The sequence below is a fragment of the Pseudonaja textilis genome, chromosome Z, assembly GCF_049901715.1.
Source record: "Pseudonaja textilis isolate UNSWEBS1 chromosome Z, rPseTex1.2, whole genome shotgun sequence".
Classification (NCBI taxonomy): domain Eukaryota; kingdom Metazoa; phylum Chordata; class Lepidosauria; order Squamata; family Elapidae; genus Pseudonaja; species Pseudonaja textilis.
In genome coordinates this window covers 7,991,688-8,052,694 of record NC_142008.1, presented here as the reverse complement: position 1 = coordinate 8,052,694, position 61,007 = coordinate 7,991,688, and the positions used below count along the sequence as shown (strand labels likewise).

The 61,007-nt window shown below is 40.2% G+C and overlaps 1 protein-coding gene across 4 annotated transcripts; it reads left to right on the top strand.

Moving 5' to 3' along the window:
- The first annotated feature begins 15,500 nt into the window (after positions 1-15,500).
- Positions 15,501-55,696, top strand: PAXIP1 (PAX interacting protein 1). 4 transcript variants are annotated; one of them, XR_003375777.2, is made up of 21 exons: positions 15,501-15,981; positions 18,659-18,793; positions 19,877-19,920; positions 22,195-22,258; positions 22,344-22,457; positions 30,232-30,864; positions 31,819-32,581; positions 33,862-33,956; positions 34,264-34,359; positions 38,680-38,817; positions 40,268-40,389; positions 40,885-41,069; positions 41,557-41,600; positions 43,591-43,658; positions 44,029-44,131; positions 44,387-44,555; positions 45,952-46,052; positions 50,428-50,562; positions 50,650-50,725; positions 53,057-53,228; positions 54,641-54,711. XR_003375777.2 is itself a non-coding variant. In XM_087916599.1 (21 exons), exons 1-21 carry the CDS (start codon positions 15,889-15,891, stop codon positions 55,557-55,559), a joined length of 3,255 nt encoding a protein of 1,084 aa, XP_087772725.1. In that variant the 5' UTR covers positions 15,501-15,888; the 3' UTR covers positions 55,560-55,696. The 4 variants fall into 4 exon arrangements, 3 of the variants coding, with proteins under 3 accessions (XP_087772725.1, XP_026575675.2, XP_087772726.1); XM_087916599.1 differs by lacking the exon at positions 53,057-53,228 and adding an exon at positions 55,548-55,696 and having other exon boundaries at positions 54,641-54,705; XM_026719890.2 differs by lacking the exon at positions 53,057-53,228 and having other exon boundaries at positions 54,641-54,859.
- The last annotated feature ends 5,311 nt before the right edge of the window (positions 55,697-61,007 follow it).

Below are 61,007 nucleotides of genomic sequence, written 5' to 3'. Positions count from 1 at the left end.
GTGTGTGTGTGTGTGTATGTGTATTACAATAGGGAGGGAAATGTGGAAGGCAGGGGAAACAAAAGGATGTATGATATCAGAAGATGAATTCACATCATTCGAACCCGACTTAACGAAAGAAACAAACTATATTATATAGAGACCATGTTTTGGCCAAATAAATAAACCAAATTATGGCAGAAAGGTTGGGCAGGTTCACAACAGTGCCTGCTGAGAAAAATGGCTCCCAATTGAACCACCACCAATCATTGGCGCCCCACTTGGGTGAAGTTTGGGATGATGAATTCAGCCACTGAGTATCAGAATTGGGTTAGTTTTTAGATGGGCCTTCTCCAATTCTCCACCCCAGTTTTCTGGATACATTTAACTTCCCTTATTTCCAGTTATGACAACTGATGACTGGGTTAGTATTACTGAGGAAATAAATAGAGGGTCTCCAGCTGGGTAAAAGTCCTCTAACCGTGATTATATCCCATTCTGTGCAGTGCGTTTTAATGTCAAATGTGGAAAAAAACATCACTTGTCAGTCTTCTCTTCTACTCTTCCATGTCAAATGAGCCACCAACTTTTCCATTTTTTAAAAGAAGCAATTCAGTCACAGTGAGGTAAACTTAGAAATGCAGAGTAAGCAGGGCAATAAAGGATTTGGATGATAAATAATCTCTGGAAGATAAAATCTCTGGAAAAATGAAGAGGTATTCGCTTGAAAGCAGAAAGAGCATTGGCACTAAACAGGTCTCCCTAGAAGTCCACACAAAAGGGCTATCCAAATGATCCCTATCATTAAAACCCGTTCCCCTGTTACATCCCCTTGAAGCTGATTGGCCAGTAGTTGAGGAAACTGGTGCTTCTTCAGATGCCCAAGTGCCATGTCAGGGTTCAACTTCTGTAAATAAGCCCAAAATATAGGTGGGGTGAAGGAAGAAGGCCAAATGGAAAGTGGCAGAGGGGGGGCATATTCTACCTCTTTTAACAACCCCCTCCCTTTTTAGTGGCAATCTTTGGGAGCAAGGCTGCTCTTTCCTTGCCTGAACTTCTACTTATTCAACTCAGGTTTCTTGCACAGTGTGCCAAACCATGGTTCACATACACATTTGTTCATCTTCATTTATTAAATTTCTACATTTCTACAGTTCACTGGGCAGTTTATACATCATGGTTCCTTTGAAAGACCGCCCCCCACTGGCTGGACTTATACATCATCATGCCAAATGATCGTGATGCTTAACAAGCACAATGGGTGGATTCATCGGAGCCAAAACAGAACAAATCACAATCCTTCAGCATGAAAACTTGGATGGGTGACTTTGGGCCAATCCCCAGGAGACTGTGAGTTCTAGTCCTGCCTTCAGCATGAAAGCTGGTTGGGTGACTTTATTGATTTATTTAATTTGTTTGTCAAACATGTCCAAGATAACAAGTGTAGGTGAAGACAAACAAAACATAACACATAAAAGTATAAAACCTCCTTTCTAAGAATTACTTATAAATTTTAACAAGGCAAATAAAGCATTATTTTTTTAAAACATAGTTCCACATTATCACATTTCCATTTACACATATATATCTTTTCCAAATTTCTCATTATTTCTCCCTTCACTTTTATTCAATTATATTTCTTTCTATCAAAGTTTTAGTAATTCTCAATCAGTCATAAGCACACAAAATGCATAACCTAAAGCAAAACATTGGAAAAAAAATACCCTCCTTAGTTATCATTTGTACATATCTTTTCCCAATTTCTCTCCCTTTAATTTCATTTCTCCAAGATTTTATTAATTTACAATCAAACATAAATAATCCACACACTAAACATAAAACTTCTTTTGAAAAGTGACTTGGCCCCAGGTTACATCTTTTTTGACAGACCTAAATCAAATTCATGCCCACCTTATATACCCTTCATATCTTATTAACCATTTTGTATTTTCTATATAACTTCTCCCATCTTTTCACTCTCTTAATTATATTTTATTTATTTCATCTTATTTCAAAGTCATTATACTTATATCTTTTGTCCGTTCTTTACCAAACATCTATTTATCTCTTCTCTTTAACAAAAAATTTCCCCTGTAATCACTTTTGAAGTATGACGCCTTCTCCTAAAATAAAGCTTAAAATAATACATAATTTCCATCCTGATTCTGCTTAGTACATTCTACATATTAAATCTTAAAATAAAAGAATAGTAAACTGAAAGTATAGTTAAATGTATAATTTCTATTCTAATTCTAATTCTGATAAGTACATTGTTTTAGAATAAAAAAATAAAATACTAAAGTTATAATAACATTAAAACAGTAACAAATTGAACTTTAACTAAGCATTAATCATTTAACACATTCTCCTAATATTTTATTTTAGGGATGGTAGGCATGTCCTTTTTAAGGAACTTTTAAGAATGGGTGAGGTCCACGGTAGACAGTTTGAGGTTGAAGCTTTGAGGGGTTGAGGCTGTAACAACAGAGTCCAGTAGAGCATTGACTTTGGGCCAATCACCAGGAGACTGTGAGTTCTAATCCTACCTTAGGCATGAACATCAGTTAGATCACTTTAGGCTGGTACTCCCTCTCACCCCAACCTACCTCAAAGGGTTATTTTTGTGTGGAAAATATAGGAGGAAGGAATACGTTTGCCACCTTAAGTTATTTAAGGCAGGATATAAATAAATAAAGTTAACACTAACTCGATCCACATAATGAATCGTCATATTGTGTACTTTTTCACCAGAATTCTGTGAAATATCTTTATAGATGATTTCCCAAATTATTTCCTTCCCGGATTTTGCATTCTTTCTTACACTAATATTCCCTCTGCACAGGGGAACAAATAAGGCATTTTTCCAGACCTCAGGCACAGATGCTGTCTTCACTCACCATTAAACATCATCTTTCCATATTTCCAATCTTACATTGTGTAATATTGTTCAGTTATACTATGTATTCCTGCAACCTTGCTATTTTTCATAGCATTTATGATTTCTTTTTCATCATTATTCCATACCAACATGTATTTCAACTCATCAATTCAGCACAAGCTATCATTCTCGCACATGTTTTTGAAATACTCCCTGTTAGGATTCTTCATTCGGGATTGCGAAACGCAGCAAATGGGGCTGGGCAACGCCTAGAGTTTGGACAGGTGAAGCTAACTAAAAACCTGTCAAGGAAACAGATGGCAGTCATCACAGAGAACTGACATTGCTCTGAAACTCAATTGCCATTGATTTGGGGAGCCTTTCTTCTGTGTGCCAAGAAAAGAGGTTAGTTTGTTCATTGTTGGAAAGCATCTAGCGGTGGAGTCCATCAGGAAAATGCTGCCATCTTGTAAGGATGGTTCACTTGAAAAGATCAAAGGAGGAGGCAGAAATGCAGGGCCTTTGTTATCTCCACCATCTGTAGCCTTTACAGTACTTTGAACTTATTTTTGTGGGTTGAGTTTAGCATTCTCCCATCTGGCATCTTCCAGATGTGTTGGATCCATTACTCCCAGCAGAAGCAATCAGCTTGGCTTGGGAGTTCTACTCTGAATCCACAGAGCGGATCAATAAAAATTTCCCTCTCATCCTCCCAGACCTTTGGTTTTAGAATGAGTTTTGCAAAACCGTTTCTTGGCTCACTTCTCATGCTTTTTGACCGAGCCACTTCTTTGTTTTCTAAAGGGGTTTAGAATATATAGAGGAATAATGCAGATACCCTTGAAGGGGGGATTCAATAGCCGTTCAAGATCCTGTCATTATACCTTAAAACAACAGCATTCCGGTAGATCTTGGTGGCATCGGTATTTTGACCTGGTCCATCTCCAAAGACTGGCATCAATTTTGAAAGCCTCACAGTGATTCTGTCTCTCTCATCTTATACCAAAGAAAATCAAGGTTGGTCAGTCTTGTGTTTCTTTCTCACTCTCTCTGTTTCATGGCTTTTTTGTACATTTATTACGGTGACTTGCCATCAAATCTGTTTTGAATTCCCACTGACGACATAGTTAAGAGTTTCTCCATGACAATCTATCCCTAACCTGTTCTTTCAAGTCTCCCCATGTTGCGCTCATTGCCACTGTAACTAAGTCTGCCCATCTTGATGTTGGTTGTCCTCTTCTTCTTTCCTTCTATCTTTCCCAACATTTGAGCCTTTTCCAGAGAGCTGGGTGTTCACACAGAACAGGGGTCGGCAGCGTTAAGCATTCAAAGAGTCACAAAGATCCTTACTAGAAGCCTCCCGCCCCGTTCGATTCTGGAGCCGACCGGAAGTCCAGTTCCCCCACCATAGAGTTTCCTCCTAGCACGGCATCCTTCTTCCTCTACCTGTCCTAACCGAAAGCCCTATCAATTGTGGAGGCAACCATCGACAAGAGTTGTACCAGAGCCACCGGTTGCTGACCCCTGACATTGAATCATAAAGCTGAAAGGGACCTCAGAGAGCAGAACCTTCTGCTCATATGGTTGCCAAGCTTATTTTTGAAAAGCTATTCCATTGATTAATTGTTCTCAGTGTGGTAATGATGATCAAGTGACACATAACGAGTCAAAAGTAGGACGCTGAAAGGCGAAAGCGGAAGCAGCGTACTCCGCCTCATAGTTGGGTAGACCAGGTTGCCCTGATAAACTGGCTTCACCAGAAAAACCCCAAAAGTAGGACAATTTGACTTGGGCATTTATATCTTGACTTTGGGTTGATTTGTTTGATGACCCATTGGTTTGGTTTCTTGGCTGTCTGTGGTATCCTCAGGTATCTTCTCTCACACCTAATTTCAAAAGTATCAATTCTCCATCTTTGCTTCTTAAAGTCTAATTTCCACTTTCATAATATACCCACAGGGAATAACATGGCTTGCAAAATTCTGATCTTTGCAAGTGCTTGCTGATCTTATGGCACTTGAAGATCTTTTCGAAAGCCTTCATGTATTCTACCAAGTGCTTGTCTGCTACATATTTCATGACTGCTTGTTCAGCAGTGGGATCCTTCCTGTTCTACTGCTGCTTCGGTGATCACGCACGCATGCATGCACGCACTTAAGGCGCATGCTCCTAAAATGGGTGTGCAGCTTTCCACACACCAGCTGAGGCCTGCAGCACCATCACTGTGCTGGTTCCTTTACTGTTGATGGTTGATCAAACAGGGCACATTCCTTTTCTTGTTAAAATGTTTTGAGAGTTTGCATGAACAGAGAGGGAGAAAGATGGACAAAAGCATTTTTAAAAAGATTGATCCTCATGGTTTCCCTGCATTGGCATTTATGTATGTGCAGAATTATGCCTGAATTAAATCCTGACTGGATGTACCCTTACATTCTCCACATTCTCTGGACTCCTGACTCGTTCCTGATTAAAACAATTCCATTGGAAACCAAGAATAGGCAGTCCTATACAACCATTCTTTTAGTAACTTTCGAAAATTATAACTGCACAGAAAAAGGTATTAACAACCAGTTAGTACTTATGATCGTTACAACATCTGATCAAAATACGGGCATTTGGCAACTGGCAGCAGGTTAATTGCAGCATCTCAGGGTCATGTGACCACTCTCTGTGACCTTATCACTGGCTTCCAAAAAGCAAAGTTAAAGGGGCAAGTTGGATTTGCTTAATAACTCCCTGATTTACTGAACAAAGGCAGTGGTTAGCTTAGCAACCAGGGCAAAAAAAGGTGGGGGGGCATAAAATGGGTGAAAATCATTTTATAACCGCTTTGTTTAGCACCAGAAATTCTGGGCCCAATTGTGGTCATATGGACTTGCACATACGTGCTAGTCCTTTCCAGCTCTAGGGGCGGTGCTCATCTCCATTACAAACCCAAAGAGCCAATACTGTCCAAAGACATTTCCATGATCATATGGCCAGCATGACTGACTAAACACCGAAGGCGCACAGAAGGCTGTTACCTTCCCACCAAAGTGGTCCCTATTTTTCTAGTTGCATTTTTACATGCTTTCAAACTGCTAGGTTGGCAGAAACTGGGACAAGTAATGGGAACTCACTCCGTTACGTGGTGCTAGGGATTTGAACCGCCAAACTGTCAACCTTTTGATCGACAAGCTCAGTGTCTTAGCCACTGAGTCACCGCGTCCCTGATAATTGTGGTCATAAGATGAGAATTACCATGCCTTTTTTTCACTCAACTGATTTTCACATTCAAATTCGCAATGGCGAACTTTGTATTGCAAAGCAGCTTTTCCCACAATTTTATAAAAGCAATTTATAATCAGGAGCAAATGTATGAAGAATCATTATATTTCTGGTAGATTAATATACATACTTCATCTGAATTGGCCTCACGGGGCCTGAAGCAAAAAATAATTTAAAAGTAATAAATTTATTTTTAAATTTTCTTTTTTTCTTCATACAAGGAATATCCTGACTTTTTGAAGTCAGCTTGAGGTTTCCCACAGGAGCTGAAAACAGACTGAAATTTCTAAATATATTATATGCACAATGTGTAATAAGTGGCCCTCAGCAGCAAAATAACGTTGATGAGGCCATCTGTGGCTAAGATTATGTATTATGAACACAGATCAAGTCAAAGGTTACCAGTCCAAAACAAACAACTGAGACATAAAATCTAGTTAAAATATATTTAAGCCACAAAGGGAAATGACAAATAACAAATAACCTGTCAAATATGGCAGACTGCAGGGTGATTTAGCATACAGTTAGTCCTTGACTTAACAAGCATTCAGTTAGTGACAACTGAAAGTTACAATAGCACTGAAAAAAGTGATTTATTACTATTTTTCACACAACTCTTGCAGCATCCCCCTTTCACTAGATCAAAATTTAGACACTTGGAAGTCATATTTGTGACTATTGCTGTGTCCCAAAGTCATGGGATCATTTTTTTGTGACTGACAACCAGAGTCAATGGGGAAGCCAGATTCACTAAACAACCAGATTACTAATGTATCAAGCGTAGTGATTCACTTAATAACTGTGGCAAGAAAGGTCGAAAAATGGGGCTAATTCACTTAACAAATGACTCACTTTTGGAGTCAATTGTGATCGTAAGTGTAGGTAAATCTTTCTATAGGACATCAATTATCTCCACTTCTGGTTGGAAGGTATTGGAGAAAAACGACTCTTGGAAGGTTTTAAAAGTAATTCTATTTTATTTTATTCAATTCTATTCTATTCAATAAGCAATTTTTAGAATGGATAGTCCTCCAGACCACTTTTGTTTTGAAATGTGAAATTTTAAAATAGATGCATGACTTGCACTTGACTGCTTATTTTGTTTTCTAATTTTAGTTTTTAGTTTCAATTGTGTTTTAATTGGTTTTTGAAAGGGTTATAGGTTTTTATTGACCTTTGTATTTTATATAGTAACTGTGCTGTTTAGATGTTTCATTGTAATTATGTGAGCTGCCCAGAATCACAAATATGAGATGGGCAGGTATACAAATTGAATGAATGAATGAATGACATTAACAGCAAATGCTATAATGAAAAAGAACTTAGAACAGATAAGATTTTCATAATGGCCAAATCTTCCTCTGTTTTTTAGTTGGGACACAAGCAAATTAATTAATCATTTGGTAGTAGTCTTCTTGATTCATTTTTAATCTTACAAAGTAATATTCTGAACTTGTTTTAAAGCAGTACTTACCCACTATTTTTTGTGGTACTAGGGAAAATGCATTTATCCTCTATAATCATATCATGAATAATTCACTGGCTTTCATTTAAATTTCATTGGAAATTTGAACATATTTAAAAAAGGAAAGCTCTCCACAGAAGAGTAAATAAAGATAATACATTAAAAAAAAAAACCCAACCTGAATTTCATATTCTCTTTATTTAAAATAAATTTCTCTCTGAAATAAATACAGTAATGTGAATCTGAGTTTTGTTTGTGGGTTTTTCTTCTCTGTTTTTTGACTCATTAAGTATCCATGCTGAGGATATTTCCTTCTGAGTTCTTTATCATAATTGGCCAAATAGTGAAATGATTGACATCTTATTAATAGAATTTTACCTTGCTGCAACTGACATGGAGACATTTATCAATGATTTGAACATATGTGGTGCCTTGACCTCGCGTGGTAAACATTTGATATTTTAAAGATGGATGTCAGCTTGATGGGATTTTAAATATCAGAATGATGTTTTCTCCTGTATTTTCCCCTGCTGTGTAAATATTGGAAGACTAAAGGGTTTATTATGGCCTTAGCATTAGGCTAATCAAGCAGAAACATGCAAACTTTTTGGTAACAAGGAAAACTGAAACAACCTTATTACTGTCTAAGGGAGATAAGAGCTAATATTAGAGTTGGTGAGTCATTGCTTCAGGTTTTAGTCCTGTGCACCTTTACTTGACAATAACATAGTGGGATCTGAGTAAGCACAAGTTCATTATAAATCAACTTACAACAGTTCATTTAGTGACCACTCAAAGTTACAGCGGCACTGATTTATGACTGTTTTTCACAGTTATGACCTTTCCAGCGTCCCCATGTTCAAAATTTAGGTGTTTGGCAACTGTTTCACATTTATGATGGTTGCGGTGTCCCTGGATCACGTGATCCCTTTTTGCGAACTTCTGACAAGCAAAGTCAATGGGGAAGCCAGATTCGCTTAACAACTGAATTACTTACCAACTGTGGTGATTCACTTAACAACTGAGGCAAGAAAGGTTGTAAAATGGGGTCAAAATTCACTTAACAAATGTCTCACAACAGCATAAATTTGGGGCTCAATTGTGGTCATAAGTTGAGGACTACCTACATATGACATATCTAGGACCAGTTATGAATTTATGCAGATCAGTAACAGGCAACCTTTGAATTACAATCATTAATTTATTGATTGTTCAAAGTTACCATAACACTGAAAAAAATATTTATGACCAGTTTTCACACAACCATTGTAGCATCCCCATGCCATTATAATGAAACTTTGAACGTTTGGAAATTGGCTTGTATCTGACAGTTTTACTATTCCTGAGATAATGTGACTACAATCTGTAGCCTTCCCAGCTAGCTTCCCACAAGTAAAGTCAATGGGGGAAAGCCAGATTCATTTAATGAACACATGACTCACTTAACAATTGCAGTGATTTGCTTAATCACTGAAGCAAAAAAACATTGTAAAATGGGGCAAGACTCATTTAACAACTTGCTTGCTTGCTTATGTGATGACCCGGAGTGTAACACAAATGTAACAAAATCCAAAATGTAAATAAATGTCCTTTAATGCCTCCAACTTGGCCCCCTGTTCAATAATTCTCAGTTGGAGATAAAACTTATTCAAAAAATAGTCTTTAAAAGAAAGCAATACTGTCCGAACTTAATGAGCAGATAGAAGTGAAATAAAAAACCAAAACAAACTACAATGAAGGAAATTCCACAAAGGACTAGAATAAGTAATTACCAACTTCAAGGAGATAACAAGGCACAGTCTGTTGGAAGGATGCCAACCAAGATAACTTCAGCCCAAAATAAAACATGCTTTGCTTCTGGCAATGTTATGTTTTAACCATTTCTCTTATATACTATTCTCCCCAGCTGCAACCTATGTGGGGGATCATGACTGCTTCCTCTCTCACAAGCCAAGTTGTTTCCTTCTCCTTTCCTCCCTGCATGTTCTAGGATGAAGAGGGGATGGGCCTGGTTCTTCCTCTGACTGCCCAGCTGGCCTCTATCCTTCCCCAGCCTCCTCCACAACCTCTGGAGCCACACTTCCACTCCCTGTCGACTGTTCCTCCTCTCCCCCAGAGTCCGACTCTAACAAAGGCATGACAGCTTGCTTGCTTAGAAATTTGGATTTAACTGTGGTTGACTGTGTAGGATTTTGTGTATCTGAATAGTATGAGGTTATAATTCAGTTTTAGTAATACAGGTAATCTTCAAGTTACAACACTAAAAAAATTAAAATAAATGCAAACCACCTGGGAGAATAAAAGATCAACCACAATTGTATACAAAAGTCTGGAACCAGGCACCCATACGTGAGAGGGGACAGTTTGGATAGCAATGTAATGTGAAACTTTCTTTAGTGCTATAAAATGGCTCTTAATGATTTTGGAGGTAATCTGACCAGATTTTTTTTTTTTACTGTTTATGAGTGGATAACAAAATCACCAATAAGGACTTCACATGGAAGAAGCTATTTTAAGCAATTTGCTTGGGGAACAATTCAAAGTGCCAATTGTCACCTTTAAAGCCCCACATGGCCTGGGGCCAGGTTATTTGAAGGCCCGCTCTTCACAGTTAACATCTAATGAGATCCACCAGAGCAGGGAATATTGTGGTCTCCTCTCCTATGGAGGTACATTTGGTAGGACACAAAAGACGGGCTTTCTCAGTGGTGGCTCCCGCCTTTTGGAATATCATCCCTGCCAGTGGTGGGATTCAAATTTTTTTACTACCGGTTCTGTGGGCGTGGCTTGGTGGACATGGTGCGGCAGGGGAAGGATATTGACATGTGTTTGATGGGCGTGGCTTGGTGGGAGTGGCAGGGGAAGGATACTGTAAAATCTCCAGTCAGAGGGGGCATTTGCCAGTTCTCTGAACTACTCAAAATTTCCGCTACTGGTTCTCCAGAACTGGTCAGGCTGAATACCGCCTCTGATCCCCACAGAGATTAGACTGGCCTCCATTTTGAAATTCTTAGCAAAGACATGAAGACCTAATTATGCCATAAAGCTTGGGGGAATCCAGAGTGGGATGGAGCCCATCCAGTGGCTTATTTGACTGATTAATTTTGGTGGGGTGGGGTGGGGCATTTATGGATTGCAGATGGGTTATTGATTTTATTGCTGTATATGGGGATTTTAATTTTTTTTGTAAAAAGCCCAAAGTCACTACAAGTGAGTGGGCAGCCATATAAAGTTCCCAAATAAATAAATAAATAAATAATGGGCAGGTGTAATTAGCTAGTTAGATTTAAACAGTTTTCTAGATAAAAGCAAGACATTGCAAAAACATTTTCCAAATTAAGCTTTCACTGATACATTTTGCTTTGGATTTGTGGTAGCGGTAGTGGCATTATTTCATTTTTATTGTTGTAATGCCTAGTTCCACCCAAGTGGACCAAAGCAATTTTCAATGTATTTATGTATGTATAGCAGAGTATAATAGCCAGTCATCTCAGTCTAGAGAGCCATGGGAGCAGCAACTAGCTATATGCACAACCTGTGCCTTTGCAAATAGTTCCAGGGCAAGGTCACAAATTGTGCATAAAAACTCAGTAGGGATGCAAAAATGGGAGGTTCGTTATTGTGAAGTTATACAAATAATCCTGCACACATCCATGAAACTGGATTTTTTTAAAACCTGCACATTGACTTTAGTATAACCATTATTTAAAAAAAATTTTTTTTATTTCTTTCAATATTTAATTTCACTGGCAGTTTATCTTGAAAAACAACCTGTTGTCTCAACTCAAGAAATGCAAGTTGCGAACTTTCCATTATTTTACTGTTTTATGGCTTGATTAAGCTACAAGCTGTTTCTGCAATGAATTATAGGTAGTTCTCAACTTACAACCATTAGGAAGCCTGCCTATTATTGTCGTAAGTGTTGACAATGGTAAAACAGGTCCTCCATGAGGCGAGTCACATTTATAATATTTTCTGCCACCATTACTAAGTAAACACATCCATCAAAAGCAAAAGACCATGATTGTTAACCAAATCTATTGTTCACTGTGGAGAGTTTTTGCTGGAAAGTGGAAGTAAATGGCTACTTTCAGCAAAAAAAACCCAAACCCATTGCAAATTGCCTTTATGTGATTGTGGATGCTGCAAAACGCTCAAATGGAGGCACCTGAAATGCAGTAATACGACAATGGGGGGGGGGAAGCAGCCATCTGAATTTCAGAACTGATCATATGTAGCTTTTGGGGGGGTGGGGGTGCCTGTTGTAACTTTGAACGATCACTAAGTGACCAGCTGTAAATTGAAGACTACCTGCATATTGAACTAATCTACTTGCAGGCCTAATGAGTTCAATTTCCTTGATAGAGGTTCTAAGAATAGAACAGAATAACACCTGGCTACTTCTGACACATCCCAAACACGTTGAAACTCTGGTTATAGTGACTCCTGCTGGTCAACGACACTGAGTTTGTGTGAATCACACATATGCATGAATAATTTGGGAGATGAAGATTAAGAGGTTGGAAAACTCAGGGGACAAGAATGACTTGGACGCCTGGAAAGATCTCTATGGCTAGTAGAGTAACGTCACAGAAACTTCATTTGAAAGCCTCCTCAATTAATTCTGCCCAACATGTAATTCAAGTGGAGACCCTAAAAGTTCTCCTCCGTGTCCTTCTCGTATATTGTCCCACCGTTACAAGTGTTGGCAGCCATTCGCTAAATAAATATGTAATGCATATTAGCAGAGAACTCTGAGGGCTGTACTGAAGACTTTCAAACAGGCTGTCTCCAATTATAATAATGGACTATTACAGCCAGATGTCTTAAGGGCTGCTAAGTGGACACTTAATAACCCAACCACCCCTGCTCTCCCAAAGCACTCATTAAACAATTGTGTGGATTGTTAAGTGAGATATCTCAGGCATGGGGAGAACTTCCCACGCCCTCCCTCCCTCCCCCAACATTTCTGACATACCCCATGCTCTGTTTCTTACTCCCTTCGGGTCCCCACAGCCATTTCTTTATTGCTAGCCATAGCTCTGCCTGCAGACCAAAGGTTAGCTTTAGCCAGTAAAAATAAATTCTCATGGCTTCCTTTCTCTGGGCTAAAGCTAGCTCTATGAGGCTAATAACTTTGCCAAGACTGTTTTTTCACCCAGAAAAATATGGGATTGTGCCCTGCTCACTCCTTGTTCTCTATCCCAATCAGGAGTGGTCAGTGATGGGGGCAGCTGTGCTTGTGGGGGGTGGGGGGGTGATGGAGCAGGAAGGGAGGGAGGAGTAGGCAGGGTGGGAGGTGCTGTTGGGTGTCTGCCGTAAGGTCGCAAAGGGCCACAGGAGCACTGCAGCAGAGGTTAACTTTGGAACTGAGTCATAAATACCTTTTGGGGTTCTGCTGTTAATTTAGTACTGTTCTCCATCTATTCATCAGATTGCACAAATAAACATCCCAACAATAAGATAATAAAATTTGCAGACGATACTACGCTTGTAGGACTTATTTCTGGGGATGATGAGTCTGTCTATCGGGATGAGGTATTACAGCTATCCCACTGGTGCAAAAATAATAATCTTCTATTTAACATTAAGAAGACCAAGGAGGTTATAGTGGACTATAGGAAAAAAAGAGCAGACATTCAGCCACTGTATATAGAGGGAGTTCGTGTGGAACAGGTGGTTGAATGTAAGTATCTCGGGACCATCATTACAAATGACCTGACCTGGAGTGCAAACACCGCTGCTTTAATTAAGAAGGCACAACAACGGTTGTATTTACTAAGGATTCTTAGGAAACAACAACTGGCTGAGAGTCTACTGACTACCTTCTATCGGAGTTCAGTTGAGAGTATATTATCCTACTGTCTCTGTGTATGGTTCTCGAGCTGCACAGTAGCAGAGAAAAAGGCAATTCAGAGGGTGATTAAGATGGCCCAAAACATCATTGGCTGCTCACTCCCTCTTTGGAAGAACGGTATAGGAATAGATGTAAGAGGAAGATATTTAATATATTGAATGACTCCTCTCATCCGGGACATCAGCTCTTTGAACTATTACTATCGAGAAGGAGATTCAGGGTATTAAGAACAAGGACGACTAGATTTAAGAACAGTTTTTATCCAAGTGCAGTTTTGAGTTTGAATGCAGGGTCATAAGATTTTGTGGAATTTAATGGCTGAGAGTAATGGGGTATTTACATTTTTAAATTGTATAGAGATTATTGTATGGTCTGTTGTGTTTAATTTTATTTTTCTTTCAATAGTGTTGTCCAGTTTTACTTGTGGAAGAGCACCTCATTTCGTTGCACCCGCTTGCGAGTGTAATGACAAATTAAAAAAAAAAAATTCTTATGTCTTATGTCTTAGTACGGTAACCAGTGGTTAGCTAAAAACTGCCTGCAATCTAAAAATAGAAAAGATGCAAATGGGGGTTCCTATATGCATATATATTATTATTCCTATGATATATGCAAACTACAGTACAAGTAGCCTCAACTTAGGACCAGAATTGGGATTCCTGACCATAGATTGCTATGATTAGAAATTGGGGCACCCATGTAATTAAACTCAATTTTACATTTTTTGGCGGCCGTTAAGCAATTTTTAAGGGCAAAGGTCTTGTTTTAAATGCATGTTTTGGTCAGAAACTAACAAAAAAAGCCACAAATCAAGGTTATGTGGCTGCAGGATGCTACAACTGATCATAAAGGTGAACCATGTTGTCCCCAATTCGGGTCTGAGCCTGGTGCCGAAGCCAATGATGGATGCCAGACCCGAGGTGCAGGTTTTCTGATTGCTTTTTATTGCAGTACTCCAAGGAAAAGGGCTCCTGGCCAAAATGCCAAGAAAACAAAGAACAAAGGATTAAGTAAGTCTTATACACTAAAGAAGGTGGGACAAAACAAGATAATAAATATCATCTAATACACATTTGATTTGCTGCAGGCCATCTCTATTTCTAACTTTTAGCTGAGCTCTGCAAGTTGCCTAACTCGTTACTTTTATCAGCTTTCTAACTACCCAGAATTATTAAAAGGTTTACACATGCATATTTCCCATGGATAAGCATTATTTGTTCTTGCCAGACTTCACAGTTATAGTCTTCCAGTTTTACTTTCAAGTGTGTGCCATACAACCCATCAATGTCTTTCTGTGTGAGTATGTGTTAAGCATCCATTCTGGGGCCCTTCACAATTTCAAAGCACCATTAAATGACTGTTAAATCGAATATTGGAATTCAACATTTGCCTGGCAAAGGGAGTTTGTATTCGTTTTAGGTTAGTTGGAACCAGAAAACCCAGTAGGAGCATGTTTTGGGGTGCAAAAAAATGCAGAACTTGCTGGCAACGATCATTTTCTTTTCTTTAAAAAAAAGATTTTTATTTTTTTAAGACAAACACGTACAAACAAAAAACATAAACCTATCTTCCATTTTATATACAGTGTGTCAGTTGGTTATCAATCTTTTGTTCTATCCTTTCGTAGTCATACACAACGATCCTTTTCAAGACTTCTTTAAAATATTAATTATACCATTCAGGAAGAATGCATAAAGATTTTCTTCTCACTCCATGCCTTTAAATAGGCCTCGAGTTAGATAATAGTTCTCCAGGAAGGAAAAAGGTAGATAGATGGATAGATAGAACAAGTTAATTTTGTCATCTGGAATGCACACTAATCGGCACGCCTTAATGAAATTTCATTGCATGCAGACCCCCATTATGTCTTCACTGCTTTCATGTTTCATTTTGGGTTTTTTACAACTTCTAATTCATATCTATTATTTAAGACCGCGAAAACCTATCCAATAAATCCCCGCCGGCGGGAGAAAGACGGTGGGTGGGGCTATACAGGCGGGGGAGTTTAAAAGTGGGCGGAGCCTGCAACTTGGCATTTCTGCCGCTTGTTTTGTTAGTAGGCGGAGATTGGGGTGAGCCCATATATGTCGATCGAAGGGGAGAGTGGATGTCTCTCGATTGACGAACCGAACTTTGCTTTTAGCGGATCCCCAAGTTTAAAAATACACGCTCTGTTCCATTTCGAAGAGAGCTAGGAAGCAGTCTCCGGGACGTCCCAAGCGGACGGGAGGGTCCCGCTCCCTACCCTCCTGCTTTTCTATCCCCCTCCCCAACTAGGCCGGAGTGGTCCATTCCCAAAGAGCGCGCTCCTCTCCCACGCATCGGCGGCTATCTGGGCTATCTGGGCGGAGGGAGGCATCGGGCAGGGGAGGTCTCAGGTTCCGCGGAGGTTTCTGAATCATTGCGCTCGGAAGCCGAAGCACTGCGTCGCCGGACGGGATCATGGCGAGGGAGGAAGACAAGGGTGAGATGAAGGTCCCCGAGGAGATGTTCAAGGATGTCAAGTTCTTCGTGGTGGGAGACATCGATTCCAAGGTACCCCGGCGGCCGGGGAGGGGGGAACGTTTCCGCGGAGGGGCGCGCTGTTCTGCCTTGGGGTTCCTGCTGCGCTCGTGATCTCCCTCCCCTAACCCTGATGACAGCGAATGGCGGGGAGGAAGAGCGGGGGTTGAAGGCACATGCGCCGCCGCGAGGCTCTTTCCAGAGAGCGGGACAGGAGGGCATTGTAACCGATCGCGCGTGGCGGAGCGCGGGGGAGTGGGGGGGATGGGAAATCCCCGGCCGCGGCCGTTAACCATTCGTAGCGCCCGGCGTTGCTGCTGAGCGGGACTGACTCCTATTCCTCCTGTCAGTCAGTCCCGCGTTTGCTGCTGTGGAAGCCGGGGAGGCCTCTACTTCGGCCGGGATTGAGCAGGGTCTTGAGGGGCCGGGGAGGCGGGAAAAGCAGGGCGACGGGCAGCTGAGGGCCGGGTGGTCTTCCCGGCGTCGCCGCTGTTTGAAGTCCCCCCGCGCGGGAAGGGCCCCGACTAGGCCTCTGGCGCTCCCCCCCTTCTCGCTTGTCGTTTCCTCCTTTCTGTCACCATGAATGCGCTTTAATACACTTGCTTCCTCCTCTTCTCCCCAGCTGGGGACAGCGCAAGGAGTTTACTTTATTGTCATTGCAGCTCGTGCAAAGAAATTAAATGCCATCTTCAGTGTACGTTATGACTATGAAAATAAACACAAACGCACATCTTTCGCATTCTGTGCAATTGAATTAAAAACCCCTGATAGTGCAATATTAATATTGCACTGTACGGTAGACTTCAATAGAGCTCTTCCAAGGGGATGTTTTAAGACAAAACCTCGGGGGAGGAAAAGTCTCCTTTCCTCCTCTCCGGTTAGCTTTTAGATGGGAGACCACTAGGTGATCACAGGCTGCAGGATAGATTTGGAAGCTGAGAAACTTCCCAAAAGGGAAGCTTATGCTCTCTGCCTAAAGTGCCTTCTCAATTCGTTTGTAATAAGACCCCATGGACTTCTCAAATCACCTGCACCAAAAGAGAATAGGTGTAGTTTAGGGTTGAAGGGGGGGGGGAATAGATTGGGAAGCTGAAAAACATCCCAAAAGCTCATGATGTATGCCTAAAACGCTTTTCAGTTTGTTTGTAATAAGACCCCATGGACTCATCAAATTACTTGCACCAATAGGGAATATGTGTAGCTTAGGGTTAAAAGTGGGGGAGTGCTGTCTGAGTGATTTTCTTGCAGACATTTTGTTACCATTTTCAAGGAAGCAGTCAAACTCAATAGAGCACCAAGGACTTCACACTTGCTTCTGTGTTCTGAAACTTTTATTTATTTTTTAACCATTTTAATATTGCAAGTGTGGATCTGGTGCACAAAATGATTGCAATTTAATGCTGCAGTAAATTTCATTACAGGATACAGTAAGTCTTTTCCTCCTTCCCTGATGAAATATCATTTTTGAAGTAAACATAGTTGTCTGTGATGTCCAAACTTGGAAAAAGTCTTGGCCGAAACCAAGATCAAAAATAATAGTTTCCTGAGCTTTGAAACCACAAGGAATTATGAGTAATTTTATACTAAATTTCTTATATAAATGAAATGAAGTGGGGAACATGTGAGACATTGTTTTTTTTATAATAAAGCACTTTTTTTGCAGGAACTGAGCAAAAGTAGGAATTTTTCTGGCTTTTCATTTCAAGATTTTTGCCTTTCAACATGTAAAATGATGAGTTTCTAGGCAATTTACTTAATGAGAAGTAAAATGAATTATGTTCTTTTCCTAAAAGTTTCAACAGATGACCAAATTATCTTATATAATTCTATATGGCATAAGCAGAAGGAAGGAAGTTCTTGGAGAACTAGAAACATAACGTATTTGGTGCACCAAATACATAATTGTTTTTAATGAAATGTAGAATACAAGCATCTTTCATGCAATACTTACATCCAGGGGAAAGATGGTAAAAGTAAAACTTATTGTGGAAAGATGGTAAAAGTAAAACTTATTCATTTTTCATTATCTTACATTTTATTTATTGCTGTCTTGGCAAACTATGTGTTTATTATGCTGAGAGAGCAAGAGCTGAATTTTTCAAGGAAGGCTTCAGGTAGCCCAGTTTTAATGAAATGTGGTATTCATACAGTATGCTTAAATGTATTGGGGGAAAACTAACAGATCAGCAGTAGGATTGGGGAGTTAAATGTTAGCCCAAAGAGGCCTAGAGGTCTTTTCTTGATTAATCATGTCATGAACTAATGAGAGAGGGTTTTTTATTCAATTTCTGGCAATAAGACCTATAATCCCTCTCCCACAAATTGGAATGATTTCAAGAGCCCTCTTTTACTTCTATTTTAATTCTCTTCCACATGGGATGGAATAGGATAGATCTGTTGCTTCCCTTTATTGCTCACAACTAAAAATTTTAAAAACAAACTAAGCAAAGATCTAGGAATGATAGCCTTTCTCCTAGGGGAACAGCTGATTGAATTAGCCTTGAAACAAATCAGATGTCTTCTATCATTCATTGATGTCCAGCAACAACTTTGTTGTTTGGCTTAATTGAAATTTGTGCCTTCCCTGGGAAAGGGGATAATATTAGCATGAATGTACGCGCTGTATATCCTGGAAAATGTGATTTGTTGTACATTTTTCTGAATTTTTCTGAAACTGAAAAGATTAACGTTTCATTTTCACATTATATAGGTTATTCAACTTCTGAAAGATGGGAAAGCAAAGGAAGTTTCCTATAATGCTCTAGCTTCACACATCATTTCAGAAGATGGGGATAATCCAGAAGTTGGTGAATCTCGTGAAGTGTTTGATCTTCCAGTAGTAAAAGTAAATATTTAGAGCATTATAATTATTGCTATAATGGATGGGCAGGACAAAAAAGCAATGGATGGAAACTAATCAAAGAGAGAAGCAACTTAGAACTAAGAAGAAATTTCCTGACAGAACAATTAACCAGTGGAACAACTTGCCTCAAGAAGTTGTGAATTCTCCAACACTGGAAGTTTTTAAGAAGAGCTTGGATAACCATTTGTATGAAATGGTATAAGGTTTCCTGCCTGAGCAGGGGGTTGGACTAGAAGACCTCCATGGTCCCTTCCAACTCTGTTATTCTACTCTATTGTTTTAGTACAATTAACATTTTGATACAGAACTTAATGTTGCCAGGTTTGCATGGAAATAAATGCTTTTTGTGTGTGTTGGGAAGGAAGAAAAGGGTCAAGTCAATCACTTTGAGCACTGTGTTGTGTGCATTATGAGCCTACTACTAAACAGCAAGTTAATGCTTCACCTCAAATTCCTGGCACCCCCCAAAAAACACTAAGTTATTGGAATCAGGATTGATAGCCCCAGTTATCTAGCTGGCTAAGGAGGGCGTAGATGTTTGATGATACTTATAAAAGAAATGTCCTTACTGTTGCCTTGTACAGGTTATATGTTTCAATAATATCAACTTTCAATATTTGGAACCTTAGCAATAAATCAGTTTTATTATAATCACAGATTAGCATAATTTGGAATACTAATATGGAGGTAAAAGCCACTAATTGTATACATGTAGAGGACTCCCATTCATTATTTTATATCTCTAGATAAGCTTGGGAGAAATTGTCTGAAAACACACAGCTGTTGCCAATTAACAGATAATACAGAAGTAAACAATCCTTGTGCTTGATAAGATAGCTTAATAGCAATAGCACAGGATAGAATAAGTAGACTTTTGTACCACTTCACAGAGTTTTACAGCTTTCTCTAAGTGGTTTACAGAGCCAACATATTGCCCCCAACAATTAAATATGAATGAATGATAACCAGATCAGTGTGTATGCTTATTGTTATAATTAGAAAATATTCTCAGATATATATTTATTTGTAGACATTTACTAGATGATTTTTTAAAACCTATTCTAGCCTTCCTGGGTGACTTTGTCTGTTCAGTGTGGAGCTCTTCTTCCGTATCCTTTCCAGTGAAAATGTTATCAAAATTATATAACATGATGTTTTTAATATAACTTGCTTCTTAGCTAGGCAAGAAATTGCTTAAAAGAATTTATTAAAAGAAGGTCCTATGTTTTAATGCTCTTGCAAGGTCCAGTTGCTTAATTCGAATAATTCTTTTTTCCTTTCTTTGCAAGTCCTTTGAAATTTTTGAGAGAATGTATATTGAAATTATAGTGTCCTATTAATCTGATCTACAGTAAATAAAATGCACATATATGAAACATAAACTGTTTTGGGATTGTTGTTCCTTATTAATGTTTGTCAAACTTGTCTTATGACATTTGTTTTAAAATTAATTGATTTTTCTAATCTTGTAGAGATTATAAATTAGGAATTTTCTAAATCATCATTTACAATCTCAAATATGTATGCCTCTAATTATTCTATAATTCTGTGTTTTCCAGACTTATCTTTCTATTATATTTTATTTCCTTCTAATATTATTTATATGAATCTTCTTATGCTCACAGTTAAAAAGAAATATATTTCTGAAAAAAATCAAATGTTCAATAGCTTTAATAAAAAATTTTAATTATTGATTAATTGATTGTATGTGTCACAACATCTGGTCAATGTATATTTGGAAAGGAAATGTGGTATTTAGATAGAAGATTTCCAGGAAATAAGAAAGCTATTTGGTAGACAAACCATTTTTGGTAATATTGCCAAGAAAAGTGAATGTGTTCATGAAGTTAACTTCCAAGACGTTTTAGGATACCTAATACATATACAGTATTGTTGAAATTGAGCTTTGTTTCGATTTTTCTATTGGCACTAATTTTGTCCCCAATGAACACTTTTCTCCATTTCTCTACAAAGCCATAATCAATGTTTGAAGGAAAATATAATGTTAACTGCATAGTTTAGGATTACCATTTTCTCTCTTTAGATGCAGGTATTTTTACATCCCTCAAATTGAATGTTCTGCATTTTATCTATGTTAACAATACAATTCTTAGAACCATTATTTTGTGAGATAGATTGAAGCTGATACTTAAAATAATCGGAAACAAAAGCTGCAAAAGCATATATACTGTGTTTCTCCAAGATCTGGTCTTATATTTTTGGGGCACCAAAATAAGCACTAAAGCTTATTTTTGAGGAAACACGATTTCAGGGTGATCAGCGCATACACAAAAGGCGGCGAGCATTTGGGGGCTGATGTCCAGCAGCAGCTGCAGCCTGCTAGTTCTTTGGTCGACGCGCTCTGGGGCTGCACAGCCCATGCTGTGCAGGTGAGTTAATTACTTGTCCAAGCAGTAGATGGCAGGAGGGAAGGCATGTAATCTGGATGTGCCGTGCAGGCTGTGGGAAAGCCAAGAAATGGAGGCCGGCCAGCCAGCCACAGGAGGCTCATCTTTGTGCGGCAGCACTTGCAGACGGAGGTAGAAGCATACGGGAGAGGCATGTAATCCATACCACGTAGGCTGCAGGCAAGCTGAGAGATGGGATGGAATGGGCAGCTGGTTGCGAGAGGCTCATCTTCACATGTCTTACCTGTGGTCCATGTGGAGCATTGGGATCACCTGCCTTCCCCGCTATGCCTCTATCTCTGGTGCTACTGTGCAAACACAAGCCTCCTGTGGTCATCCACATGCTTCAGTCCACCGACTTGGTTTTTTCGCAGCCCGTGCATTGCATCCAGACAACCTGCCTCCCCACTCCCACCTCTGCTTCCATTGCCGCTTGGACAGGTAATCAACTCACCTGTGCTGGGTAGGCTTGAATTGTGTGGCAGTTAATTAATAAAAAGTAAATAAAACAACACTGTCAGCCCTTGCCCCCTCAGGTGCTGGCTACGCACATCCCTTCCCAGGGTGGCTCATTTTGGGGGTATGGGTTATATTGGATGCACCCTTAAAAATCAGATTAGGGCTTATTTTTTGTGTGGGTCTTGTTTTTGGGGAAACAGGTTTTGTGGGACACTTCCATAAAGCATCCTGTTTGTTCCTAAGACAAAATATTCACTCAAATACGTCTGGTGATTTTGTAGCAAAAGGATTGTGATCTCAAATCTACCTCAAATCATTTCCTCTTGATTGCATAATGCTAGATCAGTTTCCTTTCTGTTCTCTTTAGAAAACTTGGTATTCACAAAACGATGCATAGTTTTTTGTGAAGTTTTGGGAAACTTCACAAAACTTCAAAAAAATTGGGACATTTTTCATTTGTTATCTTAATACATTTTACATTTTATTTATGTTATTTCCTTGACTTAATTTTGTCAGAGTAAATGGCTTTTCCCCAGAATCCTGTCAGATCTTTTTTGGAGTTGCCGCTTGTCTGTCTCAGGTAAAATATTTTGCAAAAAGCAGCTAAATGATACAATATACAATTCAAAATGTTTTTTATTAAAGTATCTTACCTTTTTTGATAGGTTTCCTCTGAAGACCGGAATATATTGTGGGCTTTGATTACATTTTATGGTGGGGATTGCCGTTTGAGCCTCAATAAAAAATGTACTCATTTGATTGTGCCTGAGCCAAAAGGGGTAAGAATTTTAATGCATGTTAATGTTGTTTTAGCAGATGGAATATAGGTCAATATAGTTTGTGTCTTGTAAGTATGTTACCATTTAAAGAGGAATCAGTAATATGCAAGTACATTAACATGGAAGTCATTTCATACTTTTGATGAAATCAAAAGAAATTTGGCTGAGATGTTCCTAGGCAAAATTGTGTTTTGGGGACAGAAAGTATTCTGATGAATGATAATGAATTTTAGCTTATATTATTTTCAAATAATTGGTGTCACAGCTAAAAAAAGGTGTTACCAATAAAAGGGAATAGGATAGAATATCTCAGGGTTGAACTGGGGCCTTTGTTGCTCTAAGTTTAGTTGTTTTCTTGCAGATATTTCATTATCCAGCTAGGTAATATCATCAGTGGTAGGAGGTTTAGGGTTTGATCTCTGTGGAAAAGATAAATGAGGTGAAAACAGTAAGGACTAGAATACCTGCCATTCTCCCATGAGCTGCTCAGAGCATCCAGTAGTGGGAGGTGCTTCAGTCTCTGCTTACCTAGGCTGGGCTTAATTTGCGGAACGCTCCTCCTCCTCCTCCACAGGACTCCTCCCCAGCGTTCCCCAGTTTTGGCTCAGCCTCATGAGAGATAGGCTGTGCTTCTCATTAATCCTTGGCCGAAACAGAATTCTTTTTAAGGTTCGACAGATAGTCAATTGTTCTTTTCTTACGCTGCCCTTGCCATCTGGCCATTGGGGATTGCATTACCAGGAAGCGCTCCAAAGCGCAGGCAGGCTTCACGTGCTTTTCCCCCCCCCAACCGCTAGCCCTACCCTTGCCATCATGATCGCCGAGCCGCTTTATTTAAACAGCGAGGCCTTTTCTCTCATTCCTTTCTGAGTCATATCGCTTTTTCTCCTTTCCCCCAGGAACGCCATTTAGGGGTGGAGGTGTAATCGCCTCGTTATTTCACCCCTCCCCACCGGTTTAGCCCTAAGGGAAGACTGTTGGAACTTATCTCTTTTTCTTGGTGGGAGATTGCTGCTGGCACGCGCGTTACAAATAACATCCGGTCGCCATTTTTTTGTTTTTTTACTGTCAAGGGACCGCGTGGCCACGTTGAGTGCTAATTCAATAGACTGTGTGAGATAATCCTTACTCCAGATTGAAGGGGTTTTTTCCCACAAAATACCCCGAGGAATCATTGCAACCTCATTTCAACATATTCGAGGTTTTTGTTAATTCGTTTTGTTCGCTCAACCCTCACAGTTCTCCCTATCCAGCAGCACAACAGCAAGCACCTAGGCTAGCGTCCGCCTGTGCAGGGAAGCTGTTGAAGGTCTGTGAGTGATTATTTGGCCTGCTAGGCGTTCTCAATTTGGCTGATTGGGACATCCAAATTTGATATATATTTGTACATATGCTCTGATAATATTAATCACACCAATATAATAATACTGGCAACTCCATAACAATAATAAATGAATTGTTGAGATACGACTCAATTTTGAAGCAGATATCCATATTTAAAAAAAGGAAAAAAAAGAAAAAGAAAATACGGGGGATTTGATTTCAGGGCACCCTGTCCATTCTTGGCCAGGTCTCTGGGCGCGCCAATCCCCTACACAATATAGCGTTAAATAATGAGCGTACTGGTCCTTCCATAATCACAATGACGGGGTAATGGTTCACACTCCTCAACTTCAAGGGACAAGTCCAAATCCACACAATCCTAAGCAAAAAAAAGGGCCTTCTAAGGCATCAGAAAAGGATACCAATAGGTGCCACAGGGCTCTGGAAAAACAGATAAGTGCACACGGGAGGCACACAGGACCTTTTAAGCCTTTTCACCACACAGTACAGAGCCGTCCTCCTCTTCCCTCCTACCCTCCTAGATCTCTCCCTCTCATCCAGGCGCAGCGTGGCTCCTCTGAGTCAACAGGTCCAGTCAGCTCAATCACCAACCATGCGAAGAATACCCAAAGCGAGTTCACACCAACGGCTGCCGGTCTTCGGCAGGAACAGTCTCTTCCAGAGTATGTGCCAGAGCGAATGATGGCTATCCGTCAGGGAATTGCAGCAGGCCTGCAACATGTAGTTCTGACCAGGGATCATCCCGCACCCGCTGAGTATGATTTGCAATCAGTTCAGTCATTGGCCAGGTCAGAGCTACACTATACCCAGGTACAGTGTCAAGGGGGTATGCTCCTATACAAGCCGCAGGAAGAGGATCAGGAGGAGGAGGCGGAAGAGGTGGAATACATTAAACACATGGACCAGAGTGAATCAGAATCAATGCATGATACTGACCCGGCCATGTCGGAAACGGACCCCTTAGAAAGGGGGATGTCTGAGGATGATGGCCTTGCTCCCAACCAACCTGTATTTACAGGCTTGTTCCGGCCACAACTTTTCAAATCTCTATTGTTCAAGGCCAAAAATACTGCACAACTGGACAAGCCGGCCCCTTCTACCACTCCAACTCCATCAGATGAGGGACCAGAGGATCTCATTTTCACCCAACCTATTGTTGAGGCAGACGTGATTCCAGTCCCCCACATGTTTGCAGACCTGGTACAGAAACAGTGGGCTTCTACAGCAATGTACCCGGCCCCCACTGGTTATGACAGGAAATTCTTTAATTTGGCCCCAGATTTCTTAAAATTGTTGAATACTCCTGAGGTAGATGTGGGATTAGCGTCCTCCTCCTCCATTCCCAGTGAGGCACTGGAGGCATTAAAGCCGGAGGACAAACAGGCCGAGCTAGCCCTATGCAGGGCCCATCAGTCTGATGCATGGGCCATCAGAGCAGCCACGGCTGCTTCCTTTTTTACCCGTTCTTCCCTTAGATGGCTCTGCTATTACGGGAGCATGTCCTCAATTCCAATACTAGAACACACCAAGACATTGCAAAACTGATAGCCGCCGCCAAATTCTCAGCTGACGCAACTTTTCATTCAGTTAAGTTTTCAGTCAGAGCCATCACTTCACATGTCACAGCGCGACGCTTGCTTTGGTTAAAGAACTGGCAAGCGGACATTAAACATAAATGCAAGTTCGCTTCATCTCTAGCGGGAGACAGACTGTTTGGCCCTTCCCTTGATCCGCTACTCATCTAGACTCGAAATAAAAAAAAATTACCCTCCCTTTTTCAGAGGTCAGACCCTAGAAATCCTCAGTCCTTTCGGAGGGGATCCTTTCGGCCCTTTTATCAGGAACCATTCTCAACCAGATACCAGAGACCCCCACCTTTCCGACCAGGGCAACAGCCAGAGAGGTCAGACTTTGGGGATAGGAACAGAAGGGGTGACCAACCCAAGAAATCCTTCTGAGGAGCGGGAAATAGATTTTTTCCGGTGTCTAAGATAACCCCATGAACCTGCCTCCCATTGGCGGCCGCCTTAAATTATTCACGGACCAATGGGATTCCTCAGCGTCTGATTCCTGGGTCAGAGACACAATCAGATTCAGCCTCGCACTGGAGTTTCAATCCGCTCCCCAGACTTCTTTATGTCGTGCCCTCTTTCCAGAGATCCGGTTAAACAAGATCTATTCAGCACTTACTGGACATATGAGCCATCCAACCAGTAGCTACCGACCAACGAGGGTGAGGTTTCTATTCACATCTTTTTGTTGTTCCCAAAAGTTCAGGGGGGTGGAGAGCAATCTTGGATTTGAAACGCTTTAATCAATTTTTAGTACATTGCAAATTTAAAATGCACACCCTACAATCTATCTTACTTGGTATCAGAAAGGGTGACGTCCTTACATCTATAGATCTGATGGAGGCGTACTTACATATTCCAATTTGGCCTTCCCGCTATAAATTTTTAAGATTCTGTTGTAATAATCTATTTTGAATATGTGGCTCTTCCCTTCAGACTAGCCTCTGCCCCCAGGACCTACACAAAAGTTCTTGCAGCCCTCACTGCTCATCTCTGGGGTGTCCCCATACGACTGCAAGTGTTACCTCGATGATATCTTAATTCTGTCATCTTCTGTTCATCAATCAGTCATAGATACTCAGACCACATTACACTCCCTACAACTACACAGGTTCTCAATCAATTAGGAAAAGAGTCATTTAACGCAGTGGCCCCCAACCTTTTTTGTGCCATGGCCCGGTACCGGCATCACAAAATGATCCGCGGCCTGGTACCGGCATCAGCATGCAAGACAAGGCAAGGCGAGCCGAGTGACCGGCCAGCCAGCCGTCCCCCCTCTTCTCCCCGCCACCTTCAACTCCTGCTTTGTACCTTTGTTGATGGACTTCGCTTCGGGACGGCTTTGGGACGGTCGCTCAGCTCGCCTTGCCTTGGGTACTGAAAGAATCCTCGCGCCTTAGTTTCATTCGAAGCCCCCCTCTTCGATGAAACTAAGGCATGAGGATTCCTTCAGGACCCAAATGCTGCTTTCCAACCGGAAAAGCTCACCTGGAAGCACTTTCTCGTCAAGCAAGATGGCAGCCCCCAGCAAACCGGCGGCCCGGTAGGAAATGTTCCACGGACCAGTACCGGTCCGCGGCCCAGTGGTTGGGGACCCCTGATTTAACGCCTTTGACTCGATTAATCCATCTGGAGGCAGTCATAGATACAGTGGAAGGCAAAGTTTTCCTGTCACCAGATAGACAAAACAGAATTCATCAATTAGTTAAGGAGGTCAGGGTTTGCAGGAGGGTGTCCCTAGCTGATTTATCAAAATTGTTAGGCAAGATGATCTCATGTATATCTATTATTCCTTGGGCCCGGCTCCACACTAGATCCCTCCAGTGGTTCCTGCTCCCGTACCAGCGATCCGGCAGGAAGCAACTCCAAATACAAGGTCAAAGTTCTATCACAGGTCCTCATATCTCTCCTCTGGTGGACCAGACCAGCCATAAACAAAGGTTGCCTATTCAAAGAGTCCCACAGACTTACCATCACCACCGATGCCAGCCTGATTGGATGGGGAGCTCACTTTCAATCGCTCACAGCCCAAGGCCGCTGGTCCTCCATAGAACGATTGTGCAGCATAAATGGAGCTTCGAGCAGTACACCTGGCTCTCCACAGCTTCCTTCCACAGGTATGCAACCAACACATTAATATTGACCGACAACGTAATTGCGAAAGCTCACATAAACAAACTGGGGGGCACTCAGTCGAAACATCTCATGGGAGAAGCAGAGCATTTGTGTCGTTGGGCAGAGAGCAACCTGATTTCCATCAGAGCACAACACATTTCAGGACTGTCAAATACACAGGCAGATTGGCTAAGCAGGGCCACGATAGATCCATCGGAGTGGTGTCTCCATCCGACCCTCTTTCAAGAGGCGGTCAGGACATTTGGGCAGCCAGTAGTAGATCTGTTCACTTCCCACCTCAATGCTCAGTTCCTGAGATTTCTTTCCAGATACCCCTCACAAGGAGCGGAGAATTTTAATGCGCTCCATTGCCGTTGCCCCCTGGGGCTTCTGTACGCATTCCCGCCCCTTCCACTGATCCCCAAGATCATCCAGAAGCTGCTCGACGAGCGGGCAGAACTGCTTCTAGTAGCTCCCTACTGGCCGAGACGGTCATGGTTTGCAGACTTCTGCAGTCTATCTGTATCACCACCATGGAGAATTCCGCCAGAGGGGGTCGTGTTAACCCAAGCACCCCTTCAACATCCGGACCCTCAATGGTTGCACCTGACTGTCAGGAGGTTGAGCGGAGTTGTCTGAAGAGCGAAAAGTTTTCCAACAGAGTTATCGCCACTATCCAAGCTGCCAGACGCCCCTCAACAACTCGCATCTACAATGCCACAATTCTACAAATGGTGTACTAAGTCTCAAATTGATCCCATTTCTCCATCTGTGGCGCAGATCCTAGAGTTCTTAAAAGAGGGGCTTGACAAGGGATTATCACCTAATACGTTGAAAAGACAGGTGGCGGCCTTATTCATCACTTACGAAGGTCTCCTATCCCTTTCCCATCATCCTTGGATACAGTGTTTCCTTCGAGGAGCCACAAACTTATGCCCGCCAACGATTCACCATTATCCCACTTGGGACCTTAACAAGGTCCTTCTTGCTCTCACTAAGTGCCCTTTCGAGCCCTTGCAATCGTCAAGTCTTCAATTTCTGACATATAAAGTAGTTTTTCTTGTAGCAATCACTTCCGCTCATCGTATTTCAGAACTGGCAGCCTTGTCGATTAGGCAAGATCTTTGCGTCTTCTATTCCGACAGGGTCGTCCTTCGCCCCGATCCTACGTTCATACCCAAAGTTAATTCAGCCTTTCACAGGGCACAAGAACTGATACTTCCTAATTTTTGTCCCAGGCCATTCCAAGGGCTAGAACGACAGTGGCATCGGCTGGACGTGAGGCAAGTGTTACGAATATATATTCACTGCACAACCTCTTTTAGAAAAACGGAGGCTTTATTTTTGTCTTTTTAGCCCAACAACCAGGGATGCAAGGTCTCATCCTCCACAATAGGCCGTTGGCTACAGACCGCAATAGCGAAAATGTATCAGACTCAAGCACTTCAGGTGCCCAGGGGCATAACAGCTCATTCAACAAGGTGCACTGCAACATCGGTATCATGGGCCACGCAGGCACCAATCACTGACATCTCTCGTGCCGCAACCTGGGCCTCTCCATCGCCTTTCATTAGGCATTATAAAATAGATGTATTTGCATCAGCCGAGGCCTCCTTTGGCAGAAGGGTTCTGCAACGCGTCCACAGGGACCAGGAGGGGATCCCAAGACAGATGGAGTCCCTCCCGTAGGACAGGCCAAGCTTTGGTATGTCCCACTACTGGATGCTCTGAGCAGCTCATGGGAGAAAGGGCGTTGGTGCTTACCTGACATGCCCCTTCTTGAGCTGTGAAGAGCATCCAGCCCCACCCTTTTCCGTCTGGTGGGATCCTGTTTCGGCCAACGAATTTTTACAGTGCTAAGGGCGAGGGTGTTTGTTTCTCTCATCTTCGCCAAAACTGTGGAACGCTGGGGAGGAGTCCCTTGGAGGAGGAGGAGGAGCGTTTCGCAAATTAAGCCCAGCCTAGATAAGCAGAGACTGAAGCACCTCCCACTACTGGATGCTCTTTGCAGCTCAAGGAGAACGGGCGTGTCAGATAAGCACCAACGCCCTTTTTTTAAGGAAGGACTCAATGCTACATAATCTGAATGCCATAGATTTTACCATCCATTTGTTGAATTTTTATTTTATTTACTTTTTATTAATTAACTGCCACACAATTCCATCTAAATTATGTCTCCTACTCTAAAGTAGGAGTAGGGGTAGACTTTGGGTAAAGTACAAACATCTGCATGAATCAAGGTATTTTCCCAGACCATAATTCCCACTCGCCCCCATTAAAGTAGCATAAAAAAAACATAATTAGCCACCAGTAATAACCAGATTAGCAATTGATTGGCCACTGAAAAATATGTATTTTTAACAACCCTTGGCATGTCAGAAGTGAGCAGGCTGGACACAGTTATGATTCAATTTATTCCATAACATTAGGCCCTTGACCAAGGACATCTCTTTTCTGATTTCCTCTCACCTCTTGAGAAGATGCGATTCTAAACTGGTCCTCTCTAGATTACCTCCTAGGATGGACAGGAAAGGGGTCCCTGATATACTCTGATGCTGCACCTTGTAGGGTTTGGTAGGTAATAACCAGCATTATGAATTTAGCTGAGATACCTATTGGTAGTTGCGCAACTACAGAGTAAGTAAGTAAGTTTCACCTATCAGCAATCTGACATTAGAAACATTTTGAATTCATTCAGTTTGCATTTATAATATCTACATTTCAAACATTTTTGTCCTTTCCAGGAAAAATACGAATGTGCTAATAAACGAGAGAACATTAAAATCGTGACACCTGACTGGATTCTAGATTCTATATCTGATAAAACCAAAAAAGATGAGGCTCCCTATCACCCCCGTTTAATAATATATGAGGAAGAAGAAGAGGAGGAGGAGGAGGAAGAAAATGAAGAACAGGATTCCCAAAATGAAGGGAGTACTGATGAAAAGTTATCAAGTCCACTATCTTCTCAAGAAGGATCTCCTTTGGGCAATCGAACTTTTTCTCCTAAGTCTATTGATGCTGACAAAAACAAAGGAGAACTTATGTTTGACGACTCATCAGATTCCTCTCCTGAAAAGCATGAAAGAAATTTGAACTGGACCACAGCTGAAGTTCCACAGACTGTTGCCAGAAAACACACATTGACTCCAGGCAAGGATTCTGGATTGATTAATTTGTGTGCCAATGTCCCACCTGTCCCAGGCAATATTTTGTCCCCTGATATCAGAAGTAATATAATGGCTTCAGTACAAACTCCGCAAAGTTCTGGACATCCTGAAATGATGGCAGCATGGAGTCCTGCAGTCCGGACACTAAGAAATATTACCAATAATGCTGATATTCAGCAGGTTAATAGGCAATCAAATGTAGCACATGTAAGTACTTTTTCAAAGTATATGTTGATAAAACATTCCTTTAAAACGAACACTTTCTTGTCTTAATTTATATCAGTAGTTGGGACTTCCCTGAAGTGATTGATGCATGCAGAATTCCAAACACACACTTGTCACTTGTCATAATGAAGATTTTGTTGTTGGTTTAAGATTTTCTGTTTGGAATTCTTAGACCACCTTTGATCATCCTCAGTTTTTTGAATACATGAATTGTCTATGAACTTCTGAAATAAAAACAACATTTTGAAGAGAAAAATGTGATTGTTTTGTTAAAATGTAGGATGTTTTCTGAAAGTCAAGTGGAGTATAAAAACATAATTTAAGATGGCATTTTTCTTTTTTACCCAGTCTTGGATTTTTACATGGTAGTTCTAGGAATTTCTTTTTGCATATCTGTGTTTTGGTGAATTACTTGAAACATTTCTGAAGTCTTGACTGGAAGAAATTACAGCCTAATGAGGGCAGCTCTTTAAGAGCCTTTAGACTTCAAGTGGAGCTAAGTGCAGTTAACCAAGGCATGGTATCAAGAAAGCATTTCTACAGCAGTATTGCATGCCTCACTGGTGCAAGCCAAATGTTGGTTTATACAAATATCTAATAAATTAAGGAAATGTTTATTTCATTATATGTGTGTAGTTGTTTACTAAGATTTTCAGGAAAGTCCCCTTGACGGTAATATCGCTTTGTCAATATTATGAGAGTGATGCACTTTATTCAGGACTATAATGTTGCCCATTCTCAGCTTTCAGAAACATGCCAGAGTGTTTGCCTTCATTTGCTTTTAATGTTCTCTAAATATATTTAATCCACTTTTCTTGTTTTTGTGTCTTTATAATTTGATTCGTTCTGAATAATCTTGGTAGCTTTTACCCCGGAGAAGTGTTAGGAAAAAAAACAGAACTATAACTATAATAAAGCATCCATGTTGTTTTCTAGATCTTGCAGTCACTTTCAGCACCCACAAAAACTTTGGAGCCACAGGTAAACCACAGTCAGCAGGGGCATCCCAATGCAGTCTTGCTTAGCCAGGTCAAACTGGCCCCAGAAACACGCTTAGTGCAGCCGCCTCCGTCTCAGCATCACCAGCCTCAGCAGCAGCAGCAGCAGCAGCAGCAGCAGCATCACCATCTCTTGCACCTCCAAGCCCAGCAGCTCCTGCAGTTGCAGCAACAGTCCCAGCCGCCACAGGCTCAGATTCCCCAACCACCTTTCCCACAGCAGCCACATCAGTTTGCACAACAGCAGCAAGTCCATCAGCACCAGTTTCCTCAGCAGCAGCAGCAACAGCAGCCGCCGCAGCAGCAGCTGCCCTTCCCTTCCCAACTGATACACTCCCAGCAACAAATGCATCGCCCCCCACAGCCCATGCCGTTTCAGCAGCAGCAGCAGCAATTGCATCGGTTGCAACAGCAGCACCTGCAGCGGCAGCAGCAAATGCAGCTTCAGCAACAAAACCTTCAGCAGTTTCAGCACCAGCAGCAGCAACAACTTCAGCAGCAACAACTCCAACAGCAGCACTTACAACAAATGCAGCAGCAGCAGCAGCAACAACAACAACAAATGCAAAATCAGGCATCACAACACTTGACTCCAACATCTCAGACGCTACACCATCAAGTTCCAATTCAGGCACCACAGAATCATCAGCAGCAACAACTGCAGCAGCATCAACTGTTTGGACATGACCCATCTATAGAAGGTAGGACAATTAGTTATAATCATCCTGACTTTTGTACAGGATTTCAAGGTGGCGTCCTTAGTGTTTCTTCCTATTTTCCCCCAAAGATCAAGAGAGATAGATCAGTGGTTGATCTATTTTTTTCTTACACTTTGAGGCAAAATTGTTTAAAATGAGAAAAAAATATTTTGGCTGTTAAATTATTGGTCAAGAATAAATCAACTAAAGCATACTTGATACAGATATATTAGCATGCACAGTATGCGTGATCCAGTACTAACAGCTGTCAGCAAGGCAAGCCCTTTCCCACTCAGTTGATTTATGAAAGAAGGAAGTAAGAGAAGCAGGACAGTTCTAAAAAGGCTAAGCTGTCAGCCGTTATATATGAGAAACCAAAGAAATCAAGGATAGCTACTACCCTGAGGAAGTTTTTGCACATAGATAAAAGGTTTAAAAATTGCTTTTAGGACTTTTGGACCCCTGTCCAGTTTTTAAGTGTCATCAATTGGATTGACCTAGAAATGGATTTCTGGTTTCCTAAACTTCATACTAGAGCACTAGAACAAAGCCAGATTACTCAGTTGCATTATGATTCAAATTGTGATATCTCAAATGTAATGGTTACATTTTGAATGCAGTTAGCACTTGAATCCAATACGCTTTCCTCTATGTCAGCTTTCTTTTAATATGGGGAATGGGGTATATTTATCAAATCTTGTCCTCTAAAAACGTTCCACACATTTGTATGGATTGCAGCTTTCTTATAGCAGAATCAGACAGGTAGATATGCTTAACCTTTGCCTCATGTGACTCCTTTCTCAACTATCCATTCCCACATTTCCTGTTTCATTCCAAACTAATAGCTTTACGGACACAACTGGTTTCCGCTGCTGTCTCCTAACTAGTGGATGACAGATGCAATGTGCAAATCGCAAAGCAGCAGCCTAATTGCTGTTGGAATTTTTGGGACCTTGGAATAATACTGGTCAAAAGATAGAGCAAAACAGTGTAATTTGTTCTGATTTTGAAACACAATTCTCAATATTGAATTTGCTTCAATCTTGGAATCTGTAAAATGGCTATTTGGGAATTGAAATGCTTTGCACACTCTTAGCAAGAAGGCAACTTGTTGCATTTGAAAGACAAGTAAACACAAGGCATCTGTATCTCAATATTGATTGGTTTGATTGGTTTGAGAGGAACCAAGTTTTAAATGTACATACCATTGTAGATGATTGCATTAATAATTATTTAAGAGAAAAAATATTTTAGATGAAGTTCAACTGCCTTATTTTTTTCAGTTCCTGAAGGTTATTTTTTAATGGGTTGTATCTTTGCAATTGCTGATTACCCTGAACAGATGTCTAATAAACAACTGTTGGCAACTTGGAAAAGGGTAAATATCAGTTTCATTTGTAAATATTTTTCAAATCAGAATTTCTAAGTACCTTTTTAATGAAAAATCAAATTATGGTAACCTATTTTTAAAAATAAATTTACAGTAGTTTCTTTGTAATAAATGAATTATAATAAAATGTGTAGCCGTATCCAAACTATACCTGTTTTTATCAAAATATGCAATATTTCACCATTGTTTTAGGGTTTTTCCTGTTGACTAGGTAGCTTCAAACATTATCTATATATAAAATGTTACACTGACATGTCTTTTTTAAAAAAACAAGTTTTTTTATTTTTTATTTTAGGTAATCCAGTCTTATGGTGGTACAGTTGATCCTACACTTACAAACCGATGTACACATCTTCTTTGTGAAAGTCAGCTTAGTAATATGTATGCACAGGTATGACAGAACACCATATATCATTTCCAGTTAAGGTAAAAGTCTAATAACTCTAAGTTTTTAAAATATAGTTTGTATAGTCTTTTATCATCAGCGGAGAGTATATCCAATTAAAATATAACTCTACAAACATCTTAAAGTTTGAAGCTTAATATACTGCTCTTTTCTTCCAGAAAGTTTAACTACAGCAGGAAGTTGTTCATTGGCTCAAAAACAAAACAATGAGAGTCTCATTGGTTCAAGAGAAAAACAAACAAAAATTAAAGTAAACCCAAATTAAATCTAGGATTTTTTTCCTGCTGCTTGTGTTAATATTTGATGTTTGCCAATGTTAGAAAAAAATGTGGCTTGAATTACTAGCTAGTCATGTGTGATTACTGTGTAGTCCTCACCTTGAAATGTGTGGCAGAAAGAACTTTAGGTTGTTTGCTGGTTATTCTAAAACACCCATCTCCCCCAGTGTCCTGCATGTTTCAGGCTTGCAGCTTTATTGGTAACTCTGTTATGCTGATCAAGAGAGAAGGCTTACATCTGAGGGGAATAAGGCAGGATATGTGCCTGCAATTTTTCTAAGCAACATGCTTTTCCACAGTGCATGGGAATCAGTTTGGTCTAGAGTTAAGGTGCCAGGCTAGAAACTAGGAGACCATGAGTTCTAGTCTTATCTTACCCATGAAAGCTGGCTGGGTAACTTTAGGCTAGTCACTGTTTCTCAACCCAACCATCTCCCAGGATTGTTGTTGTGGGGAAATAGATGGAGGAAGGTGTGTTGGATATGTTATGCTTTAGTTATTCATAAAAATAATAAAGGTGGGATCCAAGTTAATAAAATAAATCACTTGCAAGCAAATGTGCAGAGTGCAGACTTAAGTATTCTTGAAATAAAGTTGAAAAATGAAAAGCTGTTGACAAAAAAAAGGAGTGGGTTTCTCTCTTTCTCTGCATTATTTCATAATACAAAACAATAATAATAGACGTGTTTTTGAAATATACTCATTCAATTTCTGCAACCCAACACAATAATTCTGAGAAGCTTACAATTCAAAATATATACAGTTAAAACAAAAATATTTCAAAAAAAAAATCCCAAGTAAAATATTTATCAAAAATAAATAAGTACTGTTTAGCAGCTATTTGGCTAGTTAACAACAAAGTCAGGAAGCTGAGCTCTAACACATTCAGCATCCCAGATTCAGGAACGCAGCCAGATTTTTAGATCCTTATGAAATGCTGGAAAGAGTCTGTAGTCCATGGAAGATAATGTGACATTTCCTTGTATCATGTTTGTGAGGCAAGTGCCTCCACTTTTCATTTTCAAATGGAATTGAGGATGACCTGATGACCTGAGCTGAAGAAGCTTCTTGAGTAAGAAGCAAAATGTCTTCAAAGAAAAACCAGAAAGTCCAGTTGCCTCTTGAAAAAGCACCTTTGGGACATAATAGTGTAATGTTTAAAGTGATGAATTACCTTAATTCATAATTATATGAATTATATGGCAGTTGCTTTTTCTCAAATCAATTTATCTACTGGTAATTATTATGGAGAAAAGATAGAAGTCATACTGCATAAGTCAAGAGATAAATTTAAGAAGTAAATGCCATACCATATTTGGTGTTATGGACTATAGCACCCGGGGGGGGATGCCTTAGGGAGGCGCTAAGAGGCGGCAGGGGGGCGTTCGAGGCCCTGCAGGGTCACCCCATTGACTGTTGTACTGCTCTGGAGCCGGCGCCTCAAATGCGGCAGCTCCGATGCACCACGGTGTAATGGGCTCCAGGAGGAGGAGGAGGGGATGGAGTAAAGTGCACTAAATTTTGAGTGTGCTGCGCAGGTGCTGCAAGAGCAGTGAACAGCCATGGAGCCGGCTGTGGTAGTGCGCACGAGAGGAGAAGGAGCGGGAGGAAGGAAGCCTCCGCCACGGCTTGCGTTCATTCCTCAGCCAACCTGGATTTCTAAAAACTCACCAGGAAAAAAGAAAAGAAGCTTCTCACACTCTCGGAAAGTCCTGCGTGCTCTACTTGGGGCTCTTCGCTATCCTTTTTTCTTCCTTCCTTTTGGAAATCCGGGCTAGCTGAGGAACGAGCAGAAGCCGTGGTAGAGGCTCCCCTCCTCCTCCTCCTCTCGTTCTTCAGCCAGCCCAGATTTCCAAAAGGAAGGAAGGGGACAGCGAAGAACCCCAAGGAGAGCACGCAGGGCTTTCCGAGAGAGTGAGAAGAGACACAGACAGGGAGAGAGAAAGAGAGATAAACACACACACACACACACACACACAGAGAGAGAGAGAGATACAAAGGGAGGGAGAGAGACTGGGCTCTTCAGCTCTGTCTGCTCTCCTCTCTCTGACTTTGCTCAGTTTTGCAAGGATTCAGCAGTAATCCAAGGCAGCAACCTCATAGCACTGTGAGGTAACAGCCTGACTATCACTCCTTTTGGAATGCAAGGTTTATTTTTGTATCTTTCCAGAGACAGAAAGAACGTGGCCAAATTTCCTTACAGTTATTCCCTGGGTATGGGAGTTGGGAAGGGGAGAGGGGAGTGGGGGAGAAGGCGGGAGGAAGAGGCATAGAGAGAGAGAAGGAGAGAGTTAGAGGAGAGAGATATAAGGAGAGGGAGAGAGAAAGAAAGAGATGAGAAGGAGGGAGACGGAGATAGAGGGAGAAAGATAGAGATGGGAGAAGGAGGGAGGAGAGAGAGAGAGCAACCTGTTCCCCATAGAAAACACAGAAAACCACAAAACCTGGAGGGGGTGTCATGTGACTCAGTGGGAGTGCCATTGAGTTGCCACGCCCACCCATATCTTGGGGCTTCCGGTGTTTGGTTTTCTGTGGGAATCAGGTCCAAATGGCTCTTTGAGTGTTTAAGGTTGCAGATCCCTGAACTAGGGAGAGGCAGAGGAAGTGGGGCTTTGACCACATTCCCAATATCCAGGATCCTGCTCAGCCAAGCCCGCCTCTCTTTGTAGTTGCTGTGCCTGACAGCAAGTTCACAGGGTGCCCCTCCTGCCAGGAATCAGCCTCCCAAGCTGCCCCCCACGTTGTAAAGGGCGACGCTGTTCCCTCTTTCCTGGAGCAGGGCAAGGTTGAAGAAGCACAGGGCAGGTAGTTTTGCTCTACGTTCACAATGTGCTTCCACTGCGTTCAATGCACCAACTCTGCAGGCTCACCCCATTGACCCCTTGCACCTCTCCGGTGCAACAGTCAGTGGGGTGAGTCTGCGGTGCCAGACCTTGAATGCCCCCCTGTCGCCTCTTAACGCTCCCTCCCTCCTTTATTTCTTTTGTCCCTTCCTTCCATTCCCCACCCTTTCTTCATCCCTTTTTCTTTCTTTCCCTTTTCTGTTCTTTTCTTCTTTCTCTCTTTTCTCTCTCTCTCTCTCTCCTTCCCTCTCAGGCTCACCCCATTGACTTGGTGCACTGCTTCGCTCGGACTTGCTTGGGCAGGTCCCTCCAGTGCAGCGGGCTCAATGGGGTGGACCTGCGGGGCTGGCACCTAAAACGTGGCAGTGGCAGCACGTTTGAAAGTCGAGCAAAGCCAAAGGTCGGTAATTTTTGCTGCAAAGAATCACAAAAGCTTCTGGGTTGTGCTCAAAAAGGTGCACACATGTCAAGGCAATTCAGCAGCATAAAATAAAGAAATAAAAATAAACAAATCAACAAGAATCGGCAAAGCATCTCTGATTAGATTTTATTCACTACTAGAATCTAATCAGAGATGCTTTGCTGATTCTAGTCCAATGACCTGCTCCAGCAGGGTTAGAAGGGAATGTGTGTATACGTGTGTGCATGGCTGTCAAGCTCCAAAAACAGGTCAAGTAGGTCTGCGGAGGCCAGTCATAAATTAGAACACTTGCTAAACAACCGGCCATTAAGTGAGGACCACTTGTATTTGGTTTGCCAGTCACATGACCACCAAACCACACCTATCCGGTCATGTCACCAGCAAGCCACACCCACCCAGCAAGCCATGCCAGCCAGTCACATGACCAGCAAGCCATGCCCACCCAGTCATGTGATCAGCAAACCACACCCTCAAATTAGGCCACGCCCACAGAAATTTAAATCCCACCCCTGGGCGGGGAGCACTGAGGATGAGTTTGTAGCACAAGGGACGGTGGACTGAAAAAGTTTGGGAACCACTGGACTATGGCCTGCATATCTAAACTTTCAGATCCCAGTGTTGATTTAAAAGTTGTAACTGAAAACTTAATGCACCAAGAATGCATTTTGTTCATTTTAAAAAAAATATTTTTATGTAGTGCTTATAAATGTGGTAAATTAAAACCTATACTAACACTGTTTTGCTGCATGTGTGAATATTGTAGGCTTCGAAAGAAAGGAAAAGATGTATCACTGCCCACTGGTTGAGTTCTGTGCTAAGAAAGAAGAAAATGGTACCACCCCATCGAGCTCTTCATTTTCCTGTAGCATTTCCACCCGGAGGAAAACCATGTTCTCAGCATGTAAGGAAGCTTAATCTTATGTTTTTGTTTTGAAGTTACTGCTGTTGTTATTTAGAGTTCAATAATGTGTAAATATATACTACTCCATTTTTAGAAAAACTTAACACAGTTAGACAATAAAATTTTACAGATTCGCTTCCTACGGTTCTCCCACTTTCATTCATAGCTTTAAAGCTGTGAAAATGTTCCTCCCCAGAAGTCAGAAATCTGACTGAAAAATGGCAATTCAGGAGAATTTGAGAACAGTTGGGTGGTTAAGAGATGGTGTGAGACCACTATTAATATTTAGGGGGAAAATGCTAACATTTCACCATTTTTAATCATTAATATGCTGGACCCAAGTAATAACTGCAACTAATCCTTGCTTAGGAATGGTAATTGGGACTGGCATCCCACGGTCACAGAATTGTCATTTGTGATCTCCTGCCCACTTTCCCATTGACTTTGCCTGTTAGAATCTGGCAGTGAAAGTGGAAAATGCCATCACATGATTGTGGAACATTGCAGCCGTGAACTGGTTGCCAAGTGCCTGAATCACAATCATGTAACCACAGAGATGCTGCGATGGTCACAGTTTACAAGAACGCATTGTAACTGCATTTAGCATCGTAACTTTGGTTGTTCTTTGTGAACGAGTGGTTGTTCAACCAGGACTTACCTGCACCATGTTGTATTTCATTTGGAAACAAATTGCCAGTCAGCGTTAACATTGATACAGTGTGGTCTTTTTAATCTCTGAATTTTGTCCCAGTGAACATGACATTTCTTTACTAATTATAAAGGCAATCTCATGTGAAGCATCTTGGCAATATTTACCCCATAGAACCCAAACCCTACAGAAATTTTCTTCCACTGGGGATTCAATTAGAGAATTCGAGCTATTAAAAGGTACTCCTGGCTGTTGTCTATATCCGGGAAACCAGAGGGAGATTTCAAATCAGAAGGGCTCTCAAACTTCCTCTTTTGCGGGGAATGTTAGCCCAGTCTCCTAGTCTTAGGAAAATAGCTTAGTCATTCCTCTTCCCACCATCTGTTTTTCAGATGCGTCTGGACTGACTTCACACTCCCTAAGGCCGGTGCATGAGAGAGAAAAGGGTCTCGCCCTCTGTATTTTGACTTAATGACAGCAAAGGGAAAAGGGGGTTACCTTTTTGCCTTGAAACTTCTGCTGGAGATAATGCAACCCTCTAGTCCAGTAGCACTGAGGCATAGAGGTTTAACCTTTATTCTCGTCTTTTGGAGTTAACTGACTAAAACAGGCTTCCTGTTAAAGAAGATGAAAGTTTTGTATTTTACAGGAATTATACAGGAAATCTGGAACTTGAATCGATTCTGGGAGTTGTGATTGCATCTTATTTTGAAAAATACTGAATTAGTTAAAGGTCGGTGTCACTTAAAGAAAAATAAAATAGCCAATGTATTTACAGTTGTTTCATTTGTTTCTGTCCAGATAATTACTGTAACAGGTTTTGTGGATGGTGACAGAATCGATCTCAAGTTGATGGCCAACCTAGCAGGAGCAAAATACACAGGCTATCTTTGTCGCAGTAATACCATTCTTATCTGTAAAGCGTAAGTGCTGCTTGGAATAATAATGTGGATAACACTGATGGGTCCCATTTTATGTCTGCTTTTTTAACAGCCATTTTTCAGAATATAAAAGCATTTGGTTTTCCCTGGCTGTGTTATGGTATGTTACATTAAAAATGTTGAAGTACATTCTTCTTCATTTACGGTGCTGAGTTTTATTGTCTATTTATTGTCTAATTCTATAAAAACTAGCACTGAAGCCCTCAAAATTGTATGTTCTAATGATTTAAGAGGATTCCAAAATCATTTTTCATTTTTATAAGAAATAATATAAATACTATGGAATTTATAATAAGTACTATTTGATGTGAAGTTTAACATATTAGCAATATTGGCAGTCTTCTGCACCCTAAGTGCTTACTGAAAGTTGTCTGGGTTGAGAACTTGGGGATGCAGTCCTAATATATTTGGAGAACATCATGTTTGGAAAAGCTGTTTTGACTTACTTCCTGTCATTTGACTCTTACCTATTTCAAGGCCAACTGGCTTAAAGTATGAAAAGGCTAAAGAGTGGAGGATACCTTGTGTTAATGTACAATGGCTCTGTGATATTTTACTTGGAAACTTTGAAGCTTTGCGCCAAATGCAACACAATCGATACACAGTTTTCAATCTTCAAGAACCCTTTGCTCCTAATCAGCATCTAGTTCAAAATCTTCTTGGTAAGAAAACTTGTAAAACTTTACAACCATTGCATTTCAGTATAAAACAATAATTCCATGAAACATCCTTTAATATGAATTATGTCTTACAACGGCGTCATCTAGCTCTATAGATGATTATTAATGGAAAATCTGGCTTAAAGCAGAGTTTTTAAATGTAGCCTTTTTCTCTGTGATGTAATTAATTGCTTTGAGTTGTCTTTATCAACTTAATCTGTCAATTAACTTAATCTGTTAATTTCTCCTTTTCTATTAGCCCAATTTAATGGAGAGGGAGAAATGATAGGAAGAACTACATGAAACCACATTATATTCATCCAACCTACGCCAATTGCATCTTGTTTGAATGTTCTGTGGGCTTTTATTGCATGTCTTAATGGACTAAAAAGAGTGGATGTACCAAATGGATATTAACCCAAGTACTGGAGCATCCCAGAAATTGCCTTGGTGTAAGAGTTTCTTGTTCTTTCTTGTTCATTAATTCCAGATGCTTGGAGGGTCCCTTTAAAGGTGCCACCTGAATTTCAAATGGTACGTAGTGTTGCTTTAAACATCTTTACAGGTGGGGAACAGAAAAAAGAATGCATGTGAAAAAGTGAAGATATTCTGGACTATAAAATACTTATATTGTTTAAAATATTTTATTTAGTTAAAATAAAATATTAGTTTTAGTTAAAATTTCTCAGATGCTATATCTGATGGTTATATTTCTTTCCTCCCTTGGAAATCAGATGCAGTCTCTATATAAATACTTTCCCAATTGACAGGGAATTTCCAGCTTGGTTATGATCACTAATTGGGACAAAAGACTGCCGGTAAGAAAAGGCTTCCATAAAGTGCTAGGGTCAAATGCTTGCTGCTTCCTCCTACAGAAAGATGAATAAGTCTGAATTTAGTTTCACTCAATCAGAACACTATTTATTGCATGCAGAGCTCTAACTAGTTGTTCAATCAGGTTAGGCAGTCTTATCCAGTTCCTGGACTCTCTTGTACGCTCTTTTGCATTAATGTTGCACCCCCATTCCCCCCATTTAAATCTATTATTCTCTTTGCATGAAATTCAGTTCTACTTTATTCTTCCTCCTACATCATGAAGAAGAGGGAGGAAATCCAGGGATGGTTTTCTGAGGAGGGAAATGGATATCAGTGTCAGTTTCTTCTGAAATGAGGTGTTGACCGATCATTTCCCAATCTGGTCTATTACGCGCTCTCGGTCTTAAGAGGAATGTGTGCCCAGCTTACAAGTGGCTAGGAACAAGGAATATCCTGTCCAAGACTCCACAGGCCATAAAATGTCCCCCAAACGGGCCAATATTCAACTTCGTAACAACATCAGACTCAGCTAGGAAGAATTGGCAACTTAGAATAACTTTGCCAACAAAGAGCTGCAGAAATTAGTTGCAACAATCAAATAGGCAATCTAAAATGTAATTCACTCCCAAGAAGTGAATTGCTCAGAGAGAAGAGCAACCAGGATCATTAGGGGACTAAAACATATAAAGAATGTTTACAGGAACTGGCCATGGCTAGTCTAGTGAAGAGACCAGGGGAGAGATGATAAGCGGTCTTCCAATATTTGAGGGACTGCCACAGAGAGGAAGGGGTCAAACTATTTTCTAAAGCGCCTGTAGGCCAGACAAGGAATAATGGATGGAAACTGAACAAGGAGAGATTCAACCTGGAAATAAGGAGAAACTTTGTGACAGTGAGAACAATCAACCAATGGAACAGAAGTTGCCCTCGGAAGTTGTGGGAGCGCCATCACTTGAGACTTTCAAGAAGAGATTGGACTGCCATTTGTCAGAAATGGTGTAGGGTCTCCTGCTTGGGCGGAGGGTTGGACTAGATGACCTACAAGGTCCCTTCCAACTCTGATTATCTGTTATCTGTTAATAATAGCAACAGCTGATAGTCTATAGCACAGTTTGGGAGAACAACTACACTTTACGTTGCCTTTCACTACTATGTAGTTTTGAGCTTATACTTGTGCTTGGTCAGAATTCCTTTTGGTCTTTCTGCACCACTGCTCCCAGAGCTCAGCCAACTAGGAAGATACCATGGATCTCCCAGTATAGGGAGAGGACCTATATTAGGTGTCCCATGTCATTTTATCTTTCCAGTTGCTTGAGCTCAGCATTTTGCATAGGCATATTTCCACATGTGCACATAATACCACATTCTGAACTTGCAATATATATGAAGGTGGATCTCTGTGTTCTTCATGTCTTGGGGGATTGAATTCTCTACTATGAATATAAGTGCTTATGTAATAATTGATGAACTAATCTAGATAGCATGCTTGAAATAAAGAAAATTATTTGGAAAGCATCACAAAACTTTAAAGCACATAATACATGTATCTTTTTCCACTGCAGCATTAGGACTAAAATATGGTTATTTTCCTGGAGTGTAATTTTATGAGTTGGCAGAAGCAGTGTATGTTTTTATATATATTTAAATATATTGGTACAAAAGTATAACTAATGCTTAAGAATCAAATTTATATCTTCTCTAATTGTAGAACATGAGATTACCACTTAAACCAAAGCAGAATGAACCAGTAATTCAACCTTCAATCAAGAGGCCAAGGTAAGAAAATGAGAATGCTTAAGCAATTCAGTATTTGCTTGCAAGTGGTCTTGTTGCTGTTTTAGATTTTAAACATCGTACGTTTTTGAGTTACACATACCTGGAAAAAAGTATAACCATGGGGACAAATCAAGGAGCAAATATTTGGAAGTGAGAGACATGTCAGAGGAATATGAAATATCACAGCAAAAGCAGACATGCCTCTTTTATTTTATAATCTACTAAATGGAGAAAAAAAAATCTTTAATTTTGACATTCAGCATAACAGAGCACTATATGCTCTTGCCCTAATTTTGGATTTAGGAAGTAATTATTAAATTACTTGATTTAAAACGTTAAAAATAACATTAAGGTAATTTTATATTTCTAGAATTGAAGACTTTCCAACACCTATAAAAAAACTCCCAACAGAATTGACACCAGTGGTTCTTTTTACAGGATTTGAGCCAGCTCAAGTGCATCACTACATAAAGGTGAATTCCTTCTTGAATTAAAATATTTCATGTGACTTTAGGGTTGATTTTACAATATGCTGGTTATCCACTGACAAATTGAATGTGTGACTGGATCTAGCCATGTATCAAAAATCACTGTGTAATAATTGAGCATTGTTTTTTAGGAGTTTTTTCCCCCATGTACATGGTCGTCCTTTATTTTCTTGTCTGTTATCCTATTATGATTAAAAGTTCAAAAACTCTTGTTTTTTTTCCTTTTTCTTCCATTTTTAGAAAGTCTATATTCTTGGAGGTAACATAACAGAGTCTGCTCAGAAGTGTACTCATGTGATAGCTAGTAAAGTAACCCGCACTGTAAAATTCCTGACAGCAGTTTCAGTTGCAAAACATATTGTAATTCCGGAATGGTTGGAGGAATGTTTCAAGAGTCAGAAATTTATAGGTTAGTAAATGGCCGTGTTGAACAAAGTAAGAGTTGTATTGTGGAATCCTCCTTTCAAATGTGACGCAGTGGAACTTTGATTGGAACTGATATCCTTTGGTTCATAAGTAAATTAACTTCACTGAAGTAATTAGAACGACTGTTTTCTCCTCTAAAATACTATTTTTAATATGCTTGACTAGAATTGAATAAACTGCTGTGTCGTTTTGAAAGTCAATTCACCCAAAAATCCATTTCTGACTCTACCTCTGTTTTAGTAGTCTAAAGAGTGTGATATAATAGAAAAACGGAGTTAGAAGGGACCTTGGAGATCCTCCAATCCAACCCCCTGCTCAAGCAGGATACCCTATATCACTTCAGACAATTAATTGTCCTATTTCTTGTTAAAACCTCCAGTGTTGGAGTATTCACAGTGGAGACAAGTTATTCCACTGATCAATTGTAATGTCAGGAAATTTCTGCTTAGTTCTAGGTTGGATCTCTCCTTGATCTGTTGCTTCTTGTCCTTCCTTCAGGTTGACCCCCTCTTCTTTGCCGCTGCCCCCCTCCTCATTCTTCATCTTCCATGTGGTCCTTGGCTTATGATCATTTGTCAGTGACTGTTCAGAATTATGGCAGAGCTGAAAAAAAATGGATGTACAGTATACGACCGAACCCTGAAGTTCTGGCCGTTGCAGCATTTCCATGGTCACACGATTACAACCAAGGCAGTTGGGTGCCCTGCTTGCAGTTACAATATTGCAGTGAGCCAGGGTCATGTATTTGCCATTTGTGACCTTTCCTGTCAGCTTTTCACAAGAAAAATTAGAGGCAAAGCAGGCAGGGAAGGTCATAAGTTGCCCTGGTAAATTGGCCCCAGGGATCTCGTACTCTGTAACACCCACCCGCCTTCCGTAGTGCCTGCCCGCCCGCCCATAGCAGCCTCCCACTCACCCACAACTTCCGCCAGCCCATCTGCACTTTATAGCACTTGACTGCATCCCCGATTCCTCCCACTCCTTGCCACTTAACAGTTAGCATGGTCCTGGGTTTATGACAGCAACTTGTACTGCCAAGATGGCCATCACTAAGCATTGCAATCAAGTGACATTACACTTCACGATGCATTGCTCCTAGCCCCAATTGGTATCCTAACCTAAGAACATCCTGTATGGCAGTTTTTATATGAATTCTTTAAAGGCATTAATACAGCTTTATTTAGTCAATCCAATGGGTGATCTTCCACTCTTAAACTTAGTGAACATCAATGAAGTATTTAAATTTTTAACTGCTAGTGCCAAGGTAACTTTTAAGCACCTCAAACTTTCTCAGAATAATTCTTAAGAATGAGTAAATGCTTTCACCATCTTGTGTTTCGAAAAATCAAAGTTATGTCCCCCCTCAAACTTTTTTATAGAAGAACAAAACTACATACTCCGAGATGCAGAGGCTGAAGTCCTTTTCTCTTTCAGTTTGGAAGAATCTCTAAAGAGAGCGCAAGCGACACCACTCTTTAAGGTATAATTGTGTTTGTTTACTGAGAGCTACATTTCTATATGTCATCACATATTGGAGGGCAAGATCAGCAGCATAGTTTACAAAAACCAAAGAGCAGATCTTTAAGGGGAATTCCAGGGAGAAATCCATGTCATTCAATCTAAAAAAAAAACAAAACAAAACCACAGGAGGCTAACCCGAAAGGAATTGGGAACCAGAAAACCAAGTTGGAAAGGAAATGGAGTTTAATATGTTGAACAGGGTACCATTTGCTTCAAAAGTGAATCTACATATATCCAAGCATGAATAACTATTAGACCAGAATTAGTTGGAAATTCATATTTTTGGTTTCTAAAAATTGGATTAGAACTGAATTAGTGTTACCAATAAAAGAAAACATTTGTAGCATGAAATGAGGGGTCCTTGGTGCTCTCTGAGCTTGCTTGTTTTGTTGCAAACATTTCATTACCGAAACTAGGGAACATTATCAATGCTAGTAAGGAGTGCTGTTTGTTGTCAGTTTTTGCTGGATCTTTGGCAGTTTCTTGACTATTGGTCTTAAATTAACCTTGGGGTTAATCTATGCTGTTCTAGGTGTTATTGCTGGTGGAGAGATGCTGGAATCTATTCTCTTTTGTGCTGGTTGGTTGTCTCTTTTCCATAGCCCATAGATGTTGTTCATGTCAATGGGTCCATCGATGGATGATTTGTTAAGAGTGCCAGGCTTCTAGGAATTCCCTGGCATTTTTGGACTTGGCCTGGTCCAGGATGGTCACATTTTCCAAATTGAAACTATGGTTAAATCAGTCTATATGTTGTGAAATTAAAGAACTTTTGTCATGTCTTCTGATTGCCAGTTGTTGTTCATGGATGTGTTCTGCCGATCTTCTGCCTGTTTGTCCTACTCAGTGGTTGTTGCAGTTCTTACATTGTATGTTGTAGATGGCTCCTGTTTTTTCTTCTGGGGTTGCTGGGTCTTTTGGTTTGCTTAGGATGCTTTGAAGCACTTTAGTGTGTGCTACGCTGATTCCATGAGGTTGTAGTAGTTTGTGGTTTCTGTGATATTCTTGATATATGGCACTGTAATTCTTTTTAGGGTTTGTGTTGGTTGTGCTGTGTTGGGTTGAGAGATCAGGGACTTTTTGATAGTTGTGTAGGTATCCATTTGTTGGAATGTGTTGTATAGATATTCCATTTCCTTTTTCTGCTATTTTGGGTTGTTGCAGTGTGTTTAAATGAGCCTGTTTAATAAACAGCCCAACCAAGGAATCTCTAAGACTGCCCCTTCACACAGACAGGCAAAACACCAGAATATAAAATGATAGCAAACAGCACTCCTTATTAGAACTGATGTTGTTACCAAGTTAGGGTAATGAAATGTTTGTAAGAAAACAAGCAAACACCAAGGACCCTGAGCTAGAAATGTTGTCTTTTATTGATTAACTCTGTTTACCAGCCAGTCACAAGTCACTATCTTAGTTTGACATATATGACTTGATTATTGTGCTTAGGAAGTCATAAAGTGGAATCAATAACTTCTCTAGGAAAATTCTGTAGGTGCAGTTAATTTCAGAAAAAAAAATTGTGTTATCTAGTTTTATATATTACATATGGTAGTTTTATATGTTGACTTTTGGTGGCAGTGTGAATTCTTTGTTTAAAATTTATGATGGAGAATTAACTGAAAACAAGACCTACTAGGATACTGCTTGTATAAGCATCTTCTAATATGATGCAACATTTATAAAACTGTATTGGCATTTTGATTTGTGGATCATTCCATTTGTATTTGAACGAACAAGTGTTACCTTTGGTAAACATGTTAAGAAGTCCTAACCAATAGGCTTGTGTCTCAAAACTGGATTTGTAGAAGAAAAAGTGATGCAGAACATTGTTTGCCTCTCACCTATGGTCACATGTCTAATTTAAACACATTTTTCCTGGGTGCATTGAAGGAATTATATGATTAACAACTCCAGCTTCTATGCAGATAAACTTTATCAGGGCGCTTACCATATTCTGTTGCAAATGCTTTTAGGAGGCCTAGTAATGTAATAAGAAAATCAGACAGGAAAAATAAATCTGTTTGGCCTAGTCACTCAGTCTCTTCCCAACTTCCTGCACAGGGAAGGATGTTTTAGGGGAGAATGATCCCTTGTAAATCATCCTAAATATCCGAAGGAAGGGCGGGATATAAACCAAACAATTACAAATAAATAAACCAATTATACTTTATGTACTAATCCCATCTATCTGCCTGAAATGTTCCTTGTTCTTAAGGAGCAAAGTGAGAGAACAAGTTTCAGTTAGAGCACAAGATTCATTTAGTTTCCACAAAATAGTGAACAGAGAAGTCATTATTAATTTTTTTCCACAATGTTAAAGTGTAAAAGATGCATTATTTTCTGCTTGGCAAAAAATTTACAAACATTACATCCCCATATAGACTCCCACCCCCCACCCTCCCAAAAGTAAAAACTAATACAAACTATGATAGAAGACAAAATAGAAATCAAAGAGAAAGCTAAAAGTGAAAAGAAGAAAGAAAAAGTAGAAGAAAAAGAATACAAAAATGACTTCTGTTCTTTATACAGTTATAAGTACAATTATAAATTCATCTCTTCCTCTCTTCCTTCTATAATCTATACTATCTGGTCTCCGAAATCATAAATCATAGAAGTTCAACTTTCCAGTTTTTTTTACAAAAGTTTACATGGGTTTCCAGTCAAGAATAAATGTAGATATTGTCGTTTATTTGATTCTTCTTCTTTCATATCTAGATCAAACTTTAAACTGCTAGAACGAGGCCATTTTTATGGCCTCGTATCATTATTGGTACATGTTTCGGGTAGTAGCCGACATATCAGCAAATGGGCCAGGCTCTGCATCTCTTCACATTCACACAGTATTGTTATCCACTAAGAGCCTCCACTTTAAGCATATTGGTCTCCCTGCTCCTCCATGTAGTATGTGTACCCTCAAGAATGTTTTTTTCTTGCCATAATGTTCCTAGATCTAAGTCAGTGGGCTTGGAGCACACGTCCATTCAGAGAATGTTGTGAATCATTATCTTGCTACGTCCCCTCAGCTACTTCTGTCCTGATCTTAGCTGGGGCAATGCCTGCGAGAGGATACATTTCCTCAATTAGTGTAGATTTGAAACCACCTGTCACTATGTGTACTGCTTCATTGATGGCTACATCAACTTGTTTCGTGTATTCAGAGAAGCGCTACACTGGAGCAGCATACTCTGCTGCAGAGATGCTCAAAGCTGATGTGCACAACGTAGATGATTGCATTACCCTCTTACAGTTTTATCAATTTCCAGATGATACTGTTTCTCAAGCTGATTTAGCCTTAGTGCTCAGGCAATGCTGTTTAAAAGAGAGCATCCTGTCAAGTGTCACACTGAGATATTTTGGTGTTGGACAGGGCTATAGTCTGTTCTCTTGCCCTATAACCGTGATGGCAAACCTATGGCACGCGTGCCACAAGTGACACTAAGAGCTATTTGTGCTTGAGTTGCAGGCGGACGACCTCATGCGCATGTGTGTGCCTCACAGCTGATTTTTCAGCTGGTATGAGGCCTTTTTCGGCCTCCCAGAGGCTTGGAAAAAGCCTCTGCAAGGTTTTTCAGGCTGAATAGGCCTGTTTCGTCACTTTCTGCAATACCCGAAGTGATGAAACGGGCATATTATCCATCCTGAAAAGACTTGCAGAGGCTTTTTCCAAGCCTCTGGGAGGCCGAAAAATCAGCTGTGAGGCTCAGTGCAAGTAAGGAGATGGTGGAGATTGCGCATGCATGCGCAGAGGGCATGGAGTGCACATTGCATTCTGGGTGTTAGCACATTAATTCACAGGAGCCCAAAAAGGTTAGCCACCACTGCCCTATAACATCCAACTCTTCCCCATGCATCTTGATTTCAGAGGTGGAAAATAACACTTGGGTCTTGTTTGGGTTGGGCTTTAAATCATTGATGGTGCAATATCATCCTAATTCTTCAAATGTTACATATGTTTCCCAACTACCTCATCAAAAGCTGATCCTTGTGAGCCCACTGGTATATCATCTGCATAAAGTAATGGACATTTGTTGGGGATTGGTTGATTGTGTGTGTGTGTTGGTGTGTTATATAATGTTGAAGACAATTCACTTCCTTGTGGCAGCTCATGCCCATGCATCCTGCATCTACTGTTCTTACCATTCACAGTCACATAAAATCACAGTTTTCCATGATCAAAAAAGTCCATAAATACATTTTCTATGACAAAGGCCATATTTTTGATAAAGGCTTTTATGCCTGTAAATGACCCTCAAAAAAAGTAGAAACATATAAGTACCTTTAAATACATAATAGGTAAAATGTAAATGTGTTTTGAACTTTTCTTGTTTTAGGGGAAATATTTCTATATTACTCCTGGAATTTCTCCTAGCCTACATATTATGAAATCAATTGTGGAATCTGCAGGTGGGAAGTTATTATCTAGACAACCTTCTTTCAGAACAGTTATGGAACATAAACAAAATAAGGTGGGTGTGTTATCTCTATTCTTTTATGGAATATTTAGCTGTAAACTACATCAACTATTTCAGTTTCTTTTTTCTTTTTTAATTTAGAGCTTGTCAGAGATTATCCTTATCGCTTGTGAAAATGATCTACACTTATGTCGAGAATACTTTACCAGAAACATAGGTAGGTGCTTAATATCCTTAGGCCATACTTACATGTTTAAACATGCAATTTGATACATAATATATAGGTATATTGGAATTTATTTACGTATTGCATTTTTCTTCATCATGCTCTCCCAGACTCCAGAGCTTCACCATAATAGGGCTTTCTTACAGTTAGTTCTATTTTGCTGTTTGTTTGTTAAACTTGCAAAACAGCAGTGTAATGTGAGCCACCTTCAGGGGCCAAAAATTGTCTGCACTGCTGCATTCTGCAATGGCTGAAGCTTCTGATACTCTTCAAGGGTAACCCCATATAAAGCACATTGTAGTAGTCTAACCATGAGATGAACAGGGCTTGAGTGATGAGTACAGAGACTCCCAATCCAGGAAAAGCTGCAACCGGCACACAATACAAAGTTGTGCAAATGCCCTTCTAGACACGACCACCACTTGCTCATTGATTAGGAGTTGCCAATCCAGGAAAACCACCAGATTGTATACCAGGTCTGTCTGTAGTAGAGCAAATCCCGTCCAGAACTAAATACGTTTAATCCTGGAGCTGAAAGCTCTAACCCACCCTAAGCCGCTTACCAGGTTGAGTTGACTGATGTCTGTTCTCCTCCATCCACACCCACTTAGCCTCAAGTCGCTGCTTGGGTCACTAGGGATGGAGATGGAAATTTGAATATCACCAGAATACTGTTAGTACCTTGCCCCATGATGGTGAAAGATCTCATCCACAGGCTTCATGTGGGTGTTGAAAAAGAGTGGAGAAAGTACCGAGCCTTTGTGGTGTGCCTCAGCCATAGACTGGACCTCTCACTCCCTATTAACGCTGATTGGGACTGGCCTTGGAAGAAGAAGCCAAATCAGTAAAAATTGCACTGCGCTTCCCAACCCCAAAACCCCACAGCTGGCCCCAAAGGATACTATGGTCAGTGGTATCAAAAGTCATTAGGAGGTCAAGGGTTAAGGTTAGCGACAGTGAATGTACTATCCCCATCCTGCTCTCGCCAGAGAACATTTCTAAGTAGGGCGATATTCTTCCTGCCCCATAACCAGGCCTGAAACCTAACTGGAAGGGATCTAGATAATTCATTTCATCCAGGACCCTCTGAAGCTGCCAATGAATCACCTTTTCTACCAACTTTCCTAAAAGGGAGAGTGGGAAACTAGACAAAAATTGCCCAGACAGGTAAGATCAATCAATGAGGTTTTTTTGAGGAGGGGGCAAACCAGGACCAGCTTAAAAGGTCCTGGAAATGTGCCCTCCTTTATCATTGCCTGAACTTACTTGGCTGTCATTGTCCTGGACGCTTTCACCAACTAGGAGGTACAGGGATCTAACTGGCAGGTGGTTGCAATGTTAGCTTTGAGGAATTTGTCCACTTCATCAGGTTCAACAAGGTCAAGCTATTCTCAGATAACCAGGTAAGACCTTCCCTCAGGCATCTCACATGGTCCTGCCCCACCTGTAGGTTCCAATTGGAAACAAATCTGAGCAACCTGTCCATCAGATGTTCCACAAATTCCTCTATGGAACCCTGAAGATGATCACTAAGCCTCCGTATTCCAGGAGAGACTAGGTGATCCTGAGCAGGGCCACTGAGTGACACTGTATAGGACGCAATAAGGGCTGATAAATAATAGTGTTTTGCTGCTGTTATTGCCAAGAGGTAGGCCTTAGTAGCAGCTCTAAGTTGTGTCTTGTGGCTTCATCCTCTTTTTTTCTCCAGCAATGTTCTAAGCGTTTATTAGTCCCTTTGAGAGCCTGGCATCTGCACCATGTGAATCACATGGAATGTGTGTGTGTGGTCATGAGAAGCCACACAGGCACAATCCTGCCCCAAGCCTCAGCTGCCCTTTGGTCTTAGAGCTTCAGCAGGAGCATGCAACGGATTTTGTTTATTCATGTAAGCTGCCAGAGTCACTTTGGAGTCAGTCAGCATTTACATTTCATAAATAAATAAAGGCATACTTAATGGTTAGGATGTGGAGGAGAATATATCGCTTATCACGGTTTTTAATTTTTTTACAGTTGCCCTAAGGCCTCATGCTACTTCATGAATTTACATGAATCTTAATTTCTCTTATTTATAAGATAAATACAACATCTAAATATTGATGCAGTAATCAATATTAACAACCAAAACATCTTTATAAAATGGATGAGATAATAATTGTGCCTTAATCTTTTTTTAAATATTATCTATTTATTTGTGTTTTATTTCAAGCCTGAATGCACAGCCATTCCGTTGGCTGTGATGCAAAAGGACAATTTTGGGATAAATTGAATGTTCTAGCTATAGGATGCTTGGAATAATTTTGGTACTGCTATTTTTCATTTCAGGGCAGCAAGAACAGATAGGATTGGCAGCCTGCATAACAATTGACCATTGGGATGATTTTTAAAATATTGCTGAAAAAAAATCCTGATACAAAAATAATATTACAGTATATGCTGACAGTATTTGCATTTCAGTCTTACTTTGGCAAATTCCTTCTGGCCAGATAATGTACAGGTAGTCCTCGACTTATAACCATTCATTTAGTGTTCTAAATTACAGTGGCACTGGAACAAGTAACCTACAACCATTTTTCACACTCAGAAATGTTGCAGCATCCCTGTGGTCATGTGATCAAAATTTGAATGCTTGGCAACTGACTCATATTGATAGTGGTTGCAGTGTCCCTGGAGTCATATGATTACCTTTTGTGGCCTTCTGACAAGCAAAATCTATTGGGAAGCCAAATTCATCTCTGTTACTAACTTAGCTGGAGTGATTCACTTAACAGCTGTTGCAAGAAATATTATAAAATACAGCAAAGCTCACTGAACTATTTTGCTTAGTAATGGAAATTTTGGGCTCAGTTACACTTGTAAGTCAGGAACTACATTCTATTTTTGTGCATTCTGTAATGACATTTTTTCTTTTTTTTTTGTCATTTTCTTTTTCTCAAAATGTTGCAAATTGCTTATAAAATAATGGGCATGTTAAATTATATTTTCTTGGCACTCTTAATAATTAGAAATAACAAAAATATTTGAATATTAAAGATAATTATGATTATTAGATTTATACACTGCTTGATTCCTAGCAACTCTAGACAATTACTGAGTTTATCAAATATAGGAAGTACTATTTTGTTCCACGTTGAATTTACACATATTAGTGGGAAAGAGAGATGGATTAGTGTAACAGAATAAAAAATAAAAAGTTGAAATGAATTGCCAGATATACCAATATTGACAATTATGTGAAAGTTTAACAACTGCCATTTAAAACCTATTCGGAAAGGCTATTGTTCGTCATTAAATGTGATCATTATCAGAATTAATGGACAGGTTTTTTAGCTAGTTAAGAATGCAATCTGCACATCTTTGTCAAAAAAACCAAACCTAAAATACAGTTTTTATTATGTTTGTGGATTCTGAAAGAGTATTCGATATTTGCAGTAAGATACCCCTGCAAATAATCCCTGGAAACGATGCTTTTTAGATGTTTGCCAGGATGGCTTCTTGTAAGCAGCAGTGTCCAAACAGTAGTGTCCCTTCCTGTTTATTTTCTCAAGCTGTTGCACATCCCATCTCCTTTCATTGTGGCTGGGAAAGATATCTTCCATTATGTCATCCAGTAATATATTAAAATAGTTTGAATAGGAAAATACATTTGAATTTTGTGCCAGATCATTTTATGTCTTGAAACCAAGAGAATTCTTGGGTGTGGTATATTTATCTCTTGGCTGAAGCACTACTTAGGTGTATGGAAAAACTCAGAACTGCAGGCAGGTGCCCAGCATATGACTTGTCACTGATTTAATCTGGTCAAATGCATACCTGCCTTTTTGCTACATTTTATTGGGATCCAACTGCCAGGTTTCCCTAACTGATTAAATGTTTATAATATTTGTATGTTCTTTCGATATTTTTCAGATGTCCACAGTGCAGAATTTGTTCTGACTGGAGTCCTTACTCAAACACTGGATTATGATTCATATCCTTTTGTATGCCATTTCCCTCCTTAAATATTATACTGATTTCTGCAGCTCAATGAAATAGGCTTGGTTTTCAGTGATTGTCATAATGGACATTGTGTAAAATTGGTATAGGGAGACTGGAAATTATAATGCATTACAGGTAATCCTTGAGATACGACCAAAATGGAGCCTGCTATTAGAGTCTCATACTACAATGACCATTAAGCAAAATTACCCCATCCCTGCTTTCCCTGATGGAGCTGTTAAATGAACATGAAGGTCATTAAATGGGGCACAGGATCCCGGGAGTGGAGGAGTCCCTCGAAGACCTAGCACAGGTCCAGGCCTGCCTGCCCCGGGTGTCCCAAAGGTCTACATAATGCTCATTCCTCCTATACTTTTCCCCATAATAATAACCCTGTGAGGTGGGGTGGGCTGAGAAAGACTGACTGGCTCAAAATCACCCAGGCGTTTGTTTTCGTGCCTAAGATAGAACTTAGTGATATCTCCTGGTGATTGGCCAAGTCATCCTGCAAGTTTTGATGTCTAAGGCAGGACTAGAACTCACTGGTTTCTAGCCTGCCCTCTTAACCACTACACCAAACTGGTTTATGCTATTACATAACATAATGGCATATGTGATGAAGCATGATGATATCAAAATAATGGTATTGCATGGCGAGGTCATGAGACAAATGCTGAAATTATGTACTTCTATCATAACTTGATGTTGCCACAAATAGGTTATTTGCCTCACTTGTCTCACGTAGCTGAGGCTTGTTTAAACCAGTTGATTCATCTGTAGCCACATATCTATCATCTATTTTGACAGTGATTTTTTTTCCTTAACCAAATCTACATATAAATTTACTTGACTCTAAGTAAAATGCCTTATTTTGCTTCAAATTCCTTGAAGCCTTCCCCTGAGCTTTTCCAGCCTGTGGATTATTTAATCAGGACTTCATTGAATTCTTGGTTTCTCTTGTTTTGCTGAAGAGCGAAGAACAGTTGAAGCAGGAAAGGAAAATCTTACTGCATCTGTTTAGGATGTGTCACCTTTTGTTATTAAGCTAGCCATTTTTATACTATACTGTAGACCAGAGAAATTACTTTTTATATTGCAAAATAGTTTTCCGGTTTTAAGTTTTAATAATCGGCAATATTCAACCAAAATCATAATTAAAATTTAAAGGAAGAAGAGCTTATGGCATGTTTACATTAAGGAAGCAAATATTTTGTACTTTATTTTATTATGCTGTTTTATTAGTACTATCCCATGTTTTAAATAAACATAGTTTTAAATGATGTTTCCTTAAAATTTAGTGGTTTTTATTTTTGAAATGTTGTGCAATTATAACACTTTCTGGTAAGAGTAAACACTGTTCTCTCAAGTAGTATAAGATATTCTTTCTTTCATTTGTTTTACCAGATGTGTTTGAATATTAAAGTCCGGGTATTTTAAGCAGAATTTATTAATGTTATGTGTGTTCCTGCTGCAGTTAGATTGAATTCACTCATATTCTGCAGTGATATACTTTATTTGTAATTTTTATGGAACAAATACGCAAAATAGAATTCATGGAGGAAGTTATTTCATTCAAGTTTAACTTGTCTTAAAATGTTATGTTAATCTAGTGTTAATTTAATCCATTCAATTTTAAATTGGGTATTCGTCATTTTAGGAGTAATTCAGATGTAACTATTTCAGCAAGTTTGCATAAGTTCCAGTTAGCTTGCAGTTTTATCCAATTCTAAAGACTTTTGTTGAATAGATAAAATGTTAAAATCATTTCTATGTGTTTGGTTTTCTTTTTAAAATACTTTTTCATGTTTGTAACTATGGTAACACTTGAGTCCTTCTATTGACTCTTTGAATTGACAATAGATTTCCCATAATTGTAAGAAATTTGGTGCCTTGGGTTTGAAAGTATGAAAAAGTACTAGCAATTTACATAGACTGAAATAAAGATACATTTCTGAATGTGGCTCTTAGAAAAGAGCCATGTATGGCACCATGTCTTCACACAGAAAATCTACCAAAACATTTGAAGTAGGGTGCCTGGTTGAACCTGATAGGAATGATTTAACAATTTACCCTTAACTTACTGAACACCGCCATGTAGTTTTGAAGACAGTGCATTAATTTCCATCAGTTAAGTTAGGTAACTTCTCTTCATACATGTTTTCAAGGAACTGACAGTGCCAAATTACAACAATATCTTTGGTCACGTGTGTGTGTGTGTGTGTGTGTGTTAAGTTTAATTGTTGACCCATGGCGGCCAATCAAATGGGGCTTTTAAAAGGTGGCGGGCTTTACAACTCTTTAGGTTGAAATGAATGGGCAAACCCCATTCATTCACCCCTCTCAAGATTGGCGGCTGATTTGCAAGCTAAACATACATTTTACTTTCGTTTCGTTTCTTCTCCTTTTAATAAAACTCGTTTTTAAATCATAACGCTGTTGTATTTTGTCTCCTTGAAAGGAATCAGGACTACTATCTTCTGACCACATGTGCAGTCTGTTGTTGCTAGTAGAGTTGGCTTGCTTTTCCATTTTTTTATCATAATCATTTTGAACTCTTTCCCTGGATGGCGGGATATCTTTGTGTGTGTATATGTGAACAATGATGTCTAGGAGGAATGACAACTACACCCATCCTGTCCTCGTCTATCTTGGAGCTGGTCCATTGGAAGGTGTTTTGTGTACTCTTGACCATTACATCACAACAGTGAATAGTTCGGGGTGGGAGGAGGAGAGATTTATTAATCTTTTTGGGTTGCCCAATAAGTTAAGTTCTGCGTGTGATGAAAAAGAAAAGCACAGAAATGTCTTGAGGAGACTGAAAAGAGGGATATATCCCTTCTCAAACTGGGTTCTCATTAAAAGTAAAGATCTTAGAAAGCTCTCTCGGCAGTTTACGAAAACCATAATCTTGCCCCATAGTTTTGACAGTCATCGGAAGAGACTGTGGTCTGAGTCAGGCTTAGAATGCAAGTTTCCTGGATGAAGAATCTTACCCTGTTTTTATTCCTGTTCCTGTCATTTATAAAGATTACAGGTAGTCTCTGCTTAGAAACATTCGTTGGTACCATGTTTAGAGACCGAAGTTGCAGTGACAACTGGAAAAGGCAGCTCATGGCTATTTTTTTTTCCACACAACTGTTGCAATATTCCTATGGTCACCTCAGAGGTGGGTATTCAGCAGGTTCTGACCAGTTCTGGAGAACCAATAGTGGAAATTTTTATTAATTCAGAGAACCGGCAAATGTCGCCTCTGGCTCCGCCCCCATCTATTCTCTGCCTCCCATTGAGTCCCAGATGATCGGCTGGGTCTCCTTTTGTTTCCCTGCACAGGAGAACAGAGCTGGAAAGCAGGTTAGTGGGTTGGGGAGGGAATGGGGATTTTGCAGTATCCTTCCCCTGCCACACCCACCAAGCCAGGCCCACAGAACTAGTAGTAAAAAAAATTTGAATCCCACCACTGGGTCACATTATCAAGAATTTGGATGGTTGTCAATTGGTATGGATTTAGGACAGTTACAGTGGTCCAGGGTTGTGTAATCATGTTCTGCGACCTTCTGACAAAGTCAACAGAGAAGCAATTGTAATACTAAATAATTGCAGTGATCCATTTAAAAAACTGGCAAGCAAGGTTGTAAAATGTGGTAAAACTCACTTAAAAATTGTCTTGTTTAACCCGTGGAAATTTTGGTCATGTACTTTCTTCTAGCAGGACCGTGGAGCTACCAATGGGTGCAGGACTATTTGTTTAAAATCTATATCAATTAAATCCCTATCCGCAAGAACTTAAGGATCCGCCTTTCAAAATCCTGCCTGATTATTTAGATCAACTTCTGAAGGTCCCACCTGCTTCCAAAAACGAGACTCTAGATCATTTCCTCATCTGTCCTTCTCCAGCAACTGTGAAAGAGTCTTAATTTTAATTAGACTGATTTTAAATTGAACTTTATTTTAACAGTCTTTTAAAAAAATTCTTATAAGCAGTATTCTTATATATAGACAAGTGGATACAAATCCAGAAATAACAATTGGTGCCATAGCAATTATTATCTAAAACATGAAGAATGGTTACAGGAACTGGGCTTGGCTAGTCTAGTAAAGAGAAGGACCAGGGGAGACAGGATAACAGTCTTTCAATACTTGAGGGGCTGCCACAGGGAGGAACGGGGCAAGCTATTTTCTATAGCACCTGAAGGCCAGACAAGGAATAATGGATGGAAACTGAACAGGGACAGATTCAACCAGGAAATAAGGAGAAGCTTTCTGACAGAACAATCAACCAATGGAACAGCTTTCCCTCAGAAGTTGTGGGAGCATCATCACTTGAGACCTTCAATAAGAGATTGGACTGCCATTTGTTATAAATTGTAGAGGGTGTCCCACTTGATCGGAGGGGTTGGACTAGATGACCTACAAGGTCCCTTCCAACTCTGATTATCTGTTATATCTGCTTCAGGCTTTTGAACATGTCAGGAAAGTGGTTTGCCCACAGCAGCTTCTTAAAATGTTGGCTCCCAAATGCCGCTGTTGATTTTGACAGCAGCACAACTGATAAAACTATCTTGAAGCAGGAGAAAAGTTGCAATGGATCGGAGGCCACTGTGGAATTACTACTTGGAGCTTGCTCAGAAACTTCAGCTTGTAAAAAAAAAATCAATCTCTGGAGGCTATTCATAGGAATAAATGTATACATTTTGCTCTTGGGCATGTTATAGGCCCTACTGGGTTGCTAGTCACAAAACAGCATGTTTAATGCTTAGTTTTAAGTGAAAGTGGCAGTAGGCAGTTTTCTTTCCCTAATTCTGAAGAACACCCGGCTAATCGGTGCTTTACCGATGCAGATACAATGCATGGTGACGACACCATATGCTACCTTCATTTATTGCAACAGCCGGTTTGCTACAGGCATCTGAAGTAAGATGTGTGATGACTTTTTAAAATGGAACATATTTAATCTGACAATTAGGGTTACAGTGGATTGTAAGACATTTTCTAATCGCTGTCAGTTTTCCGTGCATTTATAAATGCGTAATGGACTTTTTCAGCAGTGTATTTTTTTAAAAATGTAATACAGGTACTATTAACTTAAAACCAGGGTGGACTGCTACTGGTTCAGCCTGGTTCTATAGAACTGGTAGCTGCGAGGAGCAACTGACACCAAACCGATTCAGTATTTAGCCCACCCGCCTGCCCGGGCTCTTACCTGTCCTTTATTCCCTGTTTTTCCCTCAGCTGCTTTGCATGGCACAGCTGAGATTGAAAAAGCAGGAAAAAAGAGGCTTTTCAAATGCTGCTCACCTCCTGTCCAGGTGGCACAGCTGATGATTTCTTGCAAACGCTGCACACACACGTGTTATGGCCCCTCCCTTCCCCATCCACTCACTCCTGACCTGGCATGTGAGCCATCCAACTTGCCTGGTTTGGTAAGTTGCTATTTCCCCCCACCCCCACCCATCAGCTGCTCTGCTCTGCCGAGAGATTTAGATTAGCTAGAAAGCAGGAAGCTAATCTAAAAGCAGAGCCAAAACTTCCTTAGGACTGAAGCTTTTCAGTGTAGACTCAGGTAGCCGATTGCAGATAGATAGATCTCTAAGTGAATCTGTGATTCTGTGAGCAACTCAATCTGGCTGCCTGCTTTTGGGTAAAAGTTGCTCTCTTTTTTTTTTATAAAAATATCAATATTTACATAAATATTTATAATGTTTACATACAAGCCATGCCCACCCAGTCATATGCCCACCAAGCCATATCCACAAATTAGGCCACACTCACAAACCGGTTGTTAAGAAATTTGAATCCCACCCCTGCTTATGACCACTATTGGGACCTGAATTTCGTTAAGTGAGTCACAACCAATTTTATGATCTTTTTTGTCCACATGTTTAACAGAAACGTGTGGTCTTTAATCATGAGTCCAGCTTTTCCCCGTGACTTTGCTTGCTGGAATCTGGCTGGGAAGGTCACAAATGATGATCACATGACCCTGGGATGCCGCAACTATCATAAATACACTAACAGTCGCTAAGTGCCCAAATTTTGATCACTTGACTGTGGAAATTCTGCAAATGTTGTAAATTTGAGTGCTAGTTGTAAGTCATTTTTTCCAGTGCCTTTGCAATTTTGAATGGTCATTAAGTTAATGATTGCAAATCAAGCATTATTACCTGTAAACTAACATGTGTAATTTTATTGTAATTTTATATCAACATAAAGTTAGACTGTCCCAACATTCAGTTTTGTCTGCATTAGAAATAGAAGACTATAAAACCACAGCTACAAAGCCTAATTATAATCTGATTTT

Excerpts from the sequence above, each read along its gene's own strand:
- PAXIP1 (XM_026719890.2), top strand. The coding sequence starts at position 15,889 with ATGGCGAGGGAGGAAGACAAGGGTGAGATGAAGGTCCCCGAGGAGATG. Across the intron at positions 30,865-31,818 it reads GGCAATCAAATGTAGCACAT|ATCTTGCAGTCACTTTCAGC; the intron begins GTAAGTACTTTT and ends GTTGTTTTCTAG. Across the intron at positions 41,070-41,556 it reads TCTAGTTCAAAATCTTCTTG|ATGCTTGGAGGGTCCCTTTA; the intron begins GTAAGAAAACTT and ends CATTAATTCCAG.